At 25.2% G+C, this 72089-nt stretch overlaps 1 protein-coding gene across 1 annotated transcript; it reads left to right on the top strand.

Annotated features, from left to right (window-relative positions):
- Window positions 1–14246: 14246 nt before the first annotated feature.
- LOC129614326 (homeobox protein Hmx) lies at window positions 14247–49030 on the top strand. Its single transcript, XM_055528882.1, has 3 exons — window positions 14247–15153; window positions 37786–37895; window positions 46882–49030. Exons 1-3 carry the CDS (start codon window positions 14255–14257, stop codon window positions 47514–47516), a joined length of 1644 nt encoding a protein of 547 aa, XP_055384857.1. The 5' UTR covers window positions 14247–14254; the 3' UTR covers window positions 47517–49030.
- The last annotated feature ends 23059 nt before the right edge of the window (window positions 49031–72089 follow it).

Raw genomic sequence — 72089 nt, 5'->3', positions numbered from 1 at the left:
TTTGACCAAATAAAAAAGAAAATTTTCTTTACAATTTTCCATTTACTAGGAATTTCATGATTTCAAATATAATTTCTTTTTGTTTTTGTGTGTTCTTTGATAATTAAAAAGTTTAAAAATGTTCAATTAATTAACTCATCATTTTTTAAAAGCGTAATATAAAAAAAAAATACTTATGTAATATAATAAGGATAAAATGTTTTTTCGTTTCTTTCTAAAAATTAATCTTGAAATTTTATCTTGTAGAATGAAAAATAGAAAAATTATTTAAGCAAATAAAATGTTAAAAATAAATAAATAAAAAATTTTTTTTTTCTACAATTTTTATTCTTTAGTAAAACGTTGTGTGTGTGTTCACATTTAAAATAAATTTATTTTAACTCTCGAAAATAGAATTGTGTTGTAACGCATGAAATTCAAGTAAAGAAATTTCTATTGGTGTGAGTAGAAAATCTTCATTTTCATCTTATTTTACCTTCTTTTTTTTTGTTGTTGTTGTTTGTGCAAGTTACGTTTTATTTTTTTACATTTTTAGTATCAAGAAAAAAAAATTAAATATAAATTTATTTAGTCGTCCGTATATAATATTAAATCTTCTTATATGTATACGTAAATGTAAACATTTATATGTGAATAAAGGTCTTGAAATGGGCACACGTTTACGTTATACGTACAATATCCTGTACAAATAAAATGTGTTCCTTTTTACGCTTATTTTAAGAATAGATATTATGGCTGCTGTTACGATTAAATTATTTTATATATATATATACATATATACATGCATATAAACACATAAAATATTATATACGTGCATTTGTATTTTATTTAAACTTACATTTTATTTCTTATTTGTTTGCTTCCTCATATATACTGTTATTTTATGCATAGTTACATTAAAATTTATATATCATATCGTATACGAGTATACGAGTATATACCGTATATTTACGTTAGGTATTACACTTAGCTAATAATGTATAAAAAAAAGATGCTGCTCGCATTATAGTATAAGTGATTTGAGAATTTTCTTTCGTTCTTAAGTATCTTGTTATAAATATATTTTATTTATCTTGTTTTTTTATTTTCTTGTATTCTTGAGAATTTATAAATTATATAGGCTCAAAATTGCTTTTAAAGTTTCACATTTTGCCCGTTAACGTATTTATATATCGCTATTATGTAAAAGTAAACAACTTATTATGTATACAGCCATAATAAAAATAAAAATAAAAAATGTAAATTGTTTTATTTTGGTAACTGTTATATTTCTATATAAATCATTTACTGGTCATCTAATGTACGTAACTGTAACTTTTAAGTATACATTTTTATGTACACGTTTTTAATATATTATATATATTTTACAATGTACACAAATTACTAAATTTTAACCATTGGTATTTTATTTTGCATTAAATGTGTGTTTATTATGAATGTAACACTCATATATAATAGACACTTTGTTAAATGCGAATATTTATTATAAAGTTTGCCCTTAAAAAATGCGATAAAATTTATTGGATTTGTTTGAAATTTGGCTATTTTCAGTTGGATATTTTCAGTTCTCTCATATTCTTAATATAGGCAATTTTATGTGTTACGAGTTTGTTTTTGAAACTAATAAAGCTATTTTTGAAAATATTTTTACGAAAATTTAATATGTATTTGAAAAAATATAGAATTAAAAGAATTAGAAATGTAGTTTTTTAGATTATAATAGAAAATTTGAAATAGGTACTTATTTTTTATTTATTTTATTTCAATTACATAACAGCTAATACCAAAATGTTGTCAAAATTTTTATTATACAAATTTATTATTATTAATTCTTTACTATAATTTCAGTAAAATTATTATTAAGTGGATATTTATAATGTATTTGTCTTAAATGTAAGAATTTTTGTTAGAAGCAAGTTACCTAAATTGAAATTAATATAAAATTTTGTAAATTGCATACTTTTAGAGACTGAATTGCATAATTTTAGGGATCTGGACCTGCGTTTGCTTGAAGAAATAATATTGAATAAAATATAATCTTAATAAAGTGTGTTGTCTATTTAATATTCTTATTATAAAAAATTGCATACTTTAAGGGAGCTGAAAAATTTCGGGAGTCAAACAAAAAATAGCTAGCTTGTAAGCTATATCGAGTTAAAATTTAAAATAAAAAAGACATTTTTTTTCCACTTACGTGTATATAATTTTTGTTTCTGGTATTTATTGAATGCATTTTGCTTGTTGTGATTAACACGGTTATCGAATGAATACTTGACGTTTCCACTTCATGAATGTGTATGCAGTTAGTTTTATTTTTATCAAATCTCCAGTTAACAATATACTGATATAGCTTAATGGATGAATTAAATATGTTTCCTCCAATTATAATTAAAAAGGTTTTTTATCGTTCGATTTTGGATAATTTTGGATATTTTTGGTTGATGTGCCCCATTATATGAATATCAAATAATGAATAAAAACTTGATTTTTTTAATTCATTGAAAATTAATGTTGAGACTCTTTTCAATGCTTCAACAATTAGAAACAATTTTCTTTCTTAGTTCACATGTGTGAATATTCCATTTGATTGTTAAAATAAATGTTAATGTTTTTGATATGAAGCCGCGATTAAGTTGTTCTGTTATTAATTAGAAGTTTTATTAACAATATTTAAAACTGACAAACTTTGAATTGGATTTCGTGTTGATTTTCTCAAATTTACAATACTCGTAGTAATTAAATAGTTTTCTTGATTTAAATTTTAATTCAAATGAAATAAAAATATTTTATAAACGAATTCGATTAAAAGACAAACTACTAAATATGACCGAATTCAAACCCAATACAGACAATGTTTGTAAATCTTTTTCAATTATAGAATTTTTTGATTTGTTTAGAAAAATAAAGTTACTGAATAAGTATATATTTTGTATGTTATGTTCCACCGAACCGATTTTAATGAAAAATTAATTTTGGGTTTATTTTGACTATGTTATGGACTAATAAATTTTTAGAAGATGTCAGAACTCTAGAACGGAACCATTTTAGGAACCGGTTCCACTTCTTTAATTTTTTTTAAGAAAATATTTAAGTGATTGATTCAAAACTTTATATATAAGCTTCACTATACGGGCCAAGTTAACATTATTGCGAATATAAAGAAAAATAACCAACCAATTTCCTTACATAAATTCTTAAATTTTTAAAGATCATTAGCTCTCGGAAATTGGACTTTCACTAGGAGCCGATTTTACATTTTTTACCACATCTAAGGAACTAATTGACGTAATTTCTTAAAATTTAACAATTGAGTTCAGTTTCACACCGGAACTTATACTGGTAAACTTTTCAGGGAATTCAGATGGTATCAAGCAAATCTCTACTAAGAGCAAAATTTCTAAACCTTTATTGCCTGAACTAGACAATACATCTTGATATCAGTTATATGCTGACGATATCAGGTATTTGTCTATGTGACCTAAATCCTGGATCACTCGTATACATCGTACTTACATAAATTCGAATAATATTCCAGAACTACATGTATGGAGCTGAATATTCTATTATGTATGTATGGAGCTGAATGGAAGAAATTGTGATGAAAATCTATATGACAATAAACGTTCGACAAACAGACGTACTATACCAAAAAAAAAAAAATCTTTATTAAATTCGGATTTCCTGAAAGTTTTTCTTGCTAAAAAAAAAAACAAAAAATTATTTTTCTGTTTTTTCTTTTATTTCTGGTGCTCTCTGTGTCGTCCATTTTATTTTAATTTTTATTCTATTTTCCTACATAATACCCAATCTTTTTTTTTTCATTTTATTTTTTTTTTTCTCTCTGAAAGAGAATAAACGAAAAACGTAACTTTTAATAGAAATTATGTTTTTATTGTAATTTTTTTTTCCTCTTATTTTATTATTATTTTCCCTATTTAGTAGCAAATGAAATTATTTTCCATTTTTTTTTTCTTTATTTGCTGAAATAAAACCAAGTCGATTGGAAGGGGATAAATTCAAAGACATTGAATGAGAAGAGTGAAATGAGAAAAAAAACGTTTTTATGTACAAATAAAACCCAAAATTAAATTGAAGTAATTTTTTTTTTTTTTATGAATGTTTTTACATCTTTCTTTTTAACCTTTTTATGTACATAACATAAATTTTTGAATGTGTTATACGAGCGTAAAAAAAAAAAATTATAACAGAAGAGGAGAAAAAAAAAATGAAATAAAAATATTATTAAAATTTTTATTTCTCGATGGTCAAATTGAAATTGAAAGAAATAAACTTTTTGAAATGTTTTGGGGGATTTTCATGTTTTTATTTTATTTTTTTTTACCCAATATACAATATTGGGTAAAAAAAAAAGAGTAGAAAAAAGTTGGATTTTTCATAATAGTTTTTTTTATATTTTGTTTTTTTTTTTTTAATATATTTTTTTTAATGTAGTTTTGTTATTATTAATGTTAAAATATTATTTTAATTTTTAATAAATTAAGAAATGATTGAATAAAAATTTAAAAGATTTATTGTTCAGTGGAATTACTTGTATATACAAATGTATATATATATATATATATGTGTGTATAACAAAAAAGTAAATATAAAAAATAGGATGATAGATTCGTGAACCGTGGAAAAAAGTGTTATTATTGGTTATCAGTAGGATTTATATTTAAAAGTCCTTAATAATGAAATTAATTGATTGTCAAACAAGCAACACAGGCCTATGTAAAAATGCAAGTATGTAATTCTAATCACTTTTATTTTCAATTAGTATAATTAGTGAGCGATCGAGATGAAGTATGGCCAGCGCTGGATCAACCATATATATGCAAATTAATCATATACAATGAGCACCGAAAAACAGAAGCGTAATTATTCTGTGCAAAGTGCAATATTTTATTTTATACTGTGAATTGTTTTGAAATCGGAGGGTACCCTTTTCGGAAACAGTGTAAGGCGTCGAAAAAGTCAGAACCGGACCTGAGTATGGATAAAATTTATTATTTACTAAAATTTGCCCAATTTATTTAAAATAACAACTGAAATACTTATTAATCTAAAAATACTATAACTTTGTTATAATTAAGGCTATAATGAATAATCAAATTTACATCAATTCATATCCGATTAGAAATCCAAGCAAAAACGATCAGGTTTTATTTTAAATATTAAAATTTTAATGTCTATACTGTAATAACACTTCTAGCCCTGGAGTTGTTTAAAAAATAAATTAAATAAAATTAAATGACGCTTTAATAAATCAAATAAAACTCGCGCTGTATCAATTTTTAATTCTTTGTTAGTTGACGTTCTAACTATAACAATGCTTAAAATTAAATTTTAAATTACAAAAAATTGAGATTAATTTTACCTGCATATGCATGACAATGTATTTTGGTGTGACCTTTATTTGGTTGATCTTCTTAACATAATTATATTTTTTACTTATTCAATTCAATTCACTTATGGGCTAGAAGCTCGTATATACTGTTACTAGTGTTGATCATTGAAATATGAAACTATATGAAGAAATAATATATTGATTCCGTTAATCAAAATTTAACAGTACGGATAGCTGATAGTTTGAGGGTTTGAATCATCTATATGATTCTAACTCTCACTTATAGCGTATAATTAATAATATTTTAATTCACATGGATATTCATATGGTAAATTTTAATTTTAAAAGTAGACATTAATTGTTGTCATTAAATTTATTTTAAAATTGAGTTTAAATGTTATATTTGTTATACGTTAGAAATTTTTCATTAATACAATTACGAAAAGATTTTCTTTTTTGAATTTTCAGACTGCTATTTTTAATTGAAAATATAAATTTTCTGATTTCCCGTCAGATCTACTGATATACAGCGTCTACAGCTTAAAATGTAAAATTAAATTAATTTTCTTTAAATTCACGAATTGAACACTGTTTAATTGGACTTACTAATAAAGGTTCAAATTTAAAATTGACTTTTTTTTTTTAAGTTTTGTAGATGTGGTTTTGCAGAAAGCAGTAAAATTTTAGCTATTGGAATTTAAATAAAACCTTCAGCGTTTTGTGTTATACTTCAATATTCTAAAACCATTAACGCTTCATAAAACACAATAAGGCTGCATCAAAAAAATATTTATATTATGAGCAACAAAGAAATTTTTGAAAAAGAAAACTATTAATGGTTTAGATATTGTCAAGTAGATACTGTCAAGAATAAAAAAAATATATTAGCAACGGTAAAATTAAGAAATAAATTTTGAAGTTGCTACTTGCGATTGCAGTTTCACTCGATTTGCGATTATACTTAATAACCAAAAGCTACATTTTCTTAATTATTAAATTTTGCAATTTTCGGTGTAATCCTAATACCTTATACTCTAAACACATTGGATTTAGCGTATTATAGGCTCATCTTGGGACTAATATTTTATTAAGTAAAGGTAATGTCCTTAAATGTATCTAATATTCTTAATATTTATGTTTTGTTTATATGTATGCCCGCTTTTAAAAATTTATGCTTACTGACACTATATCGAATACTGAGATTGTAACAATTTAATCTTTACTGTCGTAATTACTATATTTAAAGTACATTATCAGTTGTAACTTAATCGATTTTTTAAATCAACTGGCATTCTATTTATTTAAAATCCTAAATTTTTTAGGATTTTTTAAATTATTTAATATTTTTAAAAGATTTATCGAAAATTAAATAATTGAAATATGTTAAATGTTTGCCTGTTTTAACATTCTCCTATAATTTTTATTTTTGTTTTGGTTAAATACGAATAAAAGTGTGTGTATATAATAGAAAAACTGTATAACAACACCTTAAAATTAAAAATCTATTTAATGTAAAATGCATGAAAATTTCTAAGAAAAAAAAAATAAAACGAAAGAAATTAAAAATGTAAGCAAAAAAACAAGTCATAAAAGAGGAAAAAAAAATTATTTGAAAAACATTCCGAAAGGATGAGTTTTAGGTTAAAAAAAAAGGGATGATCGTTTTCCCTCTACATAACCATTTTAATTCTTAAGGTACATACAACCATTTACGTTTTATATATAGATACATATATAAATTATTATAACAACAATTCATTTATGTATGTAAAATGTAAAAAGGAGCAATATATTTTCTTTAAGAAATTTTATAAGTGAAAAACTTCAAGGAGATATGAAATCTTTTTATCCCATTTCATTTTATTTTCTTTTTTCCTTGCCTTTCTTGTTTTTTTTTTCTTATAATTTATGTCGTAGTTTTCATCTCTTATTTTCATGAATGTTCCATTTATTTTTCTTCTTCTCTTTTTTTTTTTTGTTTAAATATACATTTGTACATATGAGTAGTTTCTCCTGCCATTGCCACCGTCATATTGCCAGTCTCTTTGTTTATTTTTGTACATACTTAACTTTTTATCTTTTTGTTAATTTTTTTGCTTTCATCTTTGCATGCACTGTTAACACAACTTTATTATAAACATATACAAAAACGAAGCACATAAAAAAAAAGCAAAAAAGAAAATTATAAGAATATGTCCTTTTTTTTTTCTTCAAAAATTGTTACAATTAACGGTTTATGATATCCTTTCTATTAAATGATTATTTCATGGGTGGGATGATAAAAATGAAATGAATAATAAAAAGAAAAGTAATAAGAATTAAAGAAAACAAAAACTAAATTGAAAAGGAAAAAAGAAAAAAAAAATTCCAAGAAATGCCAAAGTGCAAAAATGAGAAAGAAATAAAATTCACACACATACGCACACATATAAATATAAGTATATTGTACGAGCATATGTAAAGAAAGACCCGTTATTGCGCATGAGTGCATATTTTTACAAATTTTTTTATCGTTTTAGTTTTATATTTTATTCTTTTTCTAGTTCTTTGTCTTCTTTTCTCATATTTTCATTTTCTTCTTTCTCATGTGTACATATATATATATTCAAAAAAAAAAACCAACAAAAAATACCTGTGAGAATTATAGAGTCATAAAATTTGAACACGGAAAATGTACCATGAAAAGAGAAATAAAAGTGGTGAATTATGAGTTAAAAAGCAACGAAGAACAAGAGAAAAAAAAATGCATAAAGCAATAAGAGCAAATTAAACGAGCTGTATAACGGTTGTTGAAGATGAAAATTATCGAAAAACCACGCCTATTAAATTTTTCTGTTCTTTTTTTTTTCGTATTAATTTTGCAAATTTCATGGTATAAAGTCAAAGAAAAAAATCGGTAACGCCCATAATATGAATATTTACTCTGCTTTTATTTTTGAGATTTCAATTTATTCAGGTACCTTTACTGACTAATGCATACATGTATAAAATATAAAAATATTTGTACATATTATTTAAAATAATATTTAACATGATATTTTAAGTTACTCTATTAATTTATAATACCATCAGTTCTAAATCAGTACTGTATACAGGCTGTAATATAGAGAATAGATACCAACACTATACAATCATATTTATATCGTACAGAAGAGAATATTAATAAAATTCTCAAATTATTCATGTACTTATACACATAGGTAGTGACAACAAGATATAATGAAGAGTAAATTTAAATTTTATTAGCTTTTCATATTTAGAACGTTTTTTATATACTTTTATTATTTGTGCTATAAAATATGTAAAACAATAATGTATAATAATATAAATTTAATATTACAGTATAGAAATGTGGATTTGCTATATGAAAAAATTATTGTATTTACATACAATGTACACATACCTATACTATATAATAAATCTTACATACTCAATTTATTTAATTTAATTTTGTTTGTAGCCAAGTATCTACTTATGTATAAAGTTATATTACACATTGTGTTAATAGTATTGTTTATTGTATTGAAAATTGGCGAGAAAGCAATTTAGATTTTATCAATATAGATAGCTAAAATCTCGATTTTCAGTATACACATTTAAATATTAATACTTTTGTGAGGACAATAATAGTGTTAGAACGTATGTATTTTATTTTATTATAATTATATGGCACCAATTAATATTCATTAAGTTTTATATTAAATTAATGAAAACATGCATATGTATGTATGTATATTAAACTCATATATTTATGTAAATGGGTATTGGATAGGTTGTATACGTGAATGTATGCATATACCTATAGTTTTTAAATTGAAGAGTTAAAATAAAATTTGAAAAATTGTAACACAATTATTATTATTTCGGTTTCTTTTATTTTAGTTATTTGAGTAGATTTTTATTATTTTACAATTTAATTGTATATACTGTTATATTAAATTACTAAAAATATAAAAATACAAAATTATTTTTGTTTTTGCATATACATACATAAAATCAAAAAAGAGAAGATATGTTGAATACTTTTATACACGGTGTATAAAAAGGACCTTATGTTACAGGATTTCTTTTAATACGCTAATGTGTAATTGAATTTATTATATTAATAAATTAATAAAATTTATTTGATTAAATCAATAATTTTTCTTATTTAATGCACAAAAATAATTATTAAAAATATTTGCCTTGGTGTTATTAAAAATATTTTTTGAACCATCTATGCGTTAGCATTTTTAGCATATGTAAGTGGTTTATTTTTTCAATTGGTCAAAATTTTCTTTTTGGAAATTGTAAACAGCGCAACGACCAAAATTTTTTTATTTTTGTTCAAAAATTTCCTCCACAAATACTTCTATGCTTTCGTAAGTTCAATTTTTTAACATTATAGGAATTGTTTTCGACACAATTTCTTTAGTAAGTTTATATGTGACTTTCCTATTTGCAGAAGTCAATTTAGGCGCTATTTTTTGCTACAATTTAATATCATATATTGACGGAATCTGTGCGTTCTTAGTGATCACAAAAAATACTTAGAATTGCTCTGTCTCTTCTAGTTTGTCAGAAAACGTGTTTAAAATTTTTAAATGAATGTTTTCAAATATCTACAAAATATTTTTGCTACAGCTTAATATCATATATTGGCGGAATCTGTGAGTCCTCAGTGATCGAAGTTGTTTAATAATAACGAAATATGCTTTACCTTAAAAATTGCCTTTTATTTACACATTTAAGTTTTCACAACCGAATATATTTTACGGTATTATAATATTGACTTTCAATTCATGCCAAGTAATATAAGATGTATTCATATATTTCTATGAATGTGTACAAAAATAGATTTTTTTTATAGGTATAACAAAACGAAGCTAAACTGTAGTCACAAATAAATCACCGCGATGTGTTTATCAATTTATTCTTAATAAAGAGTTTGGAAGTACTTTTCAAATACTAATATCAGAATTTAAGAAAACACGTAGAGTATATGTTCTCACTAACGTACCTCTTACAATGCTAATTTGTTTTTTATAGACGAGGTTCTATTTTTCTAAACAAAATAAAACCTAAATGTAAAATTTCGAGAAATTTTATTATTGTTCTTTTTTGATATGGTCTAAAATTCAAAGGCGCTCGATTTCGGTTTCCGCAAACAGACATTTTCGAAAAATTTCTTAGTTAATTTTTGTAACAACCCGGAGAGGAAATCTAATTTGTAACCAGATTTGATTAATTAAAAAATAATGATCTAAAAATTATTTTTAATGAATTAAGCCAGGTATTTCGCGAGTATTATTCAATATAATTTCACCTTTTTTAAAAAATGTTACGTAGCTTCGCAAGATCGACCTTCAAAAAAGTTCATAAGCAAAATTTTAGAGTTTTGAAACACGAGAGATAAAAATAACTTACCTCCCATAAGTCTTAACGGACTTTTAAATATATGGGAGCTAGCTGCTCTTGCTTGCTGATTTTACGCATTTGCAATAACGATTTGATATATCGATTAAAATAAGCAGAGTCAGTGTCAATGCTAAGCTTCAAGTATATTCAACGTTTGCTCTTTCAAATGAAATGTCAACAACAGACAAGCAGAATCCCGGACAAGCGAATGGATATGAGTAGAGTTATTTACAATCCGATTCTAAGTAATTTTGTATACGTATTATTAACTTGCTTTATAAAGTTACTTTATAAGGTCAGAAATGCTCTTTTTTGCTGTAAGATTTTGAAATTATCTCTATCTGATGTGCTTTTACAATCTAACACATTTGGATCAACACTTCATTTGTGTTTTGTTTTTATTTAAAATTTAAATTTTAAGCAATTTGTTTATATTTTTTATATTCCTACATCAGATATTTTGTGGTTAGTAAATATTTACGAAAAACAATAATAAATATGTAAAAGACAAAAAATTATTATGTTGTTACTACTTGCAAACGTATTTACTTGTATACATATACTATTTTTTGTATAATGTCACAAAGTGAAGAGGCTTATAGAATAAGGACTTCTATAAAAACAAGTTAAGCCAAATTTTAGTTGTATGCAACGAAATATTCACTACTACTCATGCATAGAAATCGTTGTAATTTCAACACATACATACATGAGCAATAACAGATGTATCCATAAGTATATATCTGTTATTGCTCTCTGTTAATTTAAAAAAAGTGTCAAACTGTATTTTTCTACAGTATTAAAACTAAACTACGATTATTATACAACTTTTGATAAATATAAATTTTTGACTTAATATAAATTTTGTAAACTATAGTAGCGTTTTTACTCTACATAACAGTGATTTATACTTTATATTTTTTTCGAGTATATTTCTTACCTATAATGCGGCGAAGATCTTGAAAAACTTTACATTTTTAATTCAGAGATGTATTTAAAATTTGCTGTTTTGATAATTTACGAAACTTGTCTGATGAAGGAAAACCCTGACTGTTTGCTTTATTGTTTCAAATAGCGTTACTTGATACAGAAAAATCTCCACAGAAGGTATGCATAAATAAAAACTATAATGAACATATATATTAAACATTTTCGGATACTTGGGTGATAATAATAGCATTTCAAATTAGATCTAACATGCAATCTTTGGGTTTGTCTGTAAACGCTGGTGAAATTTGATAACTTCCAATATTATAAGAGGCAACGAGGTATGTTCTTCGCGAATGATTAATATCAGCCAAAAATTAATTTGAGTTTCCGGATGGCTCCGGATCACAATTATAATTGTAAGGTTGTTTAAGGCTTGATGAAGCTTGTATAACCTTCGACATATTACAATAAGACTTTAAGTGGAAGTCAAATTTAAAAATTTGCTAAACTATTCATCTTTCAAGCGTTTTGCGCAGAAAAATTTACTTTTAATAAAAAAAGTTTACATTAGACCAAATGTGTCTCATAGATTAGAATTTTTTAATTAATTTTTTTTTTTCGTATTTCAAAAAATTCTTGAATAAATGAAAAGTGGCTATATTTGGTAATTCACTCCGTCGGTTTATTTTTTAATTGATCCCATTTTCAAGAACACGTTTCTTAAAACATAACGCATTACTTTCATCCTATAATAAGAATGAATGAAATCATTTTTAAAAGAGAATATTATTCTCGTCTACCTACTAACATGAACAGCTGTTTCTATTATTACTACTTTATCGATTATCTGTTAAAAACACTTACTGTTAATCCTTAACAAATAACATTTCCTCTCTCAAATTTGTTATCTTCTATTCTTTACATATACTCATCAAAAAATTGAGAGTATTAACAACTAAAAAGAGAAAAATATTATATAAAATAAAATTTTATTTGTGTGGGTTTGGTATGCATTCATCAATATTATGCTAAAAATTTGAAAGTACTGAATGTGAATGAATAAAAGAATATAAATAAAATAAAAAAAAAAATGGTGGAAAGATAGAAGTTTTCATTGATAGGAACATTAAAAATTAGTGGTAGCAGGAGTAACAGCAACAATACTATAAGCACCGGCAGCACTCAGCAGTGGTAGTAAAGTGATTCCGTCCCTTAAATATGTGTATTGTGTGTAATTGTGCATTTAAAAAAAAATTATTTTTTGGGATGGATTTTCCTGTGTTTTTATTTATTTATTTATTCATTTTTTTTTGTTTTTTTAATTTTTCCATATTTTACGTGGGGTTGTATTTAAATATTTTTCGTAATTGCCGTTGTTTTTTCGTTTTTTTTTTACTTTACTTCGTTATCTATTTTATATTCTGTTTACTATTCTCTGTCTCTATTAATTTAGGTATTCTTCTGACAATAGAGGTAAAAAAAAACAAGAGTAGATTTGCTTGTTTATTACGCTTTTTTATCACTTATTTTCTCGGGGTAGAGAAAATTTATAACGTTTTGCATTTTTTGTTATGATTCTGTTCATCTTCTTTTGTTTTTGTATATTGCTTTTCGTTGTATGTATAGGTTTTTGTTTATATACATACATATATATTTTCACATGCCATTTCTTCGACTTAATTTTTAGTTTAATTTTGTGATTTTGAATGTTTTTGTTTTGTATTTTCTTACCCTTAAACGGTTTTGATTGTATAGAGTGTATGTTGTATGTATAATAATAATACTGTTATATATATGTGCTTGTATGTATAGTTTATTTTGTTTAACCAGAATATTCAACAAAATTTTACCACCCGTTTATATATACAAATAATTTTCAATGGTGGTGTATAATTTACCTCAAATATTATTGTTGTATTATTTATTTTTGCCAGCCAGTTGCTTTTAGTTTGAGTTTTCTTTAGGGGTGAATAGTATATTTAGCGGTTTAGAGAGATTCATATTTAAGTGATACGTTGAATGATACGGCGGATTTTGAAAATTTTTTATGTTAATTGGAAAATCGGAATTTTAATCGTATAAAAAATAATTATTATAAATGTAATAGAAATTGAAAAAAAAGTTTATTTTATGATTCAGGGAGATATAAAATAAATAATGTAAAACGTTTCTGTAAATTTATGCAAATCATAATAAAAAAATAATTGTTTTTCTTTAAATAAATAATAAAATTAATATTAAACTAATAAATAAAATGGAAATATAAGAATTTTTGAGTGAAATGTTTGTGATTGTAAAATAAATATGCGTTCATATATGTATGTATAAATTTACAATTAAATTTATAGAGGATATTACGTGTATAATAAAAATATGATTACTTTTTATAGCTAATTTGTCGGGTTTTTTCATTTAATTACGTCATGAAAAAGTGAAATTTTCAAATAAAATAAAATTTATTGACTAAATTAAATTATAAATTATTAATAAACTAAAAAAAAAATTTTGGGTTAAATATTTGTTTTTCAATATTTAAATTTTAAATATCAAAAAATAAAACATACACAAATAAAAAAAATGTCTTGTTCAGAAGCTGAAGTTGATATTAATGTTGTTTCTAGTCCTGAACCAAGTCCTTTAGGTTGTGATAATGGAATTAATTCCCCGGATAGTCCTATATCAATGCAGGTATCAGCATTAGCTCGTTCATCTGAAGTGATTCCTTCAAATGCAATGATAGTTACAACAAATTCATTGAGTAGAACTCATCCGGTAACTGCTGTTGCAACTGCTGCTCTATTACAACAATCAGCAGCTGCACATCATTTACATCATATTAATTTAACTCATTCAGCAGCAGCAATGTTACATCATCAGCATCAACAACAACAGCAACATCATCAACATCAAAATCAACAACAAAATAATTTAGTTAATAATTTAAATAATAATAATAATAGTAATAATAATTTTAATCATAATAGTCCTGAATCAAGATTAAGTCCTCAAAAAACGCCTCCTCCAAAAATAATTTTACCTAATAGTAGTAATAATAATAATAATAATAATAGTATTATAACAAATAATAATAATAGTAATAACAATATTAGTAATAATAATTTAAATGAAAATTCATTAACTAGTCCTACTGATATTAACAATAGAAACATTAATAATAATAATAACAATAGTAATAATAGTAATTTAAATAATAATTTTAATAATTGTAACAATAATCAAAATAGTAATGCAACTAATGGTACTAATAATAATAGTAATAGCAATAATAATAACAATAATATAAGTACTAGTAAAACATCGACAGCAAATGGTTATACTAGTTTTTCAATATCAAGTATTTTAAGTCGTACGGAACCATCAAAAATCAAAAATGCTACCTCTTTAATTACACCTATGTCACAAATATCTGGCAGTGTAGGAGCACCTGGATCGCACGATGCTGCTATGTTATCAAGGTAATAATTAAAATTTAATATTATTATTTTCTTTTAAATAGTTTTCGTCTAAGTCGTAAAATAGTTCTTTTTCATTTCCGACGGTGGGCGTTTTTGTTATTTTAAGTAATAAAATTTTGAGTATGATTTATTTTTTGAAATTATTTTTATTATTGTTTTTTTACCGTTTAAATTAAATTTTTTTTCCTCTGCCTTGGGAGGAATAGGGATAGGGAAGAACTGTCTTAATTTGATTGTTACATTAATGTTATTGTAGCAGCAGTTTGTCTATTAAAGTTGAAACAATTAAACTTACTCTTTGAAAGTAATAATTGATACTGGTATGCGTAATCACATTTAAGTTTCAATTACCTTTGTTATGTTAAAAATCATGGATAACTCGTGTGTATGTCAAGAAACTTATAAAGAGGATAATGAAAATATTTTTACACTTTGAAACCTACGTTGAATATAATAATTTTCTATGAGTAATTGGTAAATACAATTTCGAGAGTGCAACGAGTTTCAACTATCTATAGGAACAATAATTCGCAATGACAATAATATGCACTTTACGATAAATGATAGATCGCAAGTGGGCAACAGGAGCTATCACGCTAACAAAAAACTTATACAATCGATTCTACTGCCCAGATGAACTAAGCTAATTATATATAAAACAATCATACGTCCAGTCGTGACATGTAGTAGTGAGACATGGACAATGAAAGAGTATAATTTAAAATTTTTAATAGCCGTTCTTATCTTAATCGTACGAGAAGTAGACCAAGAACAGGATGGGTCGATGAATCAGTTTGAAAACATCAGCGAAAGAAAGGGAAATTTCGTGGCAAATTGTGCAGAAGGCCAAAACCTATCCCGGGCTGTAGTGCCAAATAATGAGTGAATGAATGTGGAATTGAACAAGATTCATTTAGTTTTATATTATAGTTATATGGGATGTACAATATTAGCCATACTCATTTCGTTTTTTATTTCTTATTTTTCCAATACAATTATTTGTGCTTTTAAGGTTATTTTTGCTTCGGCGCAACTTACTAGCAGAGGTAATTGAAAGATTGCAATGATAGGTATAAAAACTACTCCTTTCCTTATTTTTTTGTTACTTTAAGCGCATTTAAAGTTAGTTTTGTTTAAAAAATAAATTAGTATAGCTTTAGTGCAAATATTATTCAAATTGTGAAATAAAATTATTGAATTTTCTTCTAGTGTTCAATTTTTGTGAAATATGATTTTAAGCTAGATGTTTCACCTAAAGTGAACTTAATTATAATATTGGATAAGTATTTTTAAAAGCAAGAATTAATGGTTATAAGATATATAAGCCAGTTGTATAATTATGGCAGTTGCATATATGTAAGTAGAAATACAATTCTAGAATTTTGTTTTGCCGTGTCATATTTACTTACATATGAGCTAGTCATACTGTTATTTGATAATGATTTTCACTGGACTCCTCTATATATTTAATCATACCTTTATGAGGTCGTGTTAATTAATTTTGTATTTTCTTCAATATATTATGAACATTCTTTTATTACTATTGTATTTATGTTAGTATAGTAGTTATATTAAGTATATATTTACTTTGGAATGTACAAAAGTTCAAATAAATTTCTAACTCATTTGTGTGCGTGAATAAGGACTGGATTTTAACCAATGCTACTCATACCCATATGTACATATGTAAACATTTATATGTAAATATATAGAAGGTCATAAACTTTTAAAAAGAATTTGGAATTTCATTTATTCTATCATTTTTCAAACTGTTTTACTAAAATTTCGCTCTTTATCAGAATTATGGTAATGCTAGAGTTCATCTTCTGTGTATCTTGTATTTCTACAATATTAATTAAAAAAAAAATTTCACTTTAATTAACCAAATACCTTTTTCAATTTCTCTTGTATCCAGAAATATTTATGTAGGCAACAGCTATAAAGTTTTTCATTATAATGGACAAAATAAAAATGTATTTAAAATATTTTCTAAGCTAATTAGAATTTTATTTGCATAAAATTAGTTGATTAGAACAAAAAATAGCTATAGAGGAAAGAAATAATTTTTATGTTTTTAATATTATTGCTATCTGTTAAAATACCGATTAAAAATTAACATATATAAGAGGACATTCCTCAAAAATAATACCGCAATATTTTTTATTCAGCATTTTAAAATTCAAAAAAATATTGTTTAAAGAATTAAATTTTTCAATTAATTCATTATTGTGTACAATGAATTTCGAAAAGAAATTGTAGGTATTTATAAATTTTTGGAAGAGATCATCTTTTATTAAATTTTGTAAAATATAAAAATAAAATAATTTAAACCATAAATAACAATATAAAACTTCACAGTTCGTTAATTTTATTGGATCCTAACGGATAAAATATTAAATACTTGTGTGAGCGTGTGTGTGTGTAAAACTTCGATCATATAAATTGTATTTTACTTAAATGTCCTGTATTATCACCTTTTCATCTGATCTAAGATAAGATTAAAGCGCATGCTATACGACCGCAATACATAATTTTTATATTTTTTTTTACTACATCGCATACAATTCATTTTATATGAGAAGATGTTCACATATGCAAGTTCAGATCTTTATTTGTTGACCCCTCGCTTTCTTTTGACTGCTTTACTTTTTGTTAATTTTTTATTATAGTTGTATACAATGTTAAAATGAGGTTCAATGGCTATTTCAGTTTTTAATATTAAAGTAAGAAATTGAAAACTTTGTATATGAAATTAAAACAGGAGAAGAAAAAATGCAACGAATGTGGAACAAAAATTCTCTGCAACGAATAATACAAGTCTTTTTTTTCTTTCCTACACTCAAATAGTTTGTTATAAAAAAATATACAAAAAAAATTTTTTGTTCTATTTCTTTTTTTGTAAATCGTTTCTTTTTTAATTTGATATCGGTCACAATGTCTGGTTTGACCGATGGAATAATAAGATTGTGGGTGATGTGCGTGCAGTCACAAATCATCATTAACAAAAATGAAAATAAGGAAGTAAAAACGAATGAAATAACAACGAAAAAATAAAAATTAAAAGATCAAGCGCACTTTTGTGAAAATTATAAAATATTTTGGGCAAATAGTAGTTTGCCACTCAATGCTGAGTTAAACCAATTTTGAAAGATATAATAAGGAAGAAAATTTATGAATTTTATAGAATTTGGAATAGCGTGTAGGGTTTGTTAGGTTTGAAGGCTGTACTGAGATTAAATGTTAGTTTTAAAATTTTGAAAATAGTATAGAAGTTCTAATAAATATTAGCTTAATGGTAGCGGACTCACTAATTATTTCCTAGAAATACCAATAATTTTTGATGTAAAATAATTGAAAAGCTAGAAATTCAATATTTTAAGGAAATTAAAAAATTTTATTTGAAATTTCTAAGTGAAAGTGCCAGTGTCGAGAATTGGTCAGATAAAATATTTCATTTTCGGATGAACAGAAATTTCATATGGCTGTATTCTAGTACCAGATTGCCTTTTGAATAATTAAAATTAATATATTTTAGAAAATATAGTCCAAATCCTTTAGTAGATAAAAGTGTCATTGACTGTTTCCCCAGTAATATATACATACATAGGTGACATTAACATTTTTAAATTTTAACTATTCTATTATTATCAAAATTTTCTCTTTTAACACATTTATCTACCTTTTTAAGAAATAATTGAAATTTTTTAACAAAATTTTTTTAGGAAAACGTTAATATTAAAAAATTCACATTGTCTTTTTTCAGATAGGATACAAAATACTAACCAAAAAATAATTTCATATATAGATGGTTTCGTATTTAGATATATATTAGCTTTTTGCCTTCATTATTTTTTAAAAGATTCCTAAATTAGATAAACAATATACTAAAAAGATTAAACTATAAAAAAATTCATCCCTAACAAAAAAATTAACAATTAACAAGGGGACCACGCGCGTCTTTATAAACCATATGAAAGTTAATTAGAACAGTGTTTCTGTTTTTTTGTTTTTGGTGTGGTTTTACGCAAGGGCTTGATCATAAAAAAAATTTTTTCGATTTTATCAAGTCATTAAGTATTTTGAGTCGCGTGGGCATGCGTTCTCCTTTTGTATTGCGCATATTAAATATATGTATGTAGGTATATATAATATATATAAATAATAATGTAAAATTCTGGTCCGGTTACATTTTAATGATAATGACTTAACAAACAACAATTATAGCAAGAAAAAAAAAAAACTGAAATGAAAATAAAACAATTAGGACGAAGAAATTAAGGGTGGCGTTGGTTGTTTTTTTTTTTAGCTTTATCATAATCAGACTATATAAGAACATCGATCGTCATTTAATTGTTTTTAAGAAATTTGATATTTTGCGTAAATGAAAAAAAAATTTGAAAAAAAAACTTTCATAGCCATTTAATTTAAAAGAATTGTGTTAAAGACCCTTTTATTTCCAAGATATTTTTCAAATATGAAAGTATGAAGTTCCTATTGAAAAAATTGATTTAGTTTAATTGGTTTAATACAATTAAAAATTTTTTTTTTGGATTTGTATACCTACATAGTTGAATGACATGTTTAAAAAGAATTCATAATAGGTCTGTCCAAGACAAGTAGTTCATTATAACGCATTAAAATGCTGAGAAATAATGCATAAGATGGAAATGTGACATATAGCACAAAATTGGGAGAAATATGTGACGTAATTATTTCTCTGACAATTTATTCAATAATTGTTTGACATTTTTAATATTTGTTTTAATTTTGCAGAATTTAGAGAGCATCTCGGCTTTATTATGTGGCACATTTTTGTTCACTGCATGGTGACGAGAAAAGTGTGTGAAGAAATGATTTGATAATAATAATAATTTACCAAATATCTAATATTCAAGAAAAAAAAATGTTAAAGAGAGAGATTTTGATTATCACTCATATTTATCTTACTTTCCGACAATTATGAGTGATATTTAGCGTAGCGTCTCTCTTTTTTAGAAGTGACAAGACAAGTTTATCTTACAATTTGTGCGGTATTATATTGACAAAAAATGAGAAATCTAATTTAGAAAATGATAATTCAAGTTTAATATTTTTTTGAATTTAAATGTTTTTCTTAATTTAAAAAGACTGTTCTAGAATGCAAGCACTTAAATATGTCGAAAAAGAATCATTTTGAGAATAGTTCTCCGCACTATTTCGTCATACGAATTTTATTAATTTTGGAATAAAAAATAGTGTTGAAAATTTTTTTGATTCTCTTTATAAATAAAATTTTCAAATGAATGGTCTTTTACTATGTGAAGAACATTTTCATACCTTTAATATTTTTTTCATTACCTTTAATTTTTTTCAAAAATCAATAAAATTTTCACATGGTTACTTTGCAATTTTCTTTTCTTTTGTTTTTTTTTTTTTAGTTTAATTTGAATCGTTGAACACGCTTTATTAAAATTCTTAAAACATGTGAAATTTGATCTCTCCGATGAAAAGATTATTGGAATAAAATAATAAATTTGAAATTGTGTTGTGGATTTTCGGCCCTTTTGCCTTCTCGCTTTTCTTTTTATTTTGAGCATAGTGTATATGTAGGATAAATTTAGTTTGAATTAATTGTGATAAAGATAAGTTGTAAAATAACTCAGAGGATTTTGTAACACATACAAATATAATGTAAATTAAAAATAAAATCGATTTACATTTAAAAAAAAGGTTGGATTTAAACGTAAATATGTACATAAATTAATTATTGGGATTTTGGGGACGTACAGACTACATATAAAATATTTTCAATGAACTCTTTTAACAATAAGTTGGGTGCCGGTTCATATATTTTATATATTAATGCGTTGTTCTTCGCTCAACGCATTAATATATAAAATATGCGTTACGTTCAAATAAGTTGCGTTTCTTTTACCGACTTGGGCATGTGATGGGATCAAAATTCGCATGGCGAGCTTTCGGCAGAAATACATTTCTCACTGGTATGGAAGTGTTGTATAGAGAGATATTTGTTTTTCTGTAGGTCAGTCTGTCTTGTATCTTAATTTCTGCTAAATCGTTTTCGGCAAAAATTTATATCTACGTTTACTTTGGGTATGTTAAGGTTTGACCAATTCTTGGAATATGTCAAGTCTCGGGTACTGGATCTTTACTACAGGCCGATTTTATATTTTTAATAATTTTTTATAATTTTTAATTAAATTAAGTTGAAATTTTAGATATGTATAAGCTTTAATATTGACAGTACGAGAAAATCACTTAACTTTTGAAAAAAATCAGGTGCCATTGAGCCTTATTCTAGTTGTCGCGTCACTTACGTGACATTTGTCGTTGTCGCTGTCACATCACTTGAAATGTGGTATTCTAGTTGTCGAGTGACGTGACTGCGAGAAATAAACGAAAATGAAACGTTTCAAGTGAAATTGATACATTTTAAAAAGAAATTTTGGCGAGTAAAGTTCAAACTAAAAAAAAAATTCGGTGTATATATTTATATTTTTAATCCGAGGGAAATAAAAAATGTCTTCATTTGCATTATGGTTTATGGATTCATCAGACTCCGAGAGTAATGAAATTGAAAAAAAACAACAATTAAGGATCAAAAGATTTAAGATTAGAGACAGCTCTATTGGATTTGCCAAATGGAGTGTTATTTACATTTACATTTACATTATAACCGGATGGGTTATTATAGCTTACACGTTATGTTAGTACGTATAACATTGCTTGTTAAATATTTGTAAATATTTTAATATAATGTGACTTAAAGGTTTGCGATCATAAAATGCGCATCAGGTATGTGGATGCTAATAATCCGGGATCATCTCATGATTCCTTTATTGAAAATTACCTGAAATTTATTGTACATAAATTAATTAAATTTTAAATTAAACTTATGTTAAAATTACCTTCTGCCATAAGCTTTTCTGTTAGCTGGTTCCATTTTGCATCAAACTCGCATTTGCTTATGCAGCTATTCTCAGCAAATTTAAGGCCTTTCGCAATAAAGGCGTCCTCCGTCATAAAATTTCCCAATTCTTCAAATTGCTTCCTTGTTGTTACTTTTAAGCTAAAAATAAAAATTAAATTATATATTATATGGTTTAATTTATGTATTAAATTACAAAATTTATTATTTTTTATATTTTTATTATATATTTATTAAATTGTTTTGTTTAAACTTACATTTTTGGTGTATCCATCTCGCTTGTCACTTATTAAATACATTTCGACAAAAAACGTCGTTTCACTACGACATGTGTCGCTCTACAACGACAACTGGAATATACCTGAAACACATTTTCCCGCTATTCCACGACACGTGTCACTGTAATCGCCATTTAGAATATCAAATTCAAGTCGTGACGACAATTGTCGCTCTACTTCGCCAACTAGAATAAGGCTCAGCATTTCATGCACCTACATTCAATTTTTAATTTTTTATCATTTCTAATGAACTAATTGAAGAAATTTGTTGAAATCAGTTCGCTGCCGGAAATAACTGACGAAATTTTCGGAGAATCCAGATGGCATCCAGAAATAAAAGACGCCCTTAATATTTAAAAAACGTATTTAAGGGGTATTTTCACAATCTTATGAAAAATTTCCGCTTAACTAGACAATAAAAAAACTTCCGGTCACAAGAGATTTTTAGAGTATATATAACATCCTTGACGTCAGATCACTGATATTTAAATTTATAGGCTAACTTTTACTCTTATATATAAAAACATTTACATGAAATTCACAGCTCAATTTATAAATTACTATTCTGGAATACTTTAGGATATTTGCTATCCTTGCATTCAAATAAGATTTTTGACATTAGATTTGGCATTGGTTAAGTTAAATTAGAATTTACAAGAGTTAGAATGTTTTCTTTCTAGAAATATTTATTTCTTTTGTTGTTTTTTGGGTTCAGAATTGTTCTGCTAATTTGTACTGGCTAGATTAAATTTCTAAAGATTTAAAGTTTAAACATTAATCACACAATATATTAGAAACTGTCGATTATTTCGTATTTATATCACGATTCGAACATCTGTAACTTAAATCGACTTGAGTACATCTAACGCATATATGTGTGTAGGTACAATAAATATTACGTAATTTTTGACTACTTCACAGTCTGTCATATTTTATATTTAATATTAAAATGATATTCTTTAAGTCATTTAATTCTACTGTAAATCAAATTTGTTTTGTGTTTTTTTTGCTTTTCAAATGTCACTTTTCACATTTTTATGACTTTTTGAATAAAGTTTAAATTACAATTGCACAGCGGTAATCTAAAAATGAAACAGTTAAAAAGTGAATAATTAAAATAAAACCGTTGATTGTATATTTTTGTGGTAAAAGCAAAATAAAGAAAAAAATATCAAGGATTTTAAACAATTTAGTACTTAACACTGAAAATTAAACATAAATGTACAAACACAATTCTAATTTCTCTAATATACGTATGGAATTAGCGTGACACACTCACTTTGTACACACAGAAATAAAGTATGAAACGTAGTTTTTTTTCATTTTCAAGTACGTTAATACACAATTTATAATATTTTATTGTTTGATATTTCGATTAATTTTATATGTATGTATGGTACATGCATACATATGCATATGAACATTTATAGAATTTAAACTGAATGTGCGAACACAAGATTATAAGAGTTGTGCTCAATAGGAAAAATATTAAGCGTGAAAGTGATCTTATGAGAGTATTAATTTATTAATAAAATTAATTATTTTGTAGTGTATTTAGACTGTTATACAAGTCGTAAGATTGTGACGAAATCTTCGGAATGTTTTCGTAAATAATAATTTTGTTTTGTGAATTTTAATTGCTTATTAATTTTGTTAAATTTTTATAATTTTTATGTAGCAAGCATATAATAAATATATAAATATTGATGACATTAATGACAGCAAATATTAATCGTGTATTTTGACAAATAATTTGTTCTTTTTCAAATAACGTGACAATTCGAACTCATTTGGAGTAGTTGGGAATAATAATTCTGTTTTATAGTATATATCGGATAAAAAACTAATCTATAAACTAAAGACTGCATGTAGTTAAATTGTTATACACTTATAGAGAGCACCATAGGTTTAGATTTCGATATGAGTATGTAATATTTAAAACATTTTCAAATATTCTATATAACAAAAATTAAAATATTCAAGTGTCGTATTTTTATCTATTAATTTGCAAGGCGGGAAACTTTATAATTTTATTAAGGGTCCAAATAGGTTCGCTTTTATATTCTTGCTTAATGTCTAATATTTCACCTTTTTATGCTTTTTATTCTACACGTACATCAGACCAAATGTATTTGATATTCTATTACTTTATTATTTATAAAAATAAAAAAACAGATTTCTCAAATTTCTCTTTTGTATGAGTTTCTACAAAAAAATATCATTGTAAATTTTTTTCAATTTAATTATATTTTATTTTCTTTTCTTATTTGTATATAACAAGAGTTGAATGAACGACAGGATAGTTACAAAGGATAGAATATAAAAAATAAAGGTGTTTCAATTGGTTTGTACAGTTCAGTGTTGCCTGTGGTTTTATTTTTTCTGGAATTTCAAAGTTGTGCTGTTTTAAACGCATTTTAGAAAGTCGCTCTGTTTTTGTTTTGTAACCTCAGATAACTTTAAAATCAAAAATTTGTGTCATAATACTGCTACTCGTAAGTTAAAATATCAAAAAACAATTTTATTCTCGCAAAAAGAAATATGGTGATTATATTCTGTACCTCAGTAAAGGAAGTATCTAATCAAGTCATCTAATCAAGTAAAGGGAGTACCCCATAATCAAGTCATCTGCGGTGTGAAAATAAATAGACCATTATTCCAGTGCAAAATTCTGTGGCAGTTTAGATATGTCCGTACGACCGATCGTCCGAGAGCACCTTTAGCAGAGGAACAAATACGGCAAATAAAACCAAACTTTCACAAAGTTTTTCTTTTCTGCGAAGGACGTTTGCTGTTGCAAATAGACGAATTCGGACGACTTATTCTGGGAGTTGCAATACAACTCTGAAAGTTAATTTTAAATGTTTCAAAACCAGTTTTTACAGTCAAATTATGAAGGTGTAGGATCGATTATTAATTCAGTTGGTTAAGATCGACTAACACGATTAACTATATCTATACAAAGAAATTTTTCCGAATGCTAATTACACCATACAAGCTCTGTACTTCTAATCATTCCAACGAATACATTCGAGGGCCCTTATAACCATAAAGTAAATAATTTTAAAGATTATTTCACAAAAACTGATATATTAGAAGACATTTAAAGTAAATAAATATTTTTAATAATAAAGTTATATAGAATAAAGTTCATATACACTTTTAAAATTATTATAGTAATAACTGTAACCCATATATATACTAGCGTTTTCACGGATATATCCCGGAAAAATTAATAAAAAATTTTATAACAAGTTTTTATTAAAATAATATGAAAAATAAATGCAATTAATATTGTGGGATAGACAATTTTTAAATAATTTAACGTATATAAAACTTTTGTATTTATTCAGACGTTGACTATATAAAAAATAACCCAGACTTTTTGTATAATTATTTTTTATTTTTGCAGGAAATTATAAAATGTTTATATAGCAAATAATTAATTAAAATTATTATTACTGCAAAATCGAATTATCCTTCCGCAAAAAAATGAGGGAAAAATATTTATTTTCCTTATAAAATAATTATATAAAAATTTATTTATTATTTAATTTAATAAATTTAATTAATATTTATTTTTTATGGAAAATATGTTTTTACCGACCGTATTGGTAAATATACAATAAGGTAGATGATGTGATGGTACGAAATTTTGGATGTCGAGTTTTCGGTGGGAAAGCATTTCTCCATGGTAAGGAAGCGTATATAAACTACTTTTAGAGAGATGTCGGTGTGTGTGTTGACGGGTGTATCTCAAGTTCGGCTGAACCGATTTTAATGAAATTTTATATGCAAGTTTATTTCGATCATGGCATGGATTGATCAACTTTTGGGATATATCAGGCTTCGGGAACTGCACTTTTTAGCGGGTCTGTTTTACATTTTCGACCAGTTTGAAGAAAATATTGAACCGATTTACTTGAAATTACATATATAAGCTTTGCTCAACCGTCCGCAAAAATTCCTATGTTTTGGAAGAAATCAGGCATCGGCAACTGGACGTTTACTGCGGGCCAAATATACATTTTTGTGTATATAAAGAGAAATAATCAACCGATTTCATTGAAATTTGATATTTAAATTCCACGTATTAAAACAATGAACATATAAATTTTTTGGAAAGATCAGGGCTCGAAAATTGATTTGCGGGCCGATTTTACATTTTTCACCATTTTCTTGAAATTTGATATTTGAGTTCTGGTTATTACCGAAACTAACTGGTGGGCATTTCAGGGAATTCGGGTAGCGCAAAATGAAACTCTACTAAGAGCCAAATTTACATTTTTCTAGGTATATTAACAATAAGCTTACCAATACCCTAAAAATTAGAAAGAAGGATTTAACAGGCATTTTTATAATATTGTGTAACAGTTGAACTAAACTAGACAATATACAATGCCATCGGTTATTTGCTGACCACATCAGATTTTTCTCTTTGTTTACATTAATTTTATATTGTAATTTATTGTAATTTATTGAACTATTAATGTAGTTATTATTAATATAGTTCAATAAAACTCTCATATACATATAAATTATAATTCTCTCTTATTCTTAAGTTCCTTTTCATTTATATTTATTGAAAACCTTCTTTATATTCACATACATTCATATATATACAAAAGGAAGTACGTACATAATATTGATGTAACTTTATATAATAAAAGAATTAAATATTTAAAATACAATTAAAATGCGTTTTAAGTCAGCACAATGAATAATTGAAATAATAATAATGAAAAAGAAAAAAAGAAAAACATTAAATAAAAAAGAAGACAAAGACCAAACAAAAAAAATTAAAAGGAAAATTTAATCCCAGAAGTTAACAATTCTACCTCAACACCAAAGGACAAAGTCTGGACAATAATATTAACATTTATACTACATATACATACATATTTAAAATTGTAATTTACGAGTATACATACGTAGATTATGTATGTAGTTTAATGCATTGTAATATACATTAATATATTTACGTTAATAGGATATATTTAAAAAAGGATATTAAGAGCACTTGAAAGGTTTTTTTAAGCAGTTTAGAGGACTATTTTTTTTTTTTCAAAAATATGGTTAGTATCCGCGCTTCATATAAGGTTTTATTCTATATAAAATAAAAATAAAAATATTTTTTTTTTTTTGCATTTTCTCTGTTCAAATATAAAGAGAATTTATTGTATAAAGAGAGTAAATTCTTAATAATAATTATTATCATCATATCCAATGATTATTATTACAGTTTTTACTTTATTGTTATTATTATTATTTTCCATTATATTCAACTGTAATTATTGTTAAGTAATTTTATGTATAAGGATTATTTCAGCTATAAATGTTTGAGTAAATGATGATTTTTTATCTTTTGATGATTGGTAAATTGTGATGCTTTTATAATATATACAATTGCATACATTATAATGTACATACATGTGTATATAATATGAAAGTGTATAATTATTATATTTTGTATATATTCATGTACGTATATGAGTTTTAAATTAAAATTGCAATATTTTAAGTGTTCATCATTATAATTTATGAATTGAAATGTGTATATTTTATAATATTGGAAAAAACAGGAGCAAAAACACAAAAATAGAAAAATAACAAAAAAAAAGAGAAGGAAAGGAACGTATGCATATGAGATTTTCAATGATTTCATCTTATTTCTGTTGATTAGAAAACTGTGTGCATGCTTTACTGTTTTTTTTTTTGTTTTTTTGTTATTTTGAGCATTCGATCTGACTTCAAAAGAATAAAATTAACAAAAGAAAGGTCTGAACTTTTTTTTTTTTTTTGAAAATTCTATGAGTATAATGACAATTATTTTTTTTTTAGTTGATTTCATATACATAAGTATGTATTAATTTTGATGGACATATTAATTTGTGTAGTTAGAAGGATTCTAAATGACAATATGAAAATGTATTTTGAAAAAATTGTGCATGCAAAGAGAAGAGAGGGGGGGATATAGATTTATTATAGTATATAAGTAAAATTAATTTTCACGAGTTTTGAATTTTGTGCACCTATGCTTCATGGAAATTATGGAGTTATAGCAGATTAAAATGATCTTTAAAAATTTTGTTTAAAATCGAAATGAGTATAAAAATGGATTTACATGATTTTGATTTGAACTCGTTTATAGTGAATATAATAAATTAAATTGAGTAGTAGAAATTAATAATATTCATAAAACTCGTTCATAGGTGTTATTGAAGTTATTTTGATCTTACTGTTTGCATTATTATGCGTTCTATTCTATGAACAATAAATTTAAAGAAGAGTACTGAGGACGTCTAGGAAGCAAGTGAGATTCGTGTTGGATCTGGCATTGTCAGTTCAAGGAACACCTTCGAAGATGGGTCTGTATCAAATGCAGATTCTGTTATAAAGTGGAAAGGATCTCGATAAACCTTCTTCTGGAGTGTGGAACTTTGGATCAGCAAAGTGGGCATTGTCAGTTCAAGGAACACCTTCGAAAGATGGGTCTGGATCAAATGCAGATTCTGTTGGAAAGTGGAGGGGATCTCGATGAATCTTTTTCTGGAGTGAGGAACTTGGATCAGCAAAGTGGGCATTGTCAGTACAAGGAACACCTTCGAAAGATGGGTCTGGATCAAATGCAGATTCTGTTGTAAAGTGGAGGGGATCTCGATGAACCTTCTTCTGGAGTGTAGAACTTTGGATCAGCAAAGTGGGCATTGTCAGTTCAAGGAACACCTTCGAAAGATGGGTCTGGATCAAATGCAGATTCTGTTGTAAAGTGGAGGGGATCTCGATGAACCTTCTTCTGAAGTGTGGAACTTTGGTCTTTAAAAGAAGAAAGTTTCTTGGAATCTTTTATTCTTCAGCATAGGGGATGCGACAAATTAACGTTGACAACATCTTTAGTCGCCATGTCTGCACTTACTCATAAGGTACAATATAAAGTACATAATCTCTCGAATTATGATTTGGAATCTCAAGATTTTTTCATTTTTGATGAGAAATAATTTTTTCATTTAATTTTTATTAAATTTTTTTTATGGCACATACACAAACTTTGTGTATAACAATTTTATTATTGTATTAGTTTAATATATGTGTGTACATATTTATTTTTCTTTAAATAAAATTAGTTTTGCGCAAGACAGTGACAAAGGATATTTTTTGTTAAAATTTGGTTAGCTAAATTTTTTTGTTTCATGGAATTATAAGCGTAATATAAGTAGCATAATATGCACTCAAAATATAAAATGTAAGTAATTTAAATAAAATATATTTATTCGGATTTTAAAAAAAAAATTACGTTCCTTCAAATTTTTTGGTTAAGTAATGGAATAGAGTTTAGGCTATTTTTCTAAATACAAACTAAAATTCTAATTTTCTAACAAGAAGATGATTTTGTATGATTTGATTTGAATATAGTGAGAATTTCGTGTGTAAAATGCCAGTGGATTTTGTTGGATGTATACTAAAAAATTAATGAATAATTAATAGTTAGAAAAAGTACGAAGATCACGGGTCAAGAGCTTGGTATCATGCGGAGCTTTATTTTAAAATATTCTAATTAGTTTTTAAACGAGATTTAAAATGCATTTAATTTTTGGTAATAAAATCGCTATGTTCTCATTTAATTATTATATTTTATATTAAGCATTTTTATTTCTTGCGAGAATTTAGTTACTCGTTCATATGTGTATATATGTATATGTAGTTACTGTAAATTAATTGTAATACTCACAAAATTGAAATAATATATTGGAATAATATTCTCACTTCTTAACAAACCTTAAATGAATTAAAAGTTTCATTATGCATCAACTCATATAATTTAAGAGTCTTTGTTTAGCTTCCAGTTAGAAAATAAAAAAAATTTAATACCGTTTTCATTTCGATTAAATAATTTGTTATACTAAAGTAATATTAGACATTTTCATATTAAAAGAGTTAAATTTTCCCTTGATTAATTAAAAAGACTGAAAAAAATTCGTAAATTCGGGGTCAAAATTAGGTCAATACTGTATTTAATTATTGAAATTTTAAACGTTTTCTTTTAAAGGGGACGAAAAATAATTTAAATGAGAAATTTCATTCATGAGGTCAATCAATTAATAGGATTCATATTACGGTGAGAAAATTTTTGTTACTTGTACAGAAATCGATTTCAAATCAATATAATGGGTATGTAACTGTAAAATTATCTTAGGAATGGGGTGATTTTAAATTATTCCTTTTTGGTATGAATATTAAAATCTTTAATTCCCAAATTATTCGACCTGAAATTTTAGTAAATACAATTACTAATTTTAATAAAATAAAATTGAAAATTGCAATTGAATTTTTTTGAATTAAAATATAAGTAAGAATAATTGTGATTATCGAGAGCTTATGGAATACTCAATTATCAGTCCCAAATTCTGAAATTTTCGGAATAATTTGGAAGAAATTCGAAAAACTGTTACTAAAAATTTGACCCAAAACACCCTTCAGACACATTATTCTTACAATTACTAAAAATATAAATTTGTAAGATTTTTTTCAGTAATTGCAAAATATTTAAAATTTTTTTCTTATGTTAGGTAGATGGTTTTTCTACCATAAGCTCTCGTAATATTCTAATTAGGGTCAAAAATCCAAATCGAATTTTTATGTTAATAATTTTTAGGAATTCAGCGAATTTACACTCGACTCTACTTATTGAATCTTAATAGCTATATATATGTAGCTGGTAATAATTGAATTTGCTTATATGCACTATAAATGCATAGAAAAGAATGAAATTTTTTTAAATTTTAATCTCTGCAGGTATTTTAAATTTAAACTTTTTTTAAATATTCTTTTTTAATGTGTATAATTCTGAAATAATTTTTTTTTCCACTGTACATATACATCCATATACACTATTTGCATACGTACATGCTAAATTTACCTTATCGTTTGTAATGTAAGAAATAATGTATATATTTTTGATTAGCGCCGAATCCTGATTTCTATTTATCGATCCGAATCGATTGAGCTTTATCTGTCCGTGTGTCTGTCCGTCCGTCCCAACGTTAACTCAAAAACTTATTGGGCTAACTTCATCAAATTTTCATAAATGATTTATTATAGTAAACGCCAGAACCCTATTTAAAATTGTAAATGATCGAGGTACTGGTTCGGGTAGCTACCATACAACTTCAAAATTTATTTGGCTATATCTCAGAAAATATAAAAGCCGCGGTATTTTAAATTAAAATTTCGTACAAGCGAATGTATTATTAGGATCATTGTGTTTGATAAAAATCATTGAAATTTATTGACTCCTTGTGGTAGCTGCCATACAACTTCAAAATTTATTTGGTAATATTATTGAAAACCCAGTCTTAAGCAACTTAAAATCATAGTTTGTCCAACAATCAGATATGGCATATTTACTCGCAAATAGGATAACAAATTCGTAAGGATATCACAGAGTTGACACGATCAACTCTATTTTTTCTCGTTTTATTCATATTTTATTTTTTTTGCTATAATTTGATATAGTTGTAGTTTTTGAACTCTTTATACTAAATTACCGCATTTGCTTATGTGATTTATTTATTTATTTATTTTTTTGTTTGCCATTTACTTTTTCCAATGGCATAAAAATTCACTTTGAAAACTAATTAGGGTGTATATTCAATCAATATTAAATTCTTTTTGCAACCCCGCATCATTATTATTTTGATTTGTTTTTTTTTTTTCGCCTCTTCGAATTCAAATATCTATGTATATATATATAGCTGTATTTTCATGTATATTAATTGTATACAATATTTTGTGTATTAAATGCAAATAACCGCGAAAGTTATTTGAAACAAAATACAAAATCAATAATTTAAATACGAAAAATATAGCATAATATTTTCACCTTTTTGATTTGAACTTTTGATTCAATAACTTTTCGATATATATATGATGTATATATATCATATACATATATATATATATGTATTATATTTAGATATTTAAAAGGTATTTATATAATACAGGTATTTTACAGTTTTGTTTTTTAAATGTTCATATTACAAAAGTGGTATTAAATTTTTATATTGTATATACTCGTATGTATGTATATGCATTATGATTTTACTATTGCTATACTATATATATAATAAAATAAAGTTGAAAATTAGCTTTTCTTTGTTTATTTTTTATATTTAATTTTTACATATCAAATTTATTGTAGAATTGCTTTCCCCATTTTAGATTTGAGTGGTCTTAATCACATGTTACGTATATATTCATATTACATGTATGGCAATGTTTAAAGAAAAGTAAATTTAATCTCAGTGGGAAAAATGTTGATCAATTAAACTTTGATTGTATTTAAAATATTATGTGACAATATATGTATATGAATATATATAAAATGAAACACCCTCTATATATATGAATATATATATTATAGGGGGTTTTTATATGATAATATTTAAATTTGATGAGCTAAATTTTACAGGAATACTAATGACAAATTTACGTTAGGCAAGTAGGAAATTTGAATACGAACATCTTATTGGTTCTTGTGATAATTTTAGGCGACGAACGAGTATTATGATATTAAATTTTGGCAAGTGATATTCAAATTGAGTGAGTTTCATTGAATAAAACTTAATTTGGATAAATATTGGATAAATTTGGATAATTTAAAAACAAATGATTATATTTTAAGATTATAAGTACGAAAATGTTGTGCGAAGGCATTTACTATTTTATTTTAATACAAAAAATAATATTTTCAACAAAATTTTTAATAGAAAAGTGAAAATAATTGCAAAACACCATCTATTTAAAAAATTATAAAACTATTATTTACATACTATTGCTACATAATATCCATGGAGGCTGACAAGTTGTGGAACAAAAATTGTGACTTACAGTAAGACGTACGAAGACTATTTTTAATGAATTGTTGGTCGGTTTGTTGACTTCTCTGTACAGTTTTTAACTGCAATTTGAATTGAAATGATTCTAAGAGGAGGATGGGGCATTTTCTTTAAATAGTTGGGAACTATTTAAGAACTTTATCAAACTTATATAATATTTACATTGTTATTACTTAATTTGTTTTATGCTTTTAAATTTTTATATTAAATTTTAAATAGTTATTTAAAAACTTTTAAATTAAAAATTTTCTGATAAAAATTTTCTATATAAATTTAAATATTCTAATCTACAAACATACATTCATGCGTATATACTACATATTTATATGTATGTAATATTAAAATCTAAAACACTTTACCTTATTATATACAATATATTATGTATATTTTAAGAATAATATTAAAATTTATCCTATTTTACACACATATGTACATAATAATATGGTAGTCCTTAATATTGAAGTGAAAATCAAGACATATTGAAGTCAAATTCTTGATTTCTTGAAAAAAAAAAATAAAAGATTCTTTATTTTTTTTTTCTACTTCGTTTACTTCCTGAATCTTAATGCTATTATAATTTTTATATATGAAAATAAAAATGTTAAGTAACTTTATATATAAAATGTAATAAAATCTATGAATATTTTATGTACATATATTTCTTATAAGAAAGTTGAATCTATCCCATTTAATGTATTAATGTATATTTGTACATATGTATATACATAATTATGTGTTAGTGTATATATATATATATATATATATATTTGCGTAAATTTACCCAATAAAAGTATATGAAAGGATGTGGCCCCATTTTTTCGTTATTATTAAGATAATGTAAAAAATTAAACCATGCATATATACTATTTAAGTTTATTATGTATGTATGTATGTTTATTATATATTCATGATATATAGGGTTGTAAATCTTTATTTAAATATATTGTATGTGTGATATATGATATATAGTATTGTGTATATACACGTATGTATATAAATACGTACAAATTATGTAAATTGATGAAATATGATAAAAGTAAGATTTCTAGTTTTCTTAAGGCTGCAAGAAGAGTTGTGTACTAAAATTTCATCCTGTTCATAAAATAAGAATTTTTTTTTCTTCCTAAAACTTTTTCCTTTTTTTTTTCCTCTCTTTTGTTTTATTTCATTATTATTATTATTCTTTTCTTTTTGTTTTGTTTCTGTGTGTCCTTTTGTTCAATTCATTGTTAGTTCAATGGATTTTAGTATATAGAAATTCAGATTATTTATTGTGAAAATTTAATGTTAAATGGGTAAAATAGGGGTTCACTTAAAAGATTTTAAACCTATTATTTTTATTAATTTTTTTCTTTTCTTGTTTTCTTTATACTTCTTTCCCAGTTTTTTGTAATGCTTTATAATAGAAGTTTTATTGCTATTTATTTTATTTAATAAATAGATTATATATACATACATATAAAAGTGTATGTACATATATATAATTATAAAAAATTACCTAACATAAAATATTTTACCAATTTTCGAATTATGTGTGTGTGTTTATTATGATGGTATTTATTTGGCTTATTATGAATAATTTATAAATAAAATATAACAAATTTATTTTGTATTTAAGTATAAAATGTATATATAAATATTTATATATAAAATAAATTTATGTATATTTGTATGTTATATGATATTAAATTAATATTTGTATATATGTGTAAAGAAGACAAGCGACATAATCATGAATTATAAAATAAAAACTTTATCGCTTTAAAATTAAAATTTGAAAGGGAGTTAAAAATGAAATTCGATTTTAAAATATATTTTTTGAGAGCTGTATTTGCTAAATCAGAGGGCAAGACTATAATGGAATTGTTGGAATGGACACAAACAGTAACAGTGCCCAATAATTATAACATTAAAAACGATGTAGTTGAATAGTAAGGGTTCTAAGGTAGTAATAGTCTGTCTTTGAAAAAGTTCGGAAAAAGATCGTTCTTGCAGTTATACGTACTTATACCATTTACAAATTTCAAAATATTATTCAATTTATAAAAAAGATTTGAAAAAAAAAATTGAAGCAACAAGAAAACTTTGCGTTCAATTGTATGTACTTATGTACCTCAAAATTAAATTTTCGGCAATACTTCATTTTTTCGAACGAAGTGTAGTCAATTAACTGAGAAAAGATTTTCGTTATTTATAATTAAATAAATTAAAATTAAAATAATTTAGTTTTAATCAACATAAGTTTTTAAAAATATCGCAATTGAAAATATACAGTTTTCATTTTTCTCCCAAAATTTTAAAAAGAAATCTAGGATTTCGCGTAATTTGTACGTTTTTAAGTTAAAATTTATTCGATTTTATACTGCTAGTCAGCCTAAAGGTGAAATTCTACTGTATATACGTAATGTGTAGGTATACTTATATAACAGATAACATATCGGGTAATTTATCTATGCATAAAATGAATTATCTACGTGATGTAGAAAATTCAATTGATTTATTTCTGAAGTAAAAAAAATTAAAATTCTCACAATGCTCTACTTAAAATAAATTATTTATTGAATAATTTTGACTACAAAATGTTCTAAATTTCAAAGCTCCTTGTTTTGATATTTAATTTTGATAATCGAAAATTTATTAATTTTTGTCATTTTTTATTAATTAACAAGCAAAAGCAATAAGTTTTTACCATTTCATCTATTAAAAATCAAAATTTTTTTTTTGCGGAAATTTTTCTAAAATTCTCTTTTATAATTCAAAAGGACGTTCAAATTTTGAAGCAATATTATGTCAATGAAATATTGTCAATTTTATAGAATCGAATTTGAATAATAAATTTAATTTTAAGCAATTTTTAAGCAAAATAGACGATCTTTATTTAAACCTTTCGTGACCAAATTTTTTTTTGTAGTATTCAGATACACTTGGATATTTCACATATACCATTATTGTCATCTTTAAAAATGCAAAGAGGATTTTCAATTCCGCGAAAAACTTACCTGTGTAATAGAAATATGTTGATGAAAAAAGCAATATCCAATTTTTTAAATTTCGTTCATATAACGTGCTTTAATAGACAGTATAAAAACAATCTTGTTATCTTGATCATGAAAGTCATTCTCTCCTTTACTTTCCTTTTATGTTTTTAAAACATGTGAATTGAGTTTCGTCGTTGTTAGATTTGAACTGTTACCAGGATCTTTATTTCGGTATGTAAACTTTGCCATAATTATTGCATTTAATTTTATACATTTTTCATCTTTTGTTTTTCTTTGGTAGAATTCAATGAAATCTTAAAATAACTTCTGCAACGTCTCATCTTCACTGTTTGTCTTAGATTTGCCCGTGTTATATATTCGTAGTTGTTTACAGTTTCTTCGAATTCTCGTTCAAATTTAAGCAACTCGTGAAATATGAAAGGGTTAACATATTTCTATATTTAAATTAATAATTTATGTATGTATGAATATCTACAAAATAATTTTGTAAACGTAATATAATTATTATATTTAATATTGTTTGAAATCATTTTTAATAATGACATGTTTATAAAAAATTAAACATAATTTTTTTTTACTATTTTGACTAGATATTCAAAGTATAACAGTTTTTTTTTTCATTGGATTAAAATAACAATAAAATGTAGTTCTAAATTTTTTTAATGCCAAAAAAATTAATTGGAACAAGCAGAAATTCTTTAACGACAAAGGCTAAATTTCTTTATGAAAAAAAAATTTATAATATTCAGAACCAGCAATTTGCTTATGTTTTATATTTATTTTTAAATTTAATAACTATTGTAGACACTTTCCCTATATAACAGAAATTTGCATATATGTTTATGTTAAAAAACACAATGAGGATTGCCAATGTAGTCTAGCCAATATTTTTTGATTAAATTTTAAATGCATAAACACTCGTGATCCGATGATTTCGTGTTCGGAAAAAAAATTAAAAGCATAATTTGTTTTTCTTCTGTATGGTTTAATTATTAAATATTTCAATTACAAAAACAACGTGTTTCCATGGTGTAGGATTTATATTATAAAATTTAATACAACACAAATAGTGTTAGTTGGAATAATGCAAAATATATTTTGATCGCAAAGAAATTAATTGTTATATTTTAGTATAACATTTTTTTTAAAGCTTGTCTGGACAATATTAGGTGGCCTGGAATTTGTTTTTTTTTGTCGACGGTATTTTATTTCTTTGAAATTTTAATAGAATGCTGTTTTTTACATGGCTTTGTTGTTAAATTATTTGTCTTTCATTTAATATGGGTGTTTGCTATTAAAAATCTGAATTTTAAGGAGAAAATCAAATTTTTGGTACATTAGCATTAAATTTTTCGAATCTTATTTGATCTTCAACAACTAATTATCATAATTTTTTAAAATTAAAACTTATTAATTTTGCCTCTACATACTTCTATTCCAAAAACTCTCCAAATTTTTGTTGAATATAAAAAAATTTTTTATAAATTATGTTTATTAAATAATTTTTCTTTTATTTTTTCTTGTATATATAGATTGGGTTTCATATCACAATGGGGTGCGTTGGCTGGACGTTATGCTGCCTTATGCCCTCCTGGATGGCCATGGGCGTCACAAAGAATGTCATTTCATAGCCCTACGCATGGTAAATATAAAAATAAAATTTTTCTATTTCATTATTTTTGTTTTTCTTTGGAATTTTTTATTAATTACAGCAAAGTGATTATGGTTTAGTTCTCTTGATAATTTTATGGGTTGCTGGGAAATCCTTTTAAAACATATATACTCTTATATTTATATACTATATACCTATTATTTATAAAAAGAAAATCAAATTGGAAATAAGGGTGAAAGTCATATTATATTTTTTTTTATTATGTATTAATGGAGTAAAATAGAAAAATGTAGACATCAAAGTAGCAGAAATAAAAAATATTTATTTTGCTTTTGATATCATTATTGAATAGCGAACTCTACTTAAATACTTAAATCATATATAATATATATGTATAATTGAATGGGAAGTTGTTATGGAATATAAAAAGTTAATGTTGTATTGTTATTATAAAAATATTAGAATAATATCCTTTGGGCCATATTAGTAATTGAAAAATTCTGTATTCATTTTATGTTGATTTAATTTCGTTTTTGGGGGCGTGGAACAGTAGTATTTCTTGTTTTTTTTTTGTTTGAAAAAATAAATTTAATTCCAGTCAATTATTAAGGCAAATAATTTATTAAATGATCTTTTTTAATAATTAATTGAATAAGAGTTCCTGGAGGTTTAAAGTAGTTAGAACCTTACAGAGTAATGAACATTAAAAATTACTAATATTTCAAAATTAAAGACACTATTATCAATTATATTGCATAAGAATGTTTTAAAATGCTCTCGATTTTTGACATACGAGTGTGTAATACAAATAATGTACATATAACCTTTATAAATAAAGTTCGCGAAAAAAAAGAGGTGAGAATACTTAAATTTAAAAAAAACTTAGGTAATAAGTAATTTTTTTAAATATTTCCTTTAAAATTCGATTTTTTCATTTTTTTGATTATTTTTGAAAATATGCCTAGACTTTTTATTTATACACGAATACAAAATTGTTAATCCAATTTGAGTAAAACAAAGTTCATGCAAATTTTATTTGGCACACTATTTACATAATATGTTTGAATGCTTTAAAAATATAATATTAATAATTATTTTTTTAAATTCAATTATGAGAAAAAGTGATGTATGAAATGACACCCAAATGAATTATGTTCCAGTAGACAAAAAATCAAAACTTTTTAGTAAGTTTGATTCATTTCCTTTGCAAAGTTTCTGAAAAATTTTAACACTGTATAACATTCAAGTATAACATTCGCCTGACCTACAGAATGCTAGATTGTAGATTATTAAAGAGAGATACTCGGGAAAAGTAACTCCTTCACTCCGACCATCGTATCCAGCTATGGCTTATTGTATTACTCCCATATCCTACTTATGCTACCCTGGTCATAAGTAAATACCCGGAGATATCCCTAAGGGAGTTGGACGTGAGCCCCTCAACACTGAGAAAGCCCCAGCTAAAACCAGCTACGCCTCCTGACGGTCATAGCAGGACAATAGCGCAGAACGTTTATGGCCGTCTCCTCATCGTCCCGGCAGAATCACACGAGTAAAACGAGTTCGAATTGCCAAGTTTGTGTATGTGACATTTTAACGAACAATGACCAGCGCAGAAGCCAATAATAGCACAAACCCCATTTCGACCCATCCCCAACAGAAGGATTATACTGTCGTCAAAAATTATAAATTACGGGTTTTCATATTCAAATTTAAATAACACCAGAGTTTTATAATTTTTTTTCGGAATTCCTTAACTGTACGTTATTTCAGTCTGCTATAGTAAAAGGTGACAGAAATTGTAAAAAAAAAATTATAGTAAAATTAGTAATTAGAATTTATATATTTTGTAACTAAAATTTGTACATATAACAAAATATTTATGATACAAAGAAAGTACGAGTATAATAAATAGAAACAAGACTTAAGCTTAGTATAAATATAACTTAACTTTTAAAATAAAAGGTCGGTAATAACATAAATGTAAAGTGTAATGAAAATTGTATGCATGAATGCATTTTTATTTTTTCTTTCTCATTATTGTTACCGTTATATTGCTTTTTCTTAATTTAATGTCAATTTGTATTGACAAGTCATTATCAAAACATAAATGTGTTCAATTACTTTTTACATTTTTCTTCTATTTTTTCTCTATATGCACCTACCTACCTATACGAATGTATGCAATTTATTTTAAATTCGACGACAAGTATTATAAATGTGTTTTTAAAAATTGTTGTAAAGTTTTATATTCACCAAATTGCAATTTGTTATGTGTTTATTTTAAAAGCTTCTTAATGCTATTACAGCAGTTTTGGGGCTTGTTAAAAAGGTTAACTTTTTATTTGTTTTTTTTTTCTGTTTTTACGTTTATTTTGCTAATTTTGTATATTTATTGTTTACATGCATACTCGTACATATTATTATTACTTATGTCTTTTGTTTGTAACTAATTTTATATTTTAAGAAATAGAAAAGAAAAATTAAAATAGCTGCCTTTAATTTCGAAGAGAACTTTATGTACACATCAAAAGAATGTTGAAAATGAAATTATAAAATAGTTTTAATGTTATTTTGTCAGTGCTTTTATTATAATCATTAATTGGTTTTCATTCAATACGCAATGTAATTTGTAAATGCATCAGATAAAAAGTTGTAAAATATACCATAAGAGATTGGTTGAAATCAAAAGGTAAACATAAAATGTAACACTACGTAAAAGTTGCTGCGATGTTGCAGGGGTGTTCTGCGACGTTGCTGTAATACTTCAATTTTATGTTGTAATGCTAAGTGTTACGATAACTTTGTGTTAAGTTTTACGACAACTTTTATACAAGTTAAATTTTGCCTATTTTGTTCAAATTGCTGAATGGTACAATGTGACTTTTAAATAACAATATTTTTTAAAAATGTTATTATTCATAAAAAAATATTGATTATTCACCAAATAACTATTTAAATTAGAAAAATAGAAGCAGCATGAAAAGCAGTTGCGAATTTTTACCCAACGTTCTCACATTGTTGAGGAATTGATTATCAACAATTGAAAATTTAAACCTTTTAATATCGTTTGAATTGTGTGTAAACAAAATAGTCAACTCAGTATTTAGAAATTTCTACATACTCGTAGGTCGAAATTCTGCTATTGTGATTTATAAATATATAAATTCCCATATCACTTCGATGTGATTGAAATAATTTAATTTTTTTTCGATATTATAAATGAAATTCTAATCATACGTTTATCACCTAGAAAATTTCTACTCAATATACAAGTTAATTATATAATATACATGCACATATGTATATGCTATTTAAAACAAAAAATTACAATAATTATTATAGGTTCACTAATATATTGGCACATACTAACATAATGTAGTGGTGTTAAATGATTTAATGACGAGTGTTAGAGCTATTACAAAGAATTAGGTAAAACGAATATTTTTTTATAAAAATTACACAATTTAAAATTAGAGGGAGGTTAGCTGCTTTTTTTTTATACACTATTGAGAATTTAATCGCAAGAGATTTTTAAAGTGCTTAAATTACATTTAAAATAACAAAGGTATTTAGCATTTAGTTGAATTAGAAATTAAATTAAGTATGAGCATGTACAGACAAGGAATTTAAAATAAAATAAAAAAAAAAAAACATTTTTTTTTTCTTGTAAGCCGTTAGCGAATTAATGAAAAACAATTTTAATAGTGACGATTACAAATTGAATCGATAAGTAAATTATCGTTTACTTGTGGGTTATTTTTTTTTTTGTTAATTAGTTTTTCCCCAATGTAAGCAATTTATTATTATAGAGGAATAGAATATAATGTGAAAAACGTTTTTCCTTTGATAATTTCCATGGTGAATTTAAAATTTTTATTGTATAAGTCATTATTTTAAATAAAATATTCAATATACGCCGTAAAGTATGCAATATTTTAAGAATGTAAATATTAGCTATTTTATAATAATTATTAATTAATATTTAATTAGGAATTGGTTATTTGAAATTATAATTTTGATAAGTGCTTTCTTTGATTTATAAATTTAAAGAAAATTACAGAAAAAATGCAAGTTTACGTATATAATTGAACAATGAATCAATCGTCATGTATACTTTCCGATTATTTCATATAAATATTAGCTGCAACAACATGAAATAATCGGAAAGTACATTGAAGACTCATTGGAAATCTTTGATTTTTAGCAATTTTTCGAAAATTTCTGAAACTGAAATAAAATCGTTTGCATATTCAATATTGTTTTGCAAGAAATTAAACTTATCTTGCCATTTACTGAAAATGATATTCAGGGGTGATATCACATGATATTTGCAGTAAATTGACAGGTACAAAACAAGAAAAATTAATTGCTGTCCAAATGAATTTTACAAAAAAAAAATTTTTTTAAAAATTGATAATTTAAAAATTTAATTTTGAACGTTAGTCTCTTTGTAGTGAAATGATAATTCAAACCAAATCGATTTGACATTGACAGTTGTAACCAATTGTCAAAACTAAGAAATAATATTTCTAGTTTCATTTTTTATTTGTAATTTATCTCAGATTTTTTATTCTTATTTCAAATTATAATAAGTCATGGTAATTCGATAAATAAAGTACATACATATTGTAAACGTGATATATTAATTATAATATTACGAGCTTGTGAGAACGAGGTTGTGGGTGTTTCATTTTGAAAATAATCTAAGTTCATTTCAATTAAAAATGAAATATTGCTCCGTTTGGGTTTCAAGTAACCAAAAATTCGATTAAGTGGTTACTTGTTTTATAGAATATTTGTTTTCTTATCCAGCAACAAAAGTTTTAATTTCAATTATTGACATTGCTTCGAAAATAAAATAGTTTTGAAATTGCAAATGTAATATGGATCGATCAAAGAAAAATTATCTGTTATGCAAGATTAATATCATTATTCTTAAATTTCTAAATTAAAATCTACCTTTATTAATTAAAACTATAAATTATTTTTGAATTAAAAATCATTCCACAATAATCTTCTTATGTACCATATCAAGGTTTCACGGAAATATTGTATAAATTTGAATTGCGTAAAAATAAAATTCTTTTTTTGTTGGTATGACAACAATGTTGACAACAAAATAAATTTAAAATTATTTTCAATTGCTTTCAAGTGAATTCATATGGAAATAAAAATCACACGTGACAAACTACAATGTTTACACTCTTACGCCAAATGTACCTATATTTTTTCATTCTACTTCTTCAGCATTATTCGATATTACATTTTTTGCTTACAACATAAAATAAATTTAGTTTTTCTCTTTCTCTTTCAATTTTAATAATGTTTTTTTTTTAGTAAAAATATTATAAATTTTTTTTTTCATTTTTTTGGAAGTAAATATTATTTATAAGTGAAAAAACAACAAAAAAAATATAGAAAACTAAACATTAAAGTTTTAACCTATCCCTGAACCTTTTGTTCATTTTTATGTAATAATATTTTTGTAAAAATAATAACAACCAAAAATAAAATAAAAAAAATTTTATTAAATTTTTTTTTTTACTTTATTTTATTATTTTATTTTTATATATGAAAATTGCTTTCATGTTCCATTACATTTTCATAAAAGTAAATTGAATATAAACAGTAAAAGGTTTTCAGCCCCATAGAGATTTAGAAACCATATGAAAGCGACGACGTTCCATATCAAGTGTCATTTAGTGTTTAATAAAGTAAGAAAACCAAAAGAGAATAAAATTAAAAGAATGTGTTTAGTTCAAAAGAGCTAAAAACATTCAATGGAAACCTTAGAGTTTCATACGTGAACTACTATCCTATAAAAAAAAAAAAAAAAAACTAGTAATAAATATATGTATATGTGTATGTATGTGTAGGTATATATAACCTTTATATTTCAATCTCATAAATATCAGTAGTTACCTGAGTTGTTTTTTTACAAATGACTAAATTTTAGGTTTATTATTTTATTTTTTCTAACAGTTTTAGTAACTTTTGTTTTATAAATTATTTTTTTTTTTTTTTATTTTGTATTTTTCTTTTACACAATATTTTGCTAATCTCTAGTTAAATAAATTGCTTGACATAAAATTATTCGCTATTTATAATAATTATTAACTGTTTTAAAAAAACAGTGTGTTTCAGTATTAGGGAATATGGCAAACCACATTTGAAGCGCTCAACGCATTAGTGGCGTACTTGCAAAAATGACATTTCGTGCAAATTGCGTTTAAAATGTTAAATATTTAATTTTTAATAAAATTTTTAAAAGGCAGAAACAAACCTATGTCAAAATAGAATGAAAAGAAAAGTAAACTAGGTATATTTTGAAAATATAGAGCAATTCTTTAGGCCATTTAGGTTATTGAGTATAATAACTAATTTTTGAAAAAATGTTGGTCAGGCCACTAATGCGCTGAGCGTCTCATTTCATAAAATAAATTTTGTGTCAATAATTAAGATCTCATTATTTTATGCTATTAAGGAGTTGGACGTTTTTTATTATAATTGTTATATTGCATATTTTTGGGGTGAACAATTTTAATAGTTGAAAAAATTTAAGTATGTTATAATTATATTTGATGGAGAGATTTTTAAAAGAACTGTATATCACTAATTTTTTTGAGCGAAATTGACAAATTTGACAGTTTGAAATGTGACTTCGATATGTTTCATAAATTAAAAGAGTATCGAAAACAATAATTCAAAATTTAATTTAATTTTATAAATTTAATTAATTTTGTTATTATTATTTTATTTAGTTAAAAAATTTTTAAATTTCAATTTTATGTTTGGATTTTAAACACGCTGTAATTTTTTTCAAAATCAAAAAATTTTTACTATATACTTACATTACCGATTGGTGATGAAAAGACAAGGTGGAGGTGGAGAAAATGATATTGATATGATAGTTGTATATAAATATGATTTGGAAGGATTATGTGTGAAGAACAAAGTGTCATACACAGGAAGCAATCTATATTGAATGTGTTACATAAATATTAGTGTGTATAATGTGAAAATTTCTTAATAACTTAAACGATTTTTGGGTATATATGGTTTTGAAAATATTTGACATTGTGTCTTAATTGTTTGTTATATATTAATATCCTTTCCCAGAAATTTACAAATATTTAAGCCTTTTCAGTTGTAGTCCATTTTCAAGAAATTATTTTCTTGTTCCATATTTCAAAAACTTAATTGCAATAGCAGGTTGTGGTTTAATTTTGGTAAGAAGGTTAGTAATGTTAAAATTAGGTTGGTAAGAAAAGAAAAATTAGTAATGTTAACAAATGAAGTAGATTGATTAAAAGACACAAGTTAAACGAAAGTGTTGTCATCCTTTGTTATCAGAATTATTTAAAATGATAGTCAGTGGTTAAACCGAATTTTAAACAAAGAACTTTTTTATTATTGTTCTTAATTTTTAATTTTGAACAAGATTGAATCTTACCGCAAGTATTCATATACAGGGTGTCGAACACTCAATGGAGTTTCCGATGCAGAGTGATACAATGACATCAGACGATTAAAAAACACTATGTAACATTTTGTTTTTTGGATAAATCTTTCTTGAATTTCGGGTCCCAAAGTTTTAATTTCTAAAAACCGTCTAGTTTTTATATTTTTATTGATATTGAAATACGTATGACAGATAAATCAAACTTTGTATACTCTTTTGAAAGATAATGAAATTCCTCTTCTAACAACTTGTATTCAAAACCATGTTAGAAATTTTGTTTATTAATCGATTAATTTATTCTTTTCCAATTAGTAACAATTACAGCTTAAAATTATTCCATATCAATAAATAGTTAGCAATAGAATTAGATTTAACTAACAAATTAATAATTTGACCTATTTGTATTAATATTTATGTAATTTTGATTAGCGGCATTTTTGTTTTCATGCAGGTTTTAGACATTACGTTGGCAACTTGAGCGAAATGAGTAATTTTCGCATGAGAAACTGTGAAAATTTTGTTAGTTTTTGTGTTGAAGCATGTGTTCTATAAAATTCTGACTTGGAACTATTAAAAAAATAATTACATTTCACTTAGATTTAAAAATTAAAGTAATTTTACGATATCAAAAAAGACAATATGTCGGAATATCATACATAATTAAGTTCGTATTCCGGACAAGTACAATATACATAAATTTATTATGTACACACCTAACTTTCTAAAAGAATTTTGTTTGTTATTTGTAATACTTTTATTATAAATAGTATAAATGCATTTGAATATTCCTTTTGTCTGATTATCATGTAACGATTGCACTTCAATGCAACCATTTTTTTAATTGTGTAATAGATTTTACATAGTCTTATGGTAAGGTTCAAAAAATATACGTAAATTACGTTAGTTTGACTTCATTGACGCGTAAAAAATAAATCTGCATAGAAAACATAATCTTCATTGATTGAAGGCTTAATGCGTCGTCTTATTTTTACGCATAATATTTTTTAGAGCGGTGCGTTATAACTAATTTATTCATTTAATTCAAGTCAGAAGATTTTTCATTTTTCTACTGATTTTATGTAAATGTAAAATACAATTAGTATGCTGATTTAATTAACTGAGACTTTATTTTCCATATGTTATGTTTTTGCATATGGGCTTCCTATAAATACATGAAAAAAATTAAATAAGCTTTACGTAGTTTTGTGAGTTAACAATTTGCAATGATTGTATTTGACGTAAAGAACGCTTCTAAGACTTACCTGTATAAAAAATATAAATTAATATTATAATATGAGATCAGGTATTAAATATCATGAAAATATAAAAAGACATACTTAAATTTCATTACGGCACCTTAGATCTCTTGCCTATTTATTCATTTACGGTTTTGTTCATGTCGCTAGACCGGTACAGTTTATGTTCATTAATGTAATATACAAAATTATTTGTCGCCCTCAATTCATATTTTATATTTGCATAATTCTAATTAAATAATATACTTTAAAATAAGCCTTAATTATATTATATTTCTTTTTTCTATATTTTCAGACAGTTCTTCAACAAATACTAATGAAAATCCTTCACCATCATTAAGTCCACCACCATCATCAAATCATAATAATAAATCACCATCACCAACAAGTCATCATCATCATTTACATCATAATAGTTCAACATATGTACAAAGTTCAAATGAATCAGATGACGATAGTCAAGAAATTATTGAAGAAGATGATGATAATAATGAAGAAGGTGGTGGTCCATCAGAAAGTTCATCATCTCATGGTGATGGTAGTCAAACAAAACGAAAAAAGAAAACTCGTACTGTATTTTCTAGAGCACAAGTATTTCAATTAGAATCTACATTTGATTTAAAACGTTATCTTAGTTCATCGGAACGTGCTGGTTTAGCAGCATCATTACGTTTAACAGAAACTCAAGTAAAAATATGGTTTCAAAATCGTCGTAATAAATGGAAACGTCAGTTAGCTGCTGAATTAGAAGCAGCAAATATGGCAAATATGGCACATGCTGCTCAACGTTTAGTACGAGTACCAGTTTTATATCATGAAGGTGCAGCAACTGGTTTTGTACCACCTCCACCACCACCACATCATCCACATACATCTGCTTTATATTATCAAAGAGGAAGTCCTCCAAGGCCATTGTCATCGTTAGTATAGGATAGACTTAATAATTCAAATGACAGTATTAATAATGGCGAATTAGGTAGACAAATATTTACAAAATGTCAAAATGTGTATAATGCTATTAACGATGAAAAAAATCATTATCAAATGAAAACAACAAACATTGGAAATTGTGATGGTGATCAAGAAAATATTGCTGAAGAAATACCAAATAATAATAATAATAATAATAATGAGACTAGCAATGAAAATAAAATATTGTAGTATTAGTATAGCCAAATAATAGTGTATTTTTAAGCTTTATCCAAAAATATTTTACCAATTAAATTAAATTAGACTCATGTGCACTGAATTAAATTTCAGGAAAAACAAAAACAATAGACTGTGAAGAATACACAACTCTTATAATTTTTAAACTCTTAAAAATTTCTTGAATTTTCGATTCTAATAATTTTTGTATCAATTCTACTAATTGGATCATATCTGAATGAAATTTATTTTGGGTCATTGTTTGTAAATTAGACGAGAACAATTTTTATTGACATCATATTTCAATTTGATTTGAACAAGAAGTCAATGAGGAACTAAATCACCATCTTAAAAATACTTTAAATAATATAAGAAATTACAAAGTATCGTGATTTGTTGTAAAGTGAATGAGCGACTTTACTGGTTTCATAAATAATTTTTGATTTGAAAGAAAATTTGAGGTTTTGCAAAATTCCAGCTCGAAAGAAAGGTGAAAAAGTGTGATCTTCCCATTGTAAAAAGAAATTAATTAAAAATTTATGAATTAATGAATCTTTCATGAAATTAATAACCTGATCTGTAGAAAAAAAAAGGTGAAATGTAGGTCTAAGTTTATTTAATTTTGGAATAAACCTTAAGTTTGATCTACCTCTTGAATTCTATTTATAAGATGACATAAATTCAACTACATCCTCGGTTCTAACTCGGTTATTAACTTGGCAACAATATTAATTGTATTGATATTGCTAATCACTAATGTTTTCCTTTGTATTGTGTATATAGTGTGTATCACATAACTGTATCAATGCTACTTAATAAATTAACAATAAAATATATAATATCAAATTTTACCCTATTGTATATAGGTAATTTTTAATAAACTGTAAATATATTAAGTTAATTTGAAAATCAAAATAAATTTAATAAAAAAAAAATAATGTTATAAAAATATTTTATATAAATTAAAGCGAGTATAATTTTTTAAATTTAAAAATTTCATCATTTTAAATAAAATTTCAGAATTACAAATAATTAATAAAAAAAATAGTTTGTCCGTGTAGGAGAAGTGCAATATAACTTATTTTAGCGAAATTTCTGTCAGTCTGTCTATTTATTAATGTGGCGATTTATTGATTTCTTGGTCCTTGAGTTCTTATATCAACAATTCAACTTAACCAATTTTGATGTAAATTTATATTTGAGTATGAGAAGAATTTTTTTTAGAAACTTATTTAAAATTTTGGATACTTTGGCTCTGTCCAATTATAGCGCTAATTAAGAAAATTTTTTCCAAAATTTAAATTTCGGAAACTTGCCTCAATTTCTGTACAATTCGCACATTTTTAAGTATATAGGTACATAATGGAAAAGTCACTGTTTATTGGAAATTTTTATTTTAAGCCCTAGCGTGTCGATGAAACATATTAATAATTCGAAATTTGTATTTTATAAAATACGAAAATTTTTATCGACCGCATTTCATACAATAAGTGAGATTATGTGATGGCACCAGTTTTGATATGTGGAGTTTTCGGCGGAAATGCATAAGAGAAATTGCAAGGGAAAATTAAAGAGATTAAAGAGATGTCTGTCGATCTGTCTTTCAGTCTGTCTGTACAGATTAGTATCTTAAGTTCGTTTAAACCGATTTTGATAAAAATTTTTATATTTGAATTTACTTTGAGATTGAGACAGTTTGATAAACTTTTTGGATATGTCAGAGGTCTCGAGAACTGGATCTTTACTACCGAGTCATTTTACATTTTTGATTATTTTTAAGAAGATATTCAATCAACTAATTTAAAATCTTATATATAAACTTGGCTATAAGAAAGTACAAAAAATTAACTAACTTTTAGAAGATATCACAAGTCAGTAACTAGACTTTTACTACGTGCAAAGTTTACATTTTTGCGCATATATAAAGAGAAATAATCAACCGATTTCCTTAAAATTTAATATTTGTATTCAGGTTTCAGGAGTTTCGAAAGCAATGAACTTATACATTTTTTTGGGAATATCAGCCCTCGGAAAATGAATTCTTAATAGGAGCCGATTTTGCATTTTATACCATATCTAAGGGACTAATTGAGGGAATTTTTTGAAATTTAATTTTTGGGTTTTGTTTTGTACCTAAAACAAATGACAAACTTCTCAAGGAATTCGGATAGCGCAAAGGGATACTCTACTAAGAGCCAAATTTATATTTTCCTAGGTATGTTAACTTAAAGCTTATTAATGTCTTTAAAATTGTAAGGGAAATGTTTAAAAGGCATGTTCAAAATCTTGTGCACCATTTTTCTTAAACAAGACAACACACCTTCCGCTCGGTTAAGAGCTGACCACATCCGATTTTTTTAAAATAGTTTTGTTTCCTTGAATTATTTATTTTGTAATTCTGAATCTTTTAAAAATTAAAATATTTTATAATATAATAATGTATTTAACAAAATTATATAATATTCTAAAAAAAAAATTACAAAAAATAAAGATTCTATTTATAAATATAATTATGCCCTGAATAAATATGGTTTTAATAGAAAAAATAATTAAACTTAAATAAAAATTTTACATTGCAATTTTATCTTACACACATATATATATATATAATTAATTATATAATAATAAAATTTTAAGTTAATATTTCAAATATAAAAAAAATTCAATTAATTTGAAATGTAAATATATAAAAATATTTTTGTTGTAAATAAAAACAAATTAAATATTGTGTAATTAATTTAATCAAATAAAGTATTATAAAAATTGTAGTGTGTATTTGTATTTTAGTTAATTAATTAATATATTCTCATTATCTATAAATATAAATTATAAAAAAAACAAACAAATATTATATTTAATGTAATAAATTTGCAAATATTAAAATTAAAAAAAAAAATATCCTATAAGAATTTAGACTAGCATTAATGATTTTTAACTTAATATTATTAAAATATTTATAGTATTAATATATTTATGCATATGTATATATATATATATATTTGTATACCTATGTGAATACATATGTATGTATGTAAATTATATAAATTACAAAATTTCATTAAAAAAAAAAAGAGAATAAAAGAATACAAAAAATTAAAAATTGTGAAAAGTAAAACAAAAAAAAAAAAAAAATTCGAATAAAATTGCTTTAATTGCATTCAATTTAAAATTTAGTTTTGTATTTTATATACAATTCACAATATTTAATACCTTAACTTTTAGAAATTTGGGCATATTCGAAATATCATGACAAAAATTACAAAATCTTTTCAGATTTGATTGCTAACTGAACGTTTTCAATGTTCATAATTAATTAACAAATTTATTGTACAAATATTTTATTGTTGATTGGCAAGTGCAATAGCACTCCAATTAGCACAAATATACGGTTTTGCTACCACTACCCCTTGATCACCAGACCATCATTGAGTATATACGATTATATAAAAAGTGTTTGTAAAATAATAAGCCATACTTTATTGTAATCCATAATTAGTATGTACTTATAACTAATTCATAATTTCAAGAAAAAACCAATTTATTTGTATACAGTGCCGAATTCACTATGCCATAGTTTACTTACCCTATGAGCTATTTCACTATTAACACTCATTATCTAGTTTTATCAAAGATTTTATTCTAAAGACTTCAATCATTTTGAATAAAAGAGTAGGAGTTTTGAATAAAATTTATATTAAAATAAGAACTTACGCAGCGAGCTCGTAATGCATATTAAGTGATTTTCGATTTTTCAATTGCATATTTGCGATTTAATCATAGTTTCATACTCTTGTTAATAGAAGTTATTAATTTTGAAGATTTATAGATGCCTTGCTTTTTGATAGATGCTTAAGTAGTATAGTAACAAGTATTTAAATAACAAAAAATTTGGAATTAAAATTGAAATGTTCATTTAATTAAAATATCAAATATGTATATAGCAATCAACTTACTGTTAGTACTAATTTATTATTTAAAGCAATAGTATGCAAGCTTTCTTTAACACAATTTTCTTCTAACAGATAATTTTGGTTTTCGTCTTTATTATATGAAAGTCTTCTTCTACTAGACGTCTTCTACTAGAGGTTAGAAAATTGTTTTTAAAATAAACTGGTGACAAAAAAAAGTATAATTAACAAATAGAGAAACAGAGAAAGGAAGATGTTTTCGGACTTTTTTTTGGTTTTTACTAAAAGCAGAGGTAAAAATGATGAAGAAAATTAAAATATAATGAAAATATAATTAATATTTCCATTAACTCAATTATAACATTAAATGACTGCCGATTTGCTACTTTTACACTGAAATTAATGAAATTTTTCAATACTGCTCTTTAAATATCTAATTGTACTTGTATTTTCTCTATTTTCTTGAAATTTTATTTTTCAGCGAATAGCAAATCTGTCAATCAACACTTTTTTATATGCGACGCATCTAGTGGAATAAGACTGAATGTCATTTAAATCTACAATCAAGTACTTATTTTTTAAAAATTCTATATTAATTAATATTATTTATTAAAATATATTATTTTCGCTCATATACTGCGTTCTTTTCTATACAGTATACAGGGACGGATTAGGAATAAAAGTCGTCATGAGAATAAAACGAATATTAATTTTTTTTTTTCATTATCAATTTGAGTGATAAAATCATTAAAGACAATGAAATTTTTTACAAAAAATCTAAAACCTACATATATGTAAAATTAAAAAAGAATTTAACTAAAAAAAAAAAAAAAACTAACAATTATTTGGTGGTGCATAAAAATAATAAATTTTTTCTGAAAAGTTAAAATTATTGTTTATATACACTTGCGGTTTTCTTTCTTTGTCAAAGAGTTTGGAATTTATTCCCTGATTTTAAATTGCCTATATATACATAAAAATAAAGCATTCAAAACACTAAATAAAATTTAAATAAACTTTCACTATTCTCATATGCTGTACTTTTATATATATTAAATTGCCTACATATATATATATATATATATATATATATACATATACATATATAATCATCAGAAGAAAAACCATTTTTTAAATGTTCTGATTTCATCTTTTGTCTATGATTTCATAAAAATATATACAAAGTTTGTTTATATAGTATTCATTATATATATACATTATGTAAATGAGGAACGTGAATTTTTATAATTTCTGCAATAATGTACAAAATTTTACACATTGTTCATTATATCGGAAATTTCTTAATATGTATACAATAAAATATTTATGTTATTTTTCTAAAAAATAATGTGAAGTTATGTATATATACATACAAATAATATCTAAGTATTGATAAGTTACATATATACATATTTACATAAAGCAAAATTAAAGTCATTTTATCATTACATATAATATTAACAAAAGTTCCTGTAAATTGATATTGTACCATTGGAACTCATATTTCACTCATCGTACAAAGTTTTTGTTTTTTTCTTCTTCTATTTTAACTATTCAACTCTTTATGTATATATTAATTACATGCATATTATAGGCATATTTACACATATTATACATATTTATTTTTTAAAAACAAAAATCGTAATACCTGCTGTTATATAATTGCTTTTATATAATAATTGTTTTCTGTTATAACATGCAATAGGGGGGCTTATACATTCATTTTATTTATACTGTGATTCTTTCAATAATTTTATATCGCACAATATATAAGTATGTATGTATTATTGAGAATTTGTATATATTATATATGTATATTTAAAAAACCTATGTGCAGTGGTAATGATTTTCTATGATTTGCAATTATATGCAAATCGAGTGAAATGAGTGGTACAATCGCAATTCTCTGTGCAATAACAAGTATTTTTTTTTTCTGTTCATTTTTTTTACACTATAGAAAGCCAAATATAGCTATATATGATTTTTTTATTTTTATTCTTTCAATTTTATTTATTATTATTTATAAATTATTACACGATTCTAAAAGCGGAATAATTAAAAATAAAATGCACAGAACAAAAAAAAAAAACCGAACATAAAAAATAAAGCGAAACGATGTTGCCTATTTTCATTTTAAAATTTTTTCTTTTAATTTTTCGTCTACGTGCAGCTTTTTATACCCTACACCATCTTTCAGGGTATATTAAATTTGGTATGGAGTTTCTAATCACTTGAAGGAGTCATCTGCGGTAATATTGTTGCTCAGCTTAAAATTCTGCGTTGATTTAGACATGTCTGTCCGTCTGATCGTACGATATCGTGCCGTACAATTCCAGTATAATGGGTTAGGGTAGCTGCCATACAACTCCAAAAGCAAATTTTTTATATTCGGAAAAACAATAAAGTCAGATTTATGAATCTTGGCAGTCGTATGTCCAATTATAGATCAGACATATTTGCGAAGTTTCTATAGAATGGTTTCATAGGTTTGAGTAATTTGCTATATCTTTCATTGTGGTGCAGGGTATAATTCAATCGGTTTATACTGACTGAAACGTTTTTACTTGTTTTATATTTATTTTCAAAACTTATAATCGTAAATACCTACAGAGTATTTAAATATGTCTGTATATGTATATGAATATTTGATATGACTTTATAATTATAGAAAAATATAAAGAACATTAAAAATACAAATAATAATAATTATGAAAGATAAATAAAACTCAGTTTAACTCTCTTACATCACTTAGATTACAAACATTTTTATATTGTTCACTAATAATCTATTTGAGTAAATAAAATGTAAAAGAGAAAAATTGTTGTTTTCCTGTTCCGCCATTCATTTTACTAACCCAAGGGATGATAGGAGCCTTATATGTTCGTGTGGTGCGTCAATATATACATACATATACACAAATACCAGACACATAATATATTGAAATAAAATTCTATGCGAAACAACATAGCATTTCTGTGTTATTCATTTTGTATATTTAATAACAGCAAAAACAAGAGAAAGAAAATGAAAAAAAAAACCATAAACATATCCTTGTGCATTGAAAATAATTTTATTATTCTATAATAATGTGGATGTAGTTATACATGTGTATATGCAATATATTGTGTATTTGAACAGTTAAAATGGTATTATTATTTAGTATAGAATAATAATAATAAAAATAAAAATGAAATTCTATAGAAATTATAATTCTAAATCAGATTCAGTAATTCTATATGGTATAGAAATTACTGAATCTGATGTATTCAACTATATGAATATGAAAAGAACACGTTTATTTTTTTTTTTTTTAAATATTTTTATTCTAGAATTGCCTGTTTATAAACAAAAAAAAAAACTATTAATGTGTTAATTTCTATATTATCATCTCAATTCTGTGGTAAAGTGAAATAACTATAAATGTACATATACATATATATACATATTTACACACACATTCAATTTATATAAGTATTCACTAATATTGCATCTGAACAATTTAAAATAAAAAAGAAATTTTATTGCCGATTTAACCGACTATTACAAATGCATTTTATGTATATATGTATGTATGTAGGTATATGTAAGTATATATATATATGGGTTAAAAAAAGAAATCAATGCAAATCTAATGCAAAATATTTAAATAAATAATGAGTAAAAATTTAATCACAATATTAAATAAGTATATTCAAAATTTTGACAATTTTTCATTGTGAAAGTTGAATATAGTGTTGAAAAACTATATAGTTTTCATGAGGTAAGTTCTTCATAAATAAAATGGAGGTCTAAATATAATTTGACTTTTTGTAAGAAATTTAATTTTTAAATACATAAATGGTAAAATTGCGATTGAAGCAATTCACGAACAAATGAAATGCAGCTAGTATTAAACGTAAACTTGATAAGTATGGTAGTATGCTGACATATGTTAAACTTTGTATAATATACTGTTAGACGGGTTTAAAAATTAAATAAAGAACTCAGAGAAAATATACGTTCGGTAGGTATAAAATAAACTTTAAATTTTGAACTCTACTGTTTTTTATACGAAATTTAAATATATGTGAAAATGAATATACAAGAAGTGATCTAACTTAACAGCCTGTATGGTTTATTAAACAATATACGTAGATATACACAAATGTATAGTTTACTTGGAGACAATATTAATCGTTATTCTCATGCAGACAAAATTTTTAATGGAAATAAATCCTTTGTGCAATATTTTCTTTTCATGTTTTCACTCGAAATATTTAACGGCAACATAGAATTAAATTATTTTAAAATTAATGAAAATTTTACATTTAATTTTAAAAAATTTTTCGTATATAAAATTTAATTATTTGTTAAAGGACGAATAAAAACTTAAGTTCATAGGATAAATTTAATGTACTCTTAAAATTTCATTGTTTATTTGTTAAAATAGTTTTTAAAGAGTGTTATTACCTTATATTGCCAACGACTATTACGGTAGTGTTTCAAAATAGAGTGTTATAAGAAATTTATAATTTTTCTGGTAAAAATTATTTTGCCAAATTCAATTTCTTTTTCCTTTGGAGAAATAAATACCTTGAGGCCATTTAAGAATTTTGATTTTGCTTTTAATTTTACGAAATATTGTTGCATATTTTTAGGAGTTTGCAATTTGAATATTGTTCCTGAGTTTGTTAATGAAATGCACAAATTACTTGGAGTTTATTGCCAAGTTAAGAAAAAGTTGGAAATTTTATGAAGGCTTTCAAAATCGATTCTCGAACATCTCAGTCTTTGATTACAAAAATTTAACATTCATGATAGTATTGATAAAAAAAAGTGTAAACCATTGCCCAAGTGAGTCCAAAATTTCTCATAAAATAGCAATAATAATGATGGGGTGTCTTGTAGTCCAGTAGAAATCTTATAATTTTTTTTTTGTAAACTTCTACTGAATAGAGGTAAAAAATATGAAAAAAATAATACAAGCTATACTGCCAAAGATTTTTTAAGGAGCGTAATATACATACATATATAGGAGTTTACTTTGTTTTGATACATAATTAAAAAAAATTCTCTGTAATAAGAAAAATATTACCATCTTTTAATATTAATTTATTGCAATATAAAAGCTACACACTTTTGTTTTTAAAATTATCTTCTCAGTCGCTCAGCCGTTAGCCTCGAGTTGTTCTATAAGAGTGTAGGGGTAGTCGATTATTACACATATTTATTTGTAATTGTGTATTTGGGGTAGAAATGTGTATAGCGATCACATGATTCTATTGTCCCTGGTGTCGAGTATATGGAGCACACATATTAAATATTCCTGTTTGAAAAATGCCCAGAAATCCACCATTGTGATGAATTGATACAACTTTGTAACAAACTTTTATTCGTAAAGCTTTTATATTTTGAATTTGATTACTTTGTATGAATTTAGCAGCTTATAAAATGGTCTTTTCCACAAGAATCTTATGGGGCTAAATCAAAAATTTTGTCAAAATTTTGCCGATGTTATAAATTTATATTTATTTATGTCCATGTGTAGAAATCTAAAACAATATTGAATGTAGTGCAACAAATTGCTTTTTTTATACATTTACAAATTTTCAAAAAAAAAAATCCTATTGTTGAACATATCAACGAATCTCTTTGCTCTTTGGTTTTTTATGTTTTCGCATTTATTTAAAAAACAAAAAATTTAAATTAAATTGGACAAAACGAGATTTAGCTTTTATAACATTCATAAATTTTGCACAAAAACCACAGTTATTGTTGTGCTAAAATTGTAAATCTTTTGTATGTTTCCACCATTTTTGTTTTATCAAATTATCCTCACGTAACTGTTTTGTATATCTAAATAGCTATTTATTTTATCTGTTTATTTTTTTTTATTTTTTTTTATTTTAAATTGAAAAATGGTTCTTGTTGCTGCGCAAGTCTTCTTCGAATTTTTGTTTTTTTTTGTTTTTGGATTTACCTAAAATCTATTCAGCTAAAAAAAAAAATTATTTATTTACTTTGAACTGTGAGGTACGTACAGCAAGGTGTTATTTGCCATTTATAATAATTTCCTCCATTTGATAAATAATGTAAGTAGCATTTACATTTTCGAAATTTGGTTGGGTCTATACTTCTAAAGTAATCAAAAATTTTGAGATAATCACTGAAATTTCTATGATTGGGACTAGAATCTCATGAGTAGTTGGACAATTTTAGAATTTTTTTATTTTTTTAAGTTTCATGCTTAGGTTAGGTTAAGGTTAACGCGCCTACCGCAGGGTACACATAGGTTAGTGAGTAATATTGCCCGGTGTAATATTGCCGATTCCATATAATTCCCCACTCTCACGACAACCAGACCGAGCTTTTCAGAAGCCGCCTAAGGCCCCTAGCATTTACATTCGTTAGATCCGTAGTCCGTAAAATGATCCAAGGAATCACCGCCTTCTTCCTGCCAAAGCCGGACATGAGCAAAGGAGATATGCCACCGCCTCCTCCTTGTTACGTTTCATGTTGAGTTTATATGAAAAATTAAAATATTTTGAACGGAATATAAAGAAAGTGATGGCAAAAACGCAATATAATACAACAATTTGTACATTTTTAGTACAATTGTGATATATGTACATATGTGTACTTACTAATATTGTGCTCCTAAATGTATCCGTGCAAAAAATTTTGTTACATTTTGTTTATTATCGCAATTTCATACATTGCTAAACTTTTTTTTTTTTTCGTTTTATTCATCGTGTTACTTTTACTTTGAAGTGTATGCATTTGAATTAAAATAGGAAAATTTTATTTAAATGTGTGAGTGAATGTGCGGTGACATGTTTTAATGCTTTATAAAATTTACAAAGGATATTAATAAAATAGACAAAATGTTTTATTTTATTATAAAAACTTGTTTGTATTTTTGTGGTTATTTTACTTACTAAATTATGTTGTAAATCTTTTTTCTTTTTAAGTTTTGGTACAAGTTTGTAACATTTTTTTGCATTAATAAGTTAATAATACTTTCCAATTCACATATTGCTGCTTAAATTTAGGTTATGAGTTTAATAAAACAATATTACTGCGTTGCATGAAGTATTTTGGTCTTACATAAAATTTTCAAATGCATATTTCAAAGTACTTTTTATAAAGCGTAGTGATTTCAGTTGTCTGAGAAATGGAAGTTGTTTTGATGTCCAAGATTCTTCGATCCTTACGTGTCTCCCAATGGCATATATGTACAAAATTTAAATACGAGCCTAATATCTGAAGAGTTAAATATGTAGACAATGCTATACAAGCTTTGGAAATATTAATACACCCAGATGCTCAAAGACTACTTTCATTGTTTTTAATAATTTGAAAAATGTATAAAAAATTACTGCTAAAAGTATTTCAGCTAGTATCTGAAAGTGAAAATCTCTCAACTCAACGTCTACTCAATTATACATAAGATTTATCGTATTTTGAATATAATATAGAGGGTGACGAGACACCTCATCATACGAGACATTTCATCATCGTAACATTTCATCATTATAGCAATTCATCATTGCACATTTCAACATTATAGCAATTCATCATTATTGTATTTCATCACCATAACATTTCATCACTAAGATGCCTGTGATCTTAAGATCACAGATAAACTGGCCTTGCGAAAAAATTTCTTATCAGATTATGATTTGATATACCCTCGGTGCACAGCAGCAATGCCCTCATTCTTAGCTGACTATCGAACTTACAACATCTCTTGTAGAGCTCTTTCAGGTAAAGTGATATTAAAGTTAAATTTATATAATAATAAGCTATAGTAATTAATCTAGATAATTCTTTTTTAATTTAAAAGTAAAAATTAGTTTAAATGCTTTGGTCACTGTGGCACAATTTCTCACTGGGCAAATTGGTAAGTTGCCCATGTAAATTATGAAGCGCTCAGCGGCGAAAAAACAAAAAACAAAATTGCCTGTTTGTGGGACAAGCCTTTACGTGGCAAAAAGGATAAGTAACCAAAATTGGTGAAACCAATATGGCCTTTAATTTAATTACCTGTACAAATTTACTTTTATCCTCTTAAATTTTTGTTCCATTAGTTGCACTATGCAACAAAACTGCAAACTGCTTCAACATGTTGCCAAAATTGCTCAGTATGTTAATTACTTAATTACACCTACATGTACTTATGTTTGCAATGTTATCATTATGTTTGCAATAATGATGAATTGCTATAATGTTGAAATGTGCAATGATGAAAAGTCTCGTATGATGAGATGTCAGATAACCAATATAGAGAATGTTTTTGTAGAATAATATGCTTTGATATCTGATAAAGTTTATATTATGGAACCAAACAGTATGGAATCAGTATAGGTATGGTGTCTTTTAGCATAATATAATACGTCTTGTTATGTAAATCATTGAAGATTGCAGATTACTGATGAGAGATATGGGCTGACATATAAGCAAAGGAATTTCTTATTGTAGCATTTTCACATCTCAGTTGTACTACGCGGTCCCAAGTAAATACCGGGAGATATCCCTCAATGAATTGGAAGTAGGCTCCCGAACATTGAGGAAACCTCGCCTAAACCATCTGCGCTTTCTGATGAACAGAGCGGAATAGTCACACATAGTAAATGTATGATGGCCGTCTCTTCGTCATCTCGGCGGAATCTATACAAAAGCAAATTAGGTTTGCGCAATTTGTGCAAGTATTATTTCACCGGGTAATACCCAGATCCACTTTCGGGAATTTTGGAAAAAATAACTTTGCATGAAGACATGTCTGGGTAGCGTCCCTGCGAGGATTCGATTCCTCCTCAAGCAGAACGACAAGTCTGTAGAATTTATTAGGTTGAAACGGAAAAGTATGAAGTTCAATTGTAGAAAAACTAACAATTCACTTTCTTTTTTAATTGAAAAACTTAGAATTTACTTTTAGTTTAAATCAATGACATTATAAGTCCAACACTTCAACGTAGCTTTGTATTTTTTGCTTGGTACATGTTGATTTTTTTAGCACTTTTCCAAAAATTTTTTGAAAAAAAGTGCTTATTAGTTTCACTCTGTCCGTCCGTCCGTCCGTCCGTCCGTCCGTCTGTCCGTGTGTCTGTTTACAAAACTTCTACATTCTTAAAGATAGAAAGCTGAAATTTAATACGTACATAGATCTTTACTAGAAACTTATTTTCGTAGAACAAAATTTTTACCTATCTCCCCCCCCTCTAAAAGTTATACCCCCCCAAAGCACTAAAAATGGCCTATTTTAACTATTTGTTGCAATGAAACCATAAGCATTTTTGAAATTTTGCAAACGCAAAGAGGTAGTGGCTTGCTTCCCCTACCGCGGTATACTATAGTTAAACTTTAGAAAAACAAAATGGCCGTTCAAATTTACCGTTATCTAAAGTCCTTTTTTTCCAAATTTTTGATGTCGTTTTTCTTTTAGACCCCAGCCTGTACAACCTTGAAATTTTAGAGACTTTTAGACATTAATAAGTAGTTCATTTCGTTAGAAGAAAATTTTTTTCCATCTCCACCCCCTCTCAAGTTATGGCCTCTTGAAATTTGTAAAATTTGCAAATTTTTTTATGTTAACCCCTGTTTATATTAATTTTTGCTTTATTTCAAAGACTGCATAAATGGTTCATCCTAAATATATGCAATCCTAGAAATAATTTCGTTTATAAATGAAAATAATTTTAATAGTGTGGTGGATGTACATAGACTGTTTTTAAAAGCATAATTTTCTTGTTGAAGGGAAAAGTGCTTCAATACAAACCATTGGTTTGACCCAACTTTATTTTGTTATCTTCTAAAATTACCATTTTTTAATTGTATTTTTCATAAAATTTTAATATTTATTGAATTTAATTTTATTTATTTAACAGTTTTATTTTATTCAACATTCTACATTGTCTCGTTTTAAATTCAATATGTTCATTTTTTTTTTTCAATTGATTTTATGAGAAGTGTTTTAATACTCGTATTATTGAGAAGTCTTTTAGGTACAACACAATAATATTGAATTGGAAATAAAAATTACTTATCTACATACATATATGCTTCCGATTTACAAGAAAACAAGGCCAAAAATAAAAGAAAAGAAAATAAAAGGGTGCAAAAAACAATTTTCAATTTTTTTCGCAAATAATCCCATACATTGTTTACAATATTCTTAATATAATGCGTATGCGAACGCAACTAAATATGTAACTATGGTTTTTTATGCGCTTTCAGTAATAGTAAATTGATTTAGGTGGGCAGAACTTTTATGGTTGCAATAACCTATAGGTGAAATAATTTTAACTATACATCATTATCGGCAAGATGTTCGAGTATATAATACGGATCAGAAAATATAAAATTGCTAGTTGCTGAAAAATAATTTATAAAGTGTATATAAAGAAAAAAAAAACAAATTTCCCACAAATATTATTAAGATATTCTTTACAAAATTATTATAAAACATACTCACATATGCATTCGTATACACTATTATAGTGATATCAATAACAACCTAACTGACATTTGAAAATAATTTTATTTAATCCCTTAAATTAATTCTTATAATTATTTACTGTACATTCAGGTATGCGTACGCTTGTGTTTTTATTGTATATAGAAAATGTTATAAAGACAACAAAATAATTTTAAGAGCACTCATCTATTTTTTGACAACCTATAATTCAGAGAGAAATTATTTGTTTTTTTTCTTTATTTTTTTCTCAAATTCAATAATAAATTTATTTTACCCTTCTCATGAGTTTTTATATGAGTTCCGTAATATGCATATATAGTGTACAATGAGTAATATTTATACAGTTAAAATTAATAAAGATATGCACTTTCGCAATTCTAAAATGAGCAAAACAAAATAAAATCCTCTTGAGCGAGTGTTACTCATAACTATTGTTATATAAGAACGAAAAGAATATTGTAAAAATGCATACGTTGTGTAACAAAATTATATCAAGTGCCACTTTATATAACAGAAGTGCCTGTTATAATTTTCGATTTTACAACAATATTTTTAGCAATCAAAATAATGAAAATATAAGAACGAGAATATGTTTTATGTCAAATATTAATGTTTATTAATAACAAACAATAATAATATGTTTTGGTTCGAAATTCATTCGATCGTTAGTTTTTGTTTTGTTTTTGTCGATTTAAAAAAAAATATAAAATTAAAGAGGAAATATCCACTTGCGGATAATATAATACCACGAAAAAAATGGCACGTGCTTATTGAACTTTTAATTATAATCATCACAAATTAAAACATCTTTTATATATTGAGAAATTAAGCTCTTTAAATTTATATGCGTTTTATATATGTAAGTGTTGTAAGTAAGGGTAAATGAATAGATTCGATGTCCTTTTGTGGTAAAATTCAAATTCAAATAAATAATCATGAATTTCACAGGCTGTTCCATAATTGAACTGTTTTTCTTTGGATTTAACGGTTCCAGGGAAAATGTGTTGTAATATGTTACTAAGATACCTTTAACAACTTTACCGTTATACCACTTTTATAAAAATAATGATTCAACGATTTTTACGACTCATAACAGCCCTGATAATATATTTGCTTGTGTAAAATTTCGATATTATTATTGCTTTAATAATTTCTGAAATATAAGCAAATAATTTTTTGAAGTTGCAGGGAAGTTACTCAAATCATTGCCTCGGTCACATCCAATTTAAATTGGGTTTCGGCATTAGTAGTAGTAGGGGCATTAACTATATTAGTAGTAGTTTCGGCATTAACTATTATAAATCATTTCTGAAAATTGGTTGAGCTCTGCTTAATTCGAACTATTGTTGAGACGGTCAAATAGACACGGTTAAGTCGACTCAGAATTCGATGCTGTTCAAAAACATACGCCTATTATTTATTAGCGTTTGTAAATGTAGTGGGATAAAGTTTATTTTATTTCAATTTTTTAAAAATTCTTGAATGATTTGAAATCAAAACTGTAAATAAATTTTTTAAACACTCTGTTTCTACATATATAAATAAATATTTGTTTGTTTTTTATTTACGGTACTAAAAATCAAAATTATGAAACATTAACAATAATAAATCTGTGAAAAGCCGATGGGAAAATTTTTACTGTTTTCAATTATATGCTTAAATTAATAAAAATAATAACAATTATTTTATGGTTACAATTTTATTCAAATGATTTTTTTAAGGCAGTATTGCACGTGGCTATTTTATTTTGTTTACATGTTTTAATAATAATTATTATGAAAACAGATACTTTGTATATGTGCACATAATTACATACTTATGTATAAATTTTATTTTATTTTAAAATATGTTTTTGTTTTTTCAAGAAATGGAGGAATTTTAGATTTAACTGCTTTTATAATGGTAAAGAAGAAAATTATCAACTTAAAATTTTTGTACGGAGAAAAGTGAATCAAAAGTGAAGCGTTAAAAAATTTCAAAAATAACAAAGAAATCTGATAATAATGAATGCACCTATTTCATTCAAAAACAAGTAAAAACGTTTCAGTCGGTATAAACCAATTGAATTATACCCTGCTCTTTTCGTTGTTTTATAGCAATTAAACTAATCTGTGAAACCATTCTATAGAAACTTCAGGATTGTCTGACCTTGGACACACGACTGCCAAGTTTCATGAATGTGACTTTATTATTTTTCCAAATATTTAAAATAAGCTTTTAGACTTGTATGGTTTCATGAATCTGACTTAATCTGAATATTAACGCAGATGACTCCTTCAAGTTCAACTCCTTCAGATTAGAAACTCCATACCAAAGTTAATATACCCTTCACTAAGTGCAGGGTATAAAAACCAAGTGTAGGTAAAAGTCAAAGATAAAATAACCAGTTTGGAATAATTTCAGTATAAAAGAGAAAAAAGTGTTTGAATTACTTCAACTCGGGACGGACCCGTCAATGCATGTATAAAATGAGAAAGATCTAAAATTTGGCTTGACTAATTGTTTTGAATTTTTGCCTGACCATTTAGTTTGCAAAACATCAAATCAAATCCAATGAACCAATTTTTGAGAAATTTAATGGAGATTGTTATTATAAAAAATTAAATAATTGGTTTTTGGTTCTCATTTATACAAATTTTACTCATTTGCTTTTATGAATTTCAATTTGGATATTTAATATTTAGTTGACATTGCTAAATCATTATTGAGAACCTTTTCGAGCGAAACTCTAAAAATATATAGAAAATATTCATTTACGACCAATACAAAAACTATTACTCGCGTTTCTGAACAAAAAAGCAATATTAAATTGACAGAAATTTTTTAAATTCGTCTAATGATAAAAAATACAAAATACTCACTTTCTTAAGTTAATTACAGCTAGAAAAACGTATTGAATGTGTTGTTTCTTTTTCAAGTAATTTGAAAGCTTTTTAGTAATATGACTGAAATGAAATTTAATATTCAAAATTAATTAATAAATTTTCATACCGAAAAAATAGGGATCATGTAACACAGATATGATTTGTATATATATACAAAACGTACATACTTACATTTGTCCATTTTTAAGCATTCATATATTTGTGGAAACATGATAATATTTTGCTTGAGGACTTCATCATATTTTCCTCATTTGATTTATACACGTACATTTTGATTTTCTCCTATATATGTACATTATATTGAATTTTTTTCGCTTTGTAATCATAATATACTCTTAAAAAAAAAAAAGAAGTTAAGTCTGAAAATGCTTCGCTTCAATAAAAAAGTTATTAATTCAATGAAAAAATTGTAAAACGTTGCTGCTAACTTTAAGATTTAAATTTAAATCTTAAAATTAATTGAAATAAGTTTCAAAAGAATAAATTAAAAAAAAAATTATAAAAACTTTTATGGACCAAAAGAATTTGAACAACTGCCGTCTTGTTTTGTTTCGATTTCTGGTGTATTTAATCATTAGGTTACTTCGATTACTTTTTATATTTTCTGTGGAACGTCGTTATAGGTTCTTAATCTTAGGGTGGATCATGTTAGAACCTTAAGTAAAATGTGACTCTGTCGAACAATTTCGGACCACGATTATGACCACGATCCGTCTTTCAATTGAGAAACACTATTTAGAAGCAGAACAGTATTCCCCTTCACTCAGGCACAACAGGAGGGCAAGAAAAATCACTAAAAAGTTTATATGGAAGTCCGATTACGCGCACCGTCATCATTCTTCAAATTTTGGCTTGTCAGTTTTAGATTTATCAAAGTATTCAGTATAGAGCATCTATATACCAAAACACAGTACAAGAGTACCGATTCATGCATGAGCCTGAGGTTTCCACCTCTTCCCGATGACACCCTTAGACAAATAAAACGCAATGTTTGCCATCCTTACCCACTCCCTAATGGTGTCGTCTGAGCTCGCCCGCTTAAAGGACTTAAATTTGATGATAGCTCAGCTGATTTCTCTTTCCAAGATTACGACACCTTTGTAGATTCCCCAGTAGTGTTAGTCCAGTCATTTCAAAGAGTCACGAGATGATCCGTCCTAGGCAAGCAGGACCCCCTTCTATAATCTCTTAAACCCTTTCTATAATCTCCTAAATTTTCCTGCAGAGTTCTTTGCAAGAGGATTTTCGTGCCCTCCTGGTAAGCTATTCTCTGTTGAATTGTGTTTTATAGGTTTTTTATAGGTTTACCAACCCCATAATCGTGGTTTACATTTTCCCTTTAATCGAGTGGCAGGGTATTTTGTCTGGTTATTTAATCGTAGAAGAATTAGCATTTTAAAAATTGTTATTAAATAATGAACGTTTCTTCCGCAAATTCCCAATCAACTTTCATTTTCTGAAGAATTGACTTATGTTATTTAGTCACCCACCACAAATTGTGAGAATTTAAGCTTTATAACTTCGGTTTCCTTAAAGATTTTTCTATTCAGTATACAGGACCATGTCCAGCGCGAAATTTTTGGATTTTTTTGCAGTATTAAGTAACATACATATAGGTATTTTTAAATACACATTGATAAGTTACTTTTAACTTGCTTGTTGTGTCCTTAATGGGAATATTATTTAAGGTTAATCAAGCCCCACATTCGTAGTGTTTAAACTTTCTTTCATATTAATTGTTGTTTTTTTTTCTATACATATTGCATTCTGAGATTATAAACGAAATATTGGTCCATCATAAATCAACAAAATGGACATGATTAATCAGCATGCCAATATATTGATGGGAAAATATCTTCTTAAGTTTTATATGAAATTTCAAAAAAAAAAAAAAATTAAAAAACAAAATCAAAAAATCGCGTTTATTACTCAACCTAATTCATTTTCAATAGAAGGCTTTTTTTTTGGTTGCATTTTAAAGATTATGTGAGCACATATAAGTACGGAGTATATAAAATTATTGTATGTATGTATGGCTTTAAAAAATAGAAAAAAAATTGCAATAAAAATACCTAAATATGAAAAATAAAGAGCTCTCTCTATAAAAACTACCAAAAGAAAGGAAAAAAGAACAAATGATAAAAAAAAATGGCGAATAAAAAAACAGTCTTGCCGTTCAAAAATCCATAAAAATGATGGAATTTTTTTTCTTCTGTCCTTTTTATTTTTTTCGTTTTTTAATGCAATGCAGAATTCACTGCAGTCTTTCATTTTATTTACAACATTGAGTCAGTCAAGCATAACTAGCATTTCTGAAATTTAAATTGACATTCGTCATATTAGATAAGAGTAAAATGAATGAAGAAAAAAAAAAAATAAATTTATTTTTTTTTCCAAATTAATAAAAAAAAAATATTCAAAATTACAGAGGTTGAACAAGAAAAGAAAAAAAAAATGAAAAGATGATGAAGCAAAACTAAAAAACCTTTACAAAATTTAAAAAAAAAAAATTGAATCTTTTTTTTTACTCTTTACAAATAGCTCATTCACATTACATCTATAATGAATAAATCCTTTAAGCTCAATGCACATACGACTGCAATATATGTGGGTGACTTGACTTACGAATTTTGCCAAAAAATTATAATTAAAATAAGAAAAAAATGAATTATTTTTTTTTTTTGGCAATAGTTCATAATATGCACATGCATAAGCATTGATTTCAATTTATTTGTATGTGAGTATGTGTTTATATATGTATATTAGCAATCAGAACTTCTTAAAGGTTTTTTTAATGGTTTTTCAAAGATCCAACATTCCAAATCAGTGTTATGTAATAGATTCTGGTATTAAAGTTTAAATTTTTTTATAAACAAGAGGTTGCCTGAGAAAATAATTTTCACACTTTACCTATAATGTCAAATTTTTGGGCTTTCAGTCAGGCTATTGAAAAAAATTCTACATTTTAATAAAATTTTGATGTAAATATTGCAAGTTATTTCTAACTTTACGTATTCTTTCATAATAGTACAAAAACTGGGACCGTTTATTCTTATCTTGGTTTTCATAGTAGATTTTCGATTGTTTATGACAAAACCGCCTTCCGTTTAATGCTTGATATCTTACAAATATACTACCATCCTTGGTGCTATTCTTTTCAAATAAAATAGAGAAACGATAACTAGGCTTTAAATATTTTAAAAGAAAAATTCTTTGGCAAACACTGAAATACCAACAAATAAAACTATTTTTGAAACCACGCTTCATGATACAATGCTTATGTTGTGTTGTCATATGTAAAATGCATGTACATATTTACAGTAATAAATTGGTAATTTTTAAAATATTGAAACAAATATTCTCAAAACTAATATTTAAGTTTAGTTTTTTTTGTCAAAACCCACAAATATGAAGATTATTTATTAAAAAGCAAGGCGAGAAACATTTAAACTACTTTCATTTGGGAACAAAAATTTTAACTTTAGATTTCTTATTTACACTTCAGAATTCCGATTTGCGCAGCACAATCGCAAATAATTTGAATATCCTGTTCCAAGCACCCGTTTTTATATTATTTTTGGCATTCGATACTAAAATCAATTATACATACATATATGAAATGTGGAAATACGGAAATACTGCAGGGTTCGACTTCGAAAAAAATTTGATGTTCGACTTTGTCTGAAAAAATTTGGAGTTTTTTTTATAACCGTATGTGCAGTCAGCGGAGTTTTTATGTTAGGCAGAAACAATGTAAAGCAGGATTTTAATCTGACTTACTGCCTTATTACTGTTTTCCGGTGAAGATAATTTTGATAGTGAAATATGTCCATTTTTATGGGATTTTCTGACATGAAAATAAATTTGTAAAGTAAATAAATACTTTTTTTCATACTTAATTAATTATAGTAAGTACAAATGAACTAAGTAAATACTTCATTCATAAACTTTTATAAGTAGTTATATAAATTTTTAACTATAATTGGTAAAAATCATTTATGAGCAAGTATGTCAATACAATTTATTTATTAAATTAAAGTATATACTAAATAGAGGTTGCGTTTGCAGTTCTGATTCCGAGAGATCTTATCACTGACTAACTAATAAAGTAAAACTAATAAAGCAAAGCTTCCAATAAAAACTCTAATGTAATAATGTCTCTCTATACTCTCTCAATAATGAGTTCTCTACTAATTGAGGTTATGAATTGAAAAGCAGGAAAACATTTTATGCGGTCGATTCGTCAAAAGATCTTTTATAGCGCTACCAACACAAACAGAATGCTTTTTATAGCAAAGTATAAAACTGCAAACGAAAATTCAACCAGAATTTAACTAAAAATTTAATATTACAAAGTGAGAGCAAAACCCCAATTCAATGAGTAAAATTGCACACCTAGAAACATGAACATTTTTCGCAGCATAGATTGTTTCATTGTAACGCAACATTGTCCCTCAAATAGTTTAATAATCCCTTGATAGTTTTCCATACCTCTGAATTTTTATATCATAATTGTATATTAATACAGATGTATGTATATTTTAAAAAATATGCATAAGAATCTATATATATTGTACAAAATGTGAGCACATTATGTTGTTTTATTGAACTTAATGGTATTTACGACTATGATTATAATCCATTACTATAATCATTTATTTCGAAAACTCTTTATGAAATTATCTGTTATTAGACCTTGGAAACCAAATTTAAATTTTTTTTTCTTTTTTATATAATTGTCAAAATAGAAGAGAAAAAAAAAATACATTTTGATGGATTGCTTCTATATATGTGAATGCATTTTAATAATTTTCTCTTTTGCCATATATCCTTGTGCAATGCTTTATGTACAATCTCATAATTAAAATATGATTGATGATTTCAAATTTGAATTGTAAATTTGATTTTATTTTTTTTAATTGACTGAAATATTACATAAAATCTTACAATAAAGTTCGTATATATATAAGAATATATTGTATTTATGTACATAATGTGTATCACTACTTATATTGCATAATAAGGTACAATAAAATAATTTTAAAAATTAAGATTGTTATGTACAATAAATACAAGTCAAAAATCTTAATTCAATAGCTACATATGTACGAAATCTCAATTGAAATTTAGAGAAATTTTAAATTCGCAATAACTGATTATCGAAGAAACCTGGAGAATTTAAGATGAATGTCAGTACAAACAGGAATAGGCAAATGATTTGATAAAAGTGTTGCATAACTATAATTCGGCTATGTATTTGCAATTCGGGTCCATGTTATTATAAGCAAAGTTAGTTATTTAAAATTTAAAATTTCGTGGCTTATTCATACTTAAAATGTGATAATTGTAAAACATATACACGTAACATAAGTACTTTTATAAATTTGAATAATATGAACTCCATAATTTTATATATACATATTTACATACATATATTCTAAAATGTTATTTATTAAGCCAGTATAAGTCAAGCTGCCAAGTTATTACAAGGGGAGTTAACACAACATTGTAACACAATGTTGGAGTTTTTTTTAATTATCATATAATAAATGATAATCACACTGTGAAAAATAAGTATTTGAGAAAATTTTGAAAAACTACTGTAAAAAAATATTTTAATTATATCCTAGCGCAATTAATTTGTTAACCATAAAATTTATTCTTAATAATACTTTACAAGGTTGATTTCAGACATATTGAATTCAACAATTTTATTATTATTTTGGGACAATACGTTCCTTCCATTCTTTCTTATGTCGTTTATTAGAATTCAAGTATATATGCAATGTAAGTATATGTGTAAGTAGCTTGTTAAATATATGCAGTAAAAAAACGTAGCAATTTCGAAACGTCCAATATTAACCGCAATAAAAATTCTGGTACAATTCTTGAAACGATTTCGGAACTAATCAAAACTCTTCTTCTAAATTCATTCCCTTGATATCGTAAACATATCTATTATATATCTATTGTATATTCAGACATAGAACTTTTAATTTCACATCTCTGTTAACTATAAATAATTTTATTTAAATTAAAAGACTAATTTTTCTCAGTGTGTTCAGCTTTTCTTTTTTAAACATTGGAAAGCTTATATAATAATATGTATCTCCTTATCCAAATGGACCGTAGAAGAATGAAGATTACTTTTGCTAATTAGAGATTAGACAGAAAGAATGAAAAAGCAAAAAAAAAAAAATGAAATATTTAAGAAAAAAAAAACTAAAAAAAAAGGAAATCTAAGGATGAAAATATAAAAATGAAATCTTATGCCCCTGGGAGTTGTCGAGGTCTTTAAGAATTTTGGTCAAATAAGAATAAAAAAAAGAAAAGTTGAAATTAAGTGAAATGTGTTTTATTCGTGTAAACTTAATGTCGTACAATTTCAGTCTTCTTCTTCTTCATCTTTCTTTTATTAAAAATTTATGAAGAAATTATTTTATAATAGGGAATGGAAAAATTTCAAGATTAAAAAGATTTAGATCAAAGGTTTTTCAAATAGATGGTATTTATCTTTTATTAATATGAAGACAAAGTATATATATATAAATATAACAGATAATTAATAGTGAGACATAATTGAAAATGATAAAAGTTGAAAATTAGAATAATATTTATCGCCTTAATAAATATTACAATCTTATACTCTTGTATATAGTTCATGAATGAGAATTTGACCATGTGCGGTAATTAATATGGGACTATACTTATTTATTTGTAACATTGTGTTAAACATTGTCTTTAAAAATTTATAAAAGAGAACTGGTAATAATAATTATAGATGAAGATGGTGGATTTTTAGAAAATATTGCTTTGAAATATTTTTACAAATGAAAGCAATGATTTCTATTATAGAAAGTCATTAATGAAAAATGTTAAAGAGGTTAGCATGCATTAGTTCAGTAATAAATAATTAATTTTTTCTATGTCGTAGTTTCGATTTTCCTATAGAGTTCCTTTAAATACGTTAATTTTATTAAAATAAAATATTATTATGCTCAGTGTTCCCACTCGGAAAAAACAAAATGTATCCAATTTCGAGAAAAAAATGTATCCAAAATGTATCCAACCTCGTAAAATAGCATTATTATAATAAGTCGTCTTATT

The sequence above is a fragment of the Condylostylus longicornis genome, unplaced genomic scaffold (assembly GCF_029603195.1).
Source record: "Condylostylus longicornis isolate FDR11 unplaced genomic scaffold, ASM2960319v2 ptg000107l, whole genome shotgun sequence".
Classification (NCBI taxonomy): domain Eukaryota; kingdom Metazoa; phylum Arthropoda; class Insecta; order Diptera; family Dolichopodidae; genus Condylostylus; species Condylostylus longicornis.
Note: the sequence above shows the minus strand (reverse complement) of the source record. Positions and strands in the feature narration are given on the sequence as shown.

What these genes read in the sequence shown, in the direction of transcription:
- LOC129614326 (XM_055528882.1), top strand. Translation starts at nt 14,255, where the DNA reads ATGTCTTGTTCAGAAGCTGAAGTTGATATTAATGTTGTTTCTAGTCCT. An exon ending in GATGCTGCTATGTTATCAAG is followed by an intron (nt 15,154 to 37,785) that starts GTAATAATTAAA and finishes TTGTATATATAG; the next exon opens with ATTGGGTTTCATATCACAAT. An exon ending in ATTTCATAGCCCTACGCATG is followed by an intron (nt 37,896 to 46,881) that starts GTAAATATAAAA and finishes CTATATTTTCAG; the next exon opens with ACAGTTCTTCAACAAATACT.